Below are 72,089 nucleotides of genomic sequence, written 5' to 3'. Positions count from 1 at the left end.
CAAAATAAGCCTCTTTTAACAGATGGGAAACCCTGATTTTACATATTATTTAAATATTAAATATTAATATATTATGTGGAACATGTATGAAATTATAAATGACATGTGCATCCAGTTACTATGCCCCAATAGCTAATTTCACTGGCAGTGCTGTAGCTAAAAACATCAAAGTACAGATTAAAAACTTTGGTTCAGATTTAAAACCTGGGAAACTACCTGTTTGTTCCACCTGGGCAATGAAGCAAATTACTTTAACGCCTTGTTGGAGGTTTCACCCTCTAGATTAAAAAATAACCATCAAGTTAGCAGTCATTTATAAAGCATTTGCAGGAACTGCTGTTACGGTGGTTCCTGTCAATGCATTTCGCTGTTTGGTGCTGGGTTTCATCAACATGACAAAGCCCTGCACCAAACAGCTTTCTTTTTATATTTTGAAAAGAAAATCCTAAAACAGATTCTTCCTTTGATAATAAAAAAGAAATTGCTTCCTTTGCCACTGGAGTCCTCTCCAATGGCGAAGGGAGCATTTAGCACTTTTCACTGCACCCTAATGCTGGGATTTTCCTGGCTGTGATGGACAGTGAAAACTGACCTGTAATTACTCTCATTTAAATAAAAGGTCTGCCTGTGACAGCCCTTATGCTGCAATGCCATTCGAGGGGATTAATCATAGTGAAGAAAGAGGATTGGGATGGGGACTAATAGCCTGGTGGTATACATACTCAGTTGTTGATGCAACAGAGTTCACATACCACTAAGATATAAATAAGGAGAGGAAACAGCTTTAAAATTCATTGAAAGGCTATTTTTTATATTTTGTGAAAGCCCAATTTCTTGGTAAAGTCTGCATTTTAATAAACGTTTAGAAAGTTACATTTTAATTCCCTGATTCTTTAGTGAGCTAATTAGCATTAATCTACTGACAGCTGGTCTGCCAGTGCTTGACCTTAATGAGGCATGACAACTGCTCAAAGAGCAGAAACAATGGCCTCATTTTGGGGGAGGTATTTTTATTCACCTTCCAGGAAGACCAGTTAGGTTAAACAAAATAACGTAATTAACTTGTGAAGGTCCTGCATTTTCACATGTAAATATAAGGTAAGACCCTGAGAAAACAAACATTAGCTCCACCAGCCAGGCCAGATGGACCTGCACTGGACCCTGCACAAGACGTTTTCTGAACCATACCATAAAGTCCTAGGAGTCCTGCTGAAAGTTGAGAGCCTTAGATGAAGAGCTGAGAAAGAAGATTCTTTCCACTGCAAAGTATGACTTCCAGCTGCGGGAGGATAAGGATCAACCACCAAAGTCAATGCAGCAAATACGCAACTTCACTGGGCTGATGAAACAGGTTTGTCTGCTTGGAGCTTCTCTGATTCAGCGGGTCTTTGTTGAGAAGGTATGCAACCCCATGGAGCTCTCTTCCTATACAGCCCACTACCTCACCCCATTGGAGAAATCCTACCTCCATTTCAGGGACTAAGTCCAGGTTAGGCATCTTAACTGGGCAAAGGTGCCAAAAGTATCCAAGCAATAGAATAGCAGCCCTGAGAGCAAAATTTGACTTTTCACACTCAGAGATTTTTCCATCCAAATCAGCATCTTTAGTGGGACCATGCTCAAAGCCTATTTGACTTTGGTGAGACCTTCTTGATACAGCCTGCCTTCTTCCTCTGCTGAGAGTCTCCGACTTCCATTTTGCAGCCTGGAGGTAAAATCCTGGAGTGAGCCATCCCTCTTGGTGTACCCGACCTTGGTATCAATCTTGGTCAGCCTTAAACTGGAACTAGTTCTTCTAAGCAGCAACCATAGACTATCATTGGTGCACATCACTTTTTGATGCTACTTTCACTTAATATTTTAAAAACTCATATTTCTAGTACCCTATTTTGGATTTTTGGTGTTGTGATTTCATTATTGTTTATTACAGTTTTATCTAGTTTTCTAATTCATTTTGTTTTTTTTAGTGTTTGATGTTTAGACTTTATACCACTTTTGAAACTGAATAAATACTTTACATATTGCCCTAAGTTAAGCCTGTCAGCTCTGTGCCATAGCTACCAGGGGTGAGTTTAGGTTAATTTAGTGACTTTTGGACTTTACTCTGATGGGATAGTAGCACCCACTCACCTCAAATAATGATCCTAGATTACGTACCTTTTTGGGCATGTCAGCTACAATTATCGTATGAGAAAGACAGAAGATATCCTGTGCTATCGCTCAGAATATGGTGATCTTTGGAGGAGCCACTGACCCCACCATTGCACACTTTTTGAGCACCAGTCAAGCAGTCTGACTACAAAAATTACAGTCTTTTTTCCTGGACTACAGAACAGCTCACTGGACAAGCAAGGGAGCATCACTGTAAGTATCACTCCATGCAACTGGACCAACAGCATCTTCATCCATCGTCACTGCTGTTCCACTATCGTCCCCTCCATGTGCCATCATTTTCACTGCAAAACATTGAATCAGCATAGGAACAGGGCAAAATCAGACATCGGCAGATCCCATCGGCCACTTCCAAACTCCATGTTTACCATGATCAGGAGAGTGACAGAAATAGAGCAAAGGACTATATGGTAATTCAAAGTGTGCCTATGGTAAGACGAGGTCTCAACCAGGCTGTTGCAGATCCAACCCACCATGTGTGAAAAAGTGCCCCTTTTGACATGGTTAGCCCCCTACGTTTTGCTTGGAACATGATGTGGGTTCGTACTGTAAGTGCCCTGGGACCCTGTTAAACATGTTCCCAAGACCACTGCCATTACCCTGTTCTTCCTGTGCAGCTTGACTCCTTGGTATGTCAAACGTGGGACAGGCTTTTTTGTTCCTGGTACAGATTTTCGCTTGAGGGTCCCCCTGGCCCAAGAGCTCTGCTGTTGAAGGCCAAAGCTCTTCAGGCTCACTTCCCTCTGGGGCTAACAAGACCTCTTCCTGGGAAGAGGGTTCTGACTTGGAATCTTTTTAGAAACTGGTGCCCCAGTCTTCCTGCCTTTTCTCTTGGAGTGTTGGCCCATTCTTCCTGGATCCAACACCTCTTATTCAATTTGAAGTTTAATCCGTGTCCTGGTTTTGACGCAAACCCATTCAGGGATCCCAAACATTTCTACATTGGTCCTCAATTCTATTTCAGCAGAATGGGAATTATCCAGGTCATTCCCAATCAGACAGCCTACAAGGATGGATGGGGACACAGCCACTTCCTTCTGTTCAACTACCCCCCCCAGCACAAAGATAACCATAGGATGGATCATTGTGACATTGTCAGCATTGGTGACAGGATAGGCCTTCCCAATTAGGTACTGATCTGAGTGAACCAGTTGGTTTGTGACCATAGTGATACTAGCACCAGTGTCTCTAAAGGCTTCTATTCCAGTCATATTAATCAAAGGGTGATGCTTATATTATTTCATATTAGTGGGGCAGGCAGCACAGGATAGCCCTACCCCTCCCTCAGTGGGTTCACTGACATGTTTAGACCACAACTGAGAACCCATCTGGAGATTAGCAACTGTATTTACTGCAGGTAGACTAGAGGCATTTTTTTTTACAACTAGGGTCTCCAGTTTGGTGTCCTCTAGCTTTACAATTATGGCACCAATTCCTTCTTGGGATCAAAGTGCTTCCCTTGATACACACCCTTGAACTGTGGAGTCTCTGTGGAGTCTCTGGCTCATTCTCCTGAGCAGGTTTTTGGGGGCCTGATGAGGACTCTGTTTTTTATTTTGGTTCCCATCTTTCCCATGGGGAGACATTTTAGACTCTTTCTTGTGGTCTTCCCCACCAGTGGTAATCTTGGTCCCCCCTTGTTTTGACCCAGTTGTCTGCCTTCTCTTCTTCCCCAACTCTAGAAGAGAAAGTGGACCTAGGTCTACCAGGAAATGATGTAGTTTCTCATTGTAATAATTACACAATAGATGCTCTTTTATGGCTAGATTATAAAGCCCATTATAATATTGTACCTTGTTACTTTATAACAAGCCACCCAGCATGTTTACTGAAAAATCCACAAGTTCTACACAGGACTGACTCTGTTTTATTTTTGTCTCCCTAACTTTTACTTTGTATTCTTCAAAGCCTTCAATCAGGGTTGCCTTCATGAGGTCATAAGACTTAGCATCTGCCTCATTCAACGTCAGGAGTCTATTCTTGCATTTACCTGAGAACGGTTTCCACAATGGAGAGCCACTATGTATCCTATCTACTTCCCTAGATATGCAGGCTCTCTCATTGGTAGAAAACCATTTGATGATGTCACCACCTACTGTGTTGGGGGGACAACTCCTTTGGGGAGTTTTAGGTTAAAAGATTTCTCTTTCTCCCTACATATTTGTATTCTGCCACCAGAGATAGGTCATAAGCCCAAGTCTCTTCTTTTAATATCTATTTTCAAAAGTTGAGCTTCTAAAGCCAACCGTCTGGTCAATCTTTCTACAGCCACATTCTCCTCTGAGGGGGCTCCTACTTCTGAGACAGAGGATCTAACTTCATCCTCAGAAGTCACCATGTCTTGATCGTCTCAAGATTCACCTTCTTCTGCTGGGTTTTCTTTCTCATGGGCTACCACAAGCCTTCTAAGTTTGTCAGTGAGAGTTAATGTAAATTTGGGACTTTACAGAGAGACCTTAGCTGGGTATATTTATACTCCATGTCAAGGGTCAGGTCGAGCTCCTGATCCTGGCTGTCTGTATCAGGCGTTTTATGTTACTAAAGTTGGGACCTTTTTTAACAACTGTTAAAATTGTTTTCTAAGTCCTAACTAAAGTAAAGTCTTTTATTTTTATAATTACTATTTCAGGAACCTAACCAGGGCCCTAGCAATTAATTATATTTATGTTTTTAAAAATAGTCCAATTGAAAAAATTAGACTAAAGACAATTTTTAGAGGTATTTATGTGATCAATTATTGACAAAGTGGTATCAGCAAATGCAAAGTCTTAGATCCCACAGCCGAGTCACCTAGGGCTCTCCAGGATAAGTGGTCTGGGTCCTACCCTATCTTTCAAAGAAACAGGAGGTCACCTACTTATTTGACCTTGGCAGTTGCAAGAACCCCAAGAGGATAATTCATGTCAACTGCCTGAAGCCCTATTTTGACAGAGCTGATGTGACCATTCACCTGGTTACAGATGAGGGACAGGAAGAAGAGAGTGAACCTCTCCCTCATCTCCTCTTCAGCAATCCAAACCATGGTTTTGTTGAAGGAGTGGTCTTGTCAGACACACTCAAGGAGCAACAGCAGGCTGATTGCAGGCAAGTCCTCAACCAATATGCTGAACTCTTTTACGTGACTCCTGGTAGGACCAGCTGGTATACCCATGATGCGGACACTGGAGACAGCTAGCCTGGCAAAAGCAAACTTTATAGACAGTCAGACCATATCAGAGAAAACATTCAAGCTGAAATAAGCAAAATGCTGAAGTTGGGTGTCATTGAATCCTATGAAAGCCCCTGCGCCAGCCTAGTAGGTTTAGTCCCCGAGCCTCACTCCAAGGGTAAGAAAAGACAAATGAGGTCCTGTGTGGACTATTGAGGCCTCAGTACAGTAACAAAGACTGATGCACACCTAATTTTGACGGCAGACAAGCTTATTAATAGTTTAAGGGCAGCCAAATATCTGAGCACCTATGAACTCACATCAGGGTATTAGTGGATAGGCCTGACCGATGGAGCAAAAGAAAGATCTGCATTCTCCACTCCAAGTGGGCACTACCAGTTTACTGTGATGCCTTTTTGGATTAAAGAATGCCCCTGTAACCTTCCAGAGGTTGGTAAATCCAAATCCTGTCTTGGTTGGAATCCTTTAGTGCAGCTGATTTGGATGATATTTTTGTCTACACCTCCACCTGGCAGGATCACTTGATCTACCTTGGGAAGGTCCTTGAGGCTCTGCAAAAGGCAGGCCTCACTATCAAGGTAAGTAAATGCCAGATACTGCAAGGAAAGGTTGTATACATAGGCTATCTGTTAGGTGGATGCCAAGTTCAGCCACTATAGTCCAAGATCTAGACAATTCTGGCTGGGTAATCGCCAACTACCCAGACTCAAAACAGGGCATTCCTCGGCTTGACTGGGTACTATGGAAGGTTTGTGAAGGATTATGGCACCATAGTGGCCCCCTCACAGAACTTACCTCCAAAAAGATGCCCAAAAAGGTTACCCGGACAGTAAGTTGTCAAAAGGCTTTTGACACTCTGAGGGATGCAATGTGCCATGCCCAAGTCCTGAAAGCTCCAGACTACTCCAGTTGTTTTTTTTGTCTACACAGATGCTTCAGAGCATGGGATAGGAGCAGTCCTAGCCCTAACTAATGATGAGGGACATGACCAGCCTGTTGCCTTCATAAACAGAAGACTACTTCCCAGAGAACAAAAATGGAGTACCATAGAGAGGGAAACCATTGCTGTGGTCTGGGCCCTGAAGAAGCTGATGCCATACTTGTTTGGCTCTCACTTCCTAGTTCAGACAGAGCACAGACCTCTCAGGTGGCCGCAACAAATGAAAGGTGATAATCCCAAATTGCTTAAGTGGTCCATATCTCTACAAGGAATTGACTTTACAGTGAAACACAGACCTGGGACTGATCATGCCAGTGCAGATGGCCTTTGCAGGTTCAGGATGAAGACTCCCCATAGGAAGCATAGTTTCATCCCTTTCATTTGTGGGGGGTAGTGTGAGAAAGACTTGGTTAGCCCCCCAATTTGCGCCTGGAACATGATGTCGTTTCTAACTGTCAGTGCCCTGGGCCCCTGCTAAACAGGTTCCAAAGGCCAGATCTCTTTCCTCAAAACTATACTGTGATTGGTACTTCAGCCACCCTTGTAAGTCCCTAGTAAATAATACCCCTGGTCCCTAAGACATAGGTACTGAAGAGGCACCCATAGCTGCAGCACCAATTGTGCCACTCTGAGAGATCCCACACCAGCCTCATGCAAACTACCATTGCAAGTTGCATGACATGGTGGCCCTAAATTGCAAATTCAACATGGTACTCAGGTCCATGTCCACTAACACTGCATGCAAAGCATATAATTCCACCCTCTAGCAGGCCTTAGAGCACCCTAAGGCAGGATGCACTATAATGCATGTGAGGGCATATGTGCATGCACAGATATGCCTGTATTGTATCTTTGTAATTCGTAGATATAGTTTGTGTACAGGGAAGCCATAGTAAATGCATGTGCTGGACACTGGTCACTATGAGTTCCCCAGCTAAATAATGGCCTCTCTGAACCCTTGAATTTTTGGTATCGAACAACTCACAATAATAAAACCACATTGATGCCAGTGTGGGATTTATTATAAAGTGTACCAAGAGGGCCCCTTAGAGGTGCCCCCGCAAAACATAACAGCCCTGGCATGGTTGCTGACTGGTCTTAGCCTTCCTCTCACCACCAGACAAGATTGGTGAATGCTGGGGCGAAAGCCTTTGCTTTAAGGAGCCGGAAGACAAAGCCTTTCCTGGGCGAAGGTGTCACATCTCCACCCCCAGGCAGGCACCCTACACCAGCGGTCAGCTTCAAAGGCCTTGGACCCTTTGAACTCTGACCCCATCCTCTGTTGCTACCAGCACAAGGCACCCCACCAGTTCCAGCCCCACTTTAGGTGAGAAAACTGGTGGGAAACCTAGAATAGGGGGGGTGGCCACCCTCAGCCTATACCACACCACAGGTTTGGCTGGTGAGGTGACCACTCCATTTCATTTTCCTCCATCTTGGATCGCAGGACAAATAGCCAATTAGGGTCAGGGTTGTGTCCCCTTCCCACAGGAAGTGGTCACTTACTGAATGTGGCCACCATAAGGTAGGTAGCCCTTAGGCTACTACCAGGTACTCTCCCTATCATCCCCTAAATACAGAATTTAGGTGGCATCCCCTAACCAAGATCTCAAATTCGATTGACATCAGAAGACCAGAACAAAAAAAGGCCCAAGACACAAGACCTGAAGCTCTGCTGCACAAAGAAAAATGCCCCAAACCCTGTCTGCTTCTCTAAGGTGTCCACAATCATTACTGTGGTGCCAGCGGGAAACCTGACAGATTCTCCAAAACCCCAGAGTACCTCCAGCCTTCTAAAAATCACCAAGAACCTGTCTCAGAGTGAAGGTATCACTCTCCTGCACCCTGCAGCATGGAACCCATAAAGTCGGGTTTACTGACCTGCTGCTGACCAACAATTCAGTTACAGTTGCTTAGCCAAAAACCATACAACTACCCCAGAGTACCAGACCTGCCTCCCTGTCAAGTTTGGTGGCACTCAAACCTTCCAGAGCTGTAGTATACAGTACTCAGCATACCGGACCCTCCATGACAACCACCCAGAAGCAGAGTCCATTCCAGACTCCCAAAAGCACAGATGCAAGCACCCATTGAGGGACTTCAGGGCACCCAAGATCCACCCCTAAGTGGCCCAGCTGACCTGCAATCCACCCTCAAAGCTGCCTGCTCCTGATCATGAGGACTCCAAGATGCACAGCGCTTGGCTGACCTATCTATGTTGCACACGGACTTCCTGGCTCCTGCACCGACCAATCAGCTGTGCTCTGTTGTCCCCAAGCCTCTGCAACCTCCTCCCTCCAAGGATACCCTTCAGACTTACCTTTAAGTCTCCCTGTTCAGTGTGGTTCCAAGTGGCCCCCTTCTCCTTTGCAGGCAAGCTCCAGGATCTTCAGCCGCTGCCCTTGCTTGAACAGGGAACCACCCAAAATTTTCCTGCTGGACCATTGGGCCTGTCCACTACCTCGACCTAAAAGAAGGTGGCACTTGTGAGAGTGTTGCCTGTTTTTATATGCATTTTTCTATTTAATCCCATTGAGCCCAATCATGCATAAACACAGTACATTTTCTGAACTTTAAAAATTCATAACTAAAAAGCACTTAACTTGTATCAAAGTTCTTGGTCTTAAAATTTTTATAAACCTCTGTGCTACTTTTGTAAATTGGTTTCAAGGGATTCTTCTGAGTGTGTGTCTTCATTTATTGATACTGTGAGTACAACAAATGCTTATCAGGATTCTTGGATTAGTTGACTGCTCACCCACACTACCACAGAAATAGAGAATTAGGTGATATATTTTTTACTTCTGTATACCAAAGTGGAGTTGCTTGGACTCTCTGCACAGTGCACATAATTTTCATACACTATATAGAGAGCCAGTCTCCTACACCATGTCTGACTAGTGTTTGCTACATTCAGGTGCATTCATAGAGCGGCACAGAACTCTACACTGACAAGATGGCTATGGCACCTCCAGCCAGGAGCTGCAAGGTGCATTCCAGGAGCCTCTGCAGCCACTCTAGGTAAGCCAGCAGGTGGCTGATGGAGCAGGTACCTGCAAACGTATAATAGCATTGAGTTTCCGGAGCTCTGTGGAGGAGCTCCTGAAACCACTGCCCCCAGCTTAAGGATGACAGCAGTGGGTTAACTGCCTTACAGCTATCCAAACAGATCTTTTAACATAAAATGAATTCTGAGTCATGTCAGGAACATTTTCTACCAACTCATCAAAGGCATAAAAGAGGGCTAAAAATGTCAACAAAATTAACTTACATGCAACACATAAACTAACTCAACAAGTCATCAAGTTAGTGCATGAGCTGCAGACAGCACAGCCTGGAAACAAATATCCTCTATTATATCTCTGATATGTGCTAAATGCTCTTTGTCTGGTGTAATTTCTGCTGAATATTTCATGTCCTTCCTCAACCTCTAATTACCTACCAGTAACCCAACTTCATTTTCTTAAAAACACTTCAGCATCTAGTATTCATTTCTCATCCACTACCTCACTTTCATTGACGCACTAAATCAGCTACAATATTGTTTTCCCAACCTTAACTTCACTACAACTGCTCTTTGTTATGTGTCTAATTTTCTCATATCTGCTAACAACAATCACCTCTCTCTGTTTTTATTCTCCTTGAACTTTCTGATGCATTTGACACTTGAGCACCTCAATAAACTCTATACTTTTTTAAACCTAGAATTCACAGGCAAGTCACTCAATTGGTTCTCCTCTTACAGCAATAACTGTTCATTCTAAGGCTTATATTTAAAAGAAAATGACGAAGCAGGATGCTGCGCCAAAATTGGCAGCGCAGCGCTCCGTTATTTTCACAACACAGGGATGCACTGTATTTAATTGAATACAGCACACCCCTGTGTTGTCCCCTGTGCTAAACTGAGCTGCCTAGTGCCAACGCAGGCATCCTTGCACAATCGTGCAAGGATGTCTGCGTTGAGGAGTTTGATTGTTTATTTTTGTGAAGGTGTCCCTTCCTGCACATAAACAATCACTAATGGTGATTTGGCTCTTCTGTGTGGTGTGCTGCACACACAGCAGTGCCAAAGTGTCATTTTGAAATTATTGTTTATGTGCAAGAAGGTACACCTTCTCACACATAAACAGACATGTCTGACATTTTTCTATTTCTATGAATACTGCAGAATGTAGCACGCTTAGAAAAAGCAAACAAATAGGAGGAATACAAGTATTCCTCCTCGTTGCACCTTGCTAACACCACCCCTGGGGTGGCATTAGATTTTGGGGCTGCCTCAGGGTTACAAAATCTCATATATCTGACGCAGCATCACAATGCAATGGGTGTTGCTGTGCACGCCCACAGCAACACCCATTGCACACCCTTTCCAAGCAAAGGGCTGCGTGTGAAGGGGCCGTATTTACAAGGTGGCATGAAGTTAAAAAAGTGGCTTAACAGCACCTTGTAAATACGGAGCAGGGCATAGAGCCACCGGACCGTCACTAAAAGTGCTGCTCCGGTGGCACTAGGAGCTCTTAAATACGCCTCTAGATATTTTATTACTCTACCCCTTACCAGAGCTGGTACCACAAAGAATAATTCTGGTCTCTTCATTTTCACACAAACTTGTTTTCCCCTCAGTGCCTTAATGTCACACTATGGCTTGTCATGTCATGCCATCTATTTGCACCTACAAACAATTGTTTATTCCCTTAACTTGCTTATACAGCTTCTCCATACTAAAATCTCAAACTGTCTAATAGCAGTTTGTCACAGAATGGTGATCCAATCATTACCACTAAATTCAAAAATTGAAATGTTCTACTTTGGTACTTTAGCTGTTTCTGTTTCTCTCATCTTCTTCATCATCTTCCACAAAGATATCCTAGCACACTGTTCCTGAGTCATGAACTCAAGAGTATTTCCTAAGTCTACATGCGGCTAAAATCTTTCACTACATCCCTCAATACTAAACTTTACAATTTCAGCATCAAATTACATCTAAAGGTAATTAAATGGAGGCACTATTTCCAGTGAAAGAGCAATTAAGGTTCATCTGGGAGTTTTTTATGTCATGCTTTCTACTTGTGATTTCAGCTAACCTTCAATTGGGAGTTAAGTTGACCCATCAAAAACCCATGACAATTTTCCACAGAATCAAGTTCCTGGAAGTACTCTATAAATTCCAGATGTACTTTGGAAGATTTTACTCTCTTCAAAATCATTCAGCAAATTAATTAAATCTTCCATTGACTGTTATTATATAGTTTATCTTGCAAAAAAATAACTTTCTCCTGGCTTAAGACTCCAGTGATGTAATATCTGTCTCAATGTAGATTTACAGCCTGAATCATAGATTTTTAACGGAGACCGAGGATATGGATTTGCCCTCAAGTAATTTATATATAGCCTACTTACTGGTCATTATTATGCTACCACTGCACACCACGGAGTCCCGACTTTGAAAGCTCACAAACTGCCCTCTCAGCACTCTTCCCATATCCCTAGTCTCCACTGCCCTAATTGTCACCAGGGTGTGATCCACTACTGTCGCCATCTGACAGCATTATCTTACACCTACTATCATCTGCACCCTGTACAGGTTTGCTCATTGAAGCCACACCTGATCTTAGGCAAGAGCCCCAACAGCCCCTTGCTTCCCCTTAGCTTTTCTATCCCTCTTCTCCACAGTTCACATTTCACCTCAGAGACATGAATATTTATTTAGCAGCACTGAAATATGAATATTTCTCTCATTACAACTTTTTAATCTGTACTGATCTATACAAATATTTGACAGTCATTATTAACTGTCAATTTTCTGCAGCTCACTCAATGGTACATTCCAATGTGATCAATGTTGACGTGTTAACATTGTACGTTTTGAATTTGCCAATTAAAATAAATTTAAAAAAGCAATTTATATTTACTGAAATCAATGCCGAGAAATCACTCATAGACAATGATCTATTTACTATGGACACTTGTCAGGAATATTAAATAGAAAAGCTCTAATTGAGGCAATTAAGTTTGACAGTGTTTTTGCTTCCATCATTGACTTTGTGACCAAGAGGCCAAGATTTTCTTAAGAGGTAAAGAATTTATTTTTTGTCATCAAACCATGAGATGACTTTATTTTGCCCAGCAATCATTAACATCACTAAATTGTCATGAAGTAAGAGTTTGGAGTGTGTTGTTACTGAAGTCCAAATGGAGTGCAGTCTAGTACTGCAAGACCATCTGCATACACTATAGCCCCTGCACAACAAATGTCCTATATTTGGAGGAAATAAGATGTACTCTGCCATAAACAGGGTGAGTAAGGTTGATGGCAGAACACAAAGCTGTTTTAGGCCATAACCCCACACAATTGGGTAAGTGACTTCATTCCCTTCTAGGCCATTCCAGGAAGACCTCTGTACCCCCCTATTAATTTTAAGGAATAAGTGGGAAGCCAATTTGGATCATAAACAGCCTCAGCTTAATAATTTGTACATCAGAAGTCCAGACATGCAATCATACCAAATAATTTCAATGCCATGACAGGATTTTGTGACCCTTCAGTTCTTTGTGTTTGTTACGTCACTGATTGCCAGTGTTCTTGCACAGCCTATTCTTCTGCGGGGCCTCTTAGACAGTGTTCCAGCAGCTAGGCTTCTCTTGTTACTGAATCACAGCGGGTGGCCCCTTGACTTTGCCTGGACTGCAAATGCTGTGTCTGCCTCCTGCTAGCCCTCTTGCTGGCCTTTTGCTGCTCCTACATGTCCCTGCTGTGAGGCATTCCAAGGACACTCCTTTAGCAAGAAGGAACGCTGACACAATCCAATTTTTTAATTGTTCATACTCCTCATGCTCTGTGATTACTAGACGCTCTGTGATTATTAGACTTTTTACAATTTTAATTTAACTCGCGCATGACGTGATTGTGATTATTTTTATCTCACCAATTTTAAACCCTTGAATTTTTGCACTTTCACTGTGGTGGGGAGGAAGGGAGGAAATATAATTTTACTAGCACTAAGGAACTTTGTGTTTCTATTTTCATGGACTAAAAGGCCAGTAAAAGCCTTTAGTACTAACTTTGTTGGCCATTTTGCATTTCTTGGTCTGGAGTAAGGATGTCGGACCAGTCTTTTTCTTGGCTGCCACACCCCCCCTCCAGCTCACATGCCGGAAAACTCTATAAAATCAGAACAAGCTGCGGAGGCGCAGCGGGAAAGAACACTCATGCAATCCAATTTTCAAATTGTTCAGAATCCTCATGCTCTATGATTACTAGACGCTGTTATTATTAGATTTGTGAGCTTTTTAATTTAATGCGTGCATGAAGCGATTGCGATTATTTTTATCGCAACAATTTTAAACCCTTGAATTTTTGCACTTACCCTGTGGTGGGGGAGGCTGGGGGAAATATAATTTTACTACCACTAAGGCACTTTGTGTTACTATTTTCACTGACTAAAAGCCCAGTAAGAGCCCTTAGTCCTAAAGATGTTGGCCATTTTGCATTTCTTGGTCTGGAGTAAGGGTGTCAGTCCAATCTTTTTCTTGGCTGCCACACCCCCCTCCAACTCATGTTCCGGCAAACTCTAGTAAATCAGAACAGGCCGCCGATTCCCTAAAAACATTCCCAAGGCAAGATCGTTTACGCCCGAATAGGCACATGGGCCAGATATGCTGCCAGTTTCAATACAAAACCTACTCGGATACAATATTCAGGGGCACAACTTAGAAGTTATATGCCTACATGTAGCAGGGAGGAGAAGGAGGCCCCTTCCCCTCTAACTGAAGGAGGAAGCCGCAGGTATAGGACCTATGAACTTGAATATTGCTCCAGGATAAACCACCCAGACAAACCCATGAGACCCCTCATGATGGAAAAATCCTCCCACAACATACTGAGATGTGGGCTGATGAATGTCAGATCCCTACTAAAACACAGCTTGGTGATAAGGGATGTTATAGAGGAATCTAATTTTGACTGCCTATTCTTGACAGAGACCTCTGCTGGAGCTGACTCTGGGGGTCATTCTGACCTTGGCGGTCCATGACCGCATTGGCGGAGTGCGGCGGAAGCACCGCCAACAGGCTGGCGGTGCTTCCTGGGCGATTCTGACCGCGGCGGTAAAGCCGCGGTCGGAAAAGGGGAGCCGGCGGTTTCCCGCCGGTTTCCCGCTGGCCCAGGGAACCCGCCATGGCGGCGCTGCTTGCAGCACTGCTATGGGGATTCCGACCCCCTCACCGCCAGCCTGTTTCTGGTGGTGTCCACCGCCGGAACCAGGATGGAGGGAACAGGTGCCGTGGGGCTCCTGGGGGCCCCTGCACTGCCCATGCCACTGGCATGGGCAGTGCAGGGGCCCCCTAACAGGGCCCCCTAACAGGGCCCCACAAAGATTTTCACTGTCTGCTTAGCAGACATTGAAAATCGCGACGGGTGCCACTGCACCCGTCGCACCCCTTCAACTCCGCCGGCTCCATTCCGAGCTGGCTTCATCGTTGAAGGGGCTGTCCCGCTGGGCCAGCAGGCGGGCTTCTGGCGGTCGCTCGCCGGCCCAGCGGGAAAGCCGGAATGACCGCCGCGGTCTTTTGACCGCTGTGCGGTCTTTCGACGGGAACCGCTTGGCGGGCGGCGACCGCCGACCGCCGCGGTCAGAATGACCGCCTCTGACCCGGATTTTGTCACAGCACTGCCTACATGTTATGATATTGAAAGAATAGATAGGCAAGACAGGAGAGGAGGTGGGGTAGCGATCATCTCCAAACATAACTTGGGCTATAGCTTGAACTTAATTAACAATCAAATGTGATACCTGTGAAGGCAGATATCAAACAAGGAAAATGCTCAGGGCTATTAGTCTTTCGTCTGCCTGGGCCCAAGAAGAACTTCTTAGAAAATTGGGCCCAAATCATCGAACCTCTGACTTCTATGAACCATAGTATCTTGGAGACTAAAACTTCCAATTAGAAAATAGGGAAGATGGTGAGACATCACCCTCCTTGATCGCATGACCTGCTTTGGTTGAAATCAAGAGGTTACTGATAGTACACATAATTTGGGCCACACATTAGATGGTATTTCCTCTACACATGAGTTCAACACAGTAGCACCTTTGAGGGAGATCAAACCAAAAATCGGGAAAAAAGTTTGGCCCCCTGGTACACCGAAGACACTCCAGAGATCATGCAAAAAACAGGAAAGGAAATGGAAACTCAATCCGAGTCTGGTCAAAAGAACAAAACTTAGAGAACTGTGGGGCCCTTATAAAAATTAGAAATGCAGGCAACATTCCCAAAGAACGTTTTAAAGTAATCAAGGCATTAGCAGCCCGCCATCACCCTTCAGGAGCTAGAAACTTCACAAAAAATCTGTGACAGTGTAGCTACCTTTTTCAAAGACAAAGTCCTGAAAATATTTGCTGAATTCTCACCTCCCAACTGGTCCCAGGAGCTCATGATCTGGAGCTTACACTAGGGAATGGGCCAACAGCAAATGCATAGAAGCACCTTTAGAAAAGACCTATGCAGAAATATTAGAATCGGGAAAGTTTCCCAACACTTGGAAAGAGACTGTCATTACGCCTATTAAAAAAAAGCCGGGAGGATACCCAGGAGTCCTCACAAATCTGCACCCAATTGCTCTGCTTATGGCTAAAATATTAGAGAAGCACATAAATGAAGGATTTGCTACCTTCTGCTGGCACATGACCAACTGCACATCTCCCAACATGGATTCCTCAAACACCATAGTACTGAGTCTGCACTACTGGTCACCACTGATATAAGAAAACAGGTTGACCAAAAAGGATGTGCCATTCTGATTTTATTAGATCTGTCAGCTGCATTTGACACCATATCACCCAAAATTCTGATCTCCTGCCTCTTTAAGGCAGGTCTGAGAGGCTCAGCTTTGAGCTTGCTGGAGATCTTTCTCCAGGAGAGAATTTTGTTTGTTAAGCGTGGGGATTTCTGCTTACAAACCTCTTTGTGGGGTACCTCAGGGATTGTCTATGAGCCAACCCTTTTTTATCTTTATGTTTCCTCCCTGGCCAATTTGATTAGTTCCTTTGACTTCCAGATGTCCTCATACTCAGATGGCACCCAAATCATTGTTACCATGCAAGACAGAGTAGACATCACAGCTGGTAGATTTCAAACTTGTATAAGAGAATCAATAAATGGGCAAACCAGAATTGGTTAAAAATGAATGGGGGCAAAATCAGAGTTATGGTCTTTGGTGAGAACCCCTTCATTTGGAACCTCAACGGGTGGCCCTGTGGGACCTTACCAACTCCAACTGCTGCTGTCAGGAATCTTGAAGTCATTTGTGACTCAGGACTAACCTTTGATGCCCAGGTAAATAAAGTTACAAACACATGTATTTGGCTACTCAAAATTCTTAAGAAAATCCTGCCTTTTATCCCACATGAACTTAGAGTTACAGTAGTCTTGGCCCCTATTGTGTTCAGGCTAGACTATTGTAATGCCCTTTACCTGAACATCAATCAACTTGCCCTGAATAAGCTACACCTTCTCCAAACTTCGGCAGCCAGACTAGTACTTGGGATACCCAGGTCTGCTTCCATTCAGGAGGGCCTTAGGAGTCTGCATTGGCTTCCAGTTAGGAAATGTATCACCTTCAAGACACTGTGCTTGGCGCACAAAGCTCTTCACACCCTGAGCTCCGATATTTACAAACTGCAATTAGCTTGCATACACCAAATCGCTCATTAAGATAATCAAATCTTAGATTAGTAAAGCTTCTGAGAACCCACAACGTAAAATGGGGAGATAGGGTCTTCTCAACAGTAGCCGCTAAACTATGGAATTCCCTTCCAAATGGGATCAGAGCAATCCCCTCTCTGCTACCTTTTCATAAGCCTGGCTAGTTTCCCACTAGACCTATGATTGCTTTGGCTCTGTTTCCCGCATATCACTTCGATATCTCCGGTCTGAAGGTACTCTACAAGAATCACAAATACAAATACCATTTAGCAGTGCCTGCCTTTTAAGCTATGGTGTTATCCCTACAGCTGTGTCTTTCCGCTGTGCCCAGCTCCTGAGATTTGCAGCTGCGATGTCTGCTTTCCTTTCGGTGTGGGCGGGTGGGTTCCAATGACGTGGCGGTTCCTTTCACAATGAAGGAGGGCACCTTTTGCTCTTACCTTTAAGCGCCATGAAGCAAGTCTTCTTTGCGCCCGACTCGCCGGTTTAGAGCAGGTCAGCCAATTGGCATTCCTCTTTTTTTATGGGCCTGTGTGTCCCACGATCTGTAGGTCACTATCCTCAGTGGCATTAGAAGTGGGCCCCCAATGGTCTGCTACATGACCAGCCCACAAAACCGTCTTATTGAAAAAGAATGGTCATAAATCACTGAGCCACATTTCAACCCCTCTCCAAGGCCCAGATTGATTTACTCTTTGCATCAGGTTAACATTCATTTTGTAACCAAACTTGATGCAAAATGTGAAGGTAGGATTTATTAACCAATGCAAAACTGAATTTGAGTTGGATACTATCACAAAATAATTAAAAGTTGTTCAATGCGATGCTTTGCATGACTTTACTTCAAGCAGGCACTTTATCGGTGGTGTATGGGTATCCCCATACATCCACCCAGGGGTTTAGATACAAATGCCTACCTACAAATAATGATAGACAGGGATTTTATGCCTCCTCAATGCCTCCTTGAGGCAGGCGCAAAGGTTGGAAATGTTTTCATTTCTCCTTCGTTTTTAGGTTGAGCGTTAGCGTTCGACGTGCTGTATACTTAAGTATAATTATACTGTGAAGAAAAGCTATTTGATGTGTTAGTTGCAGTGTCCTTCAAAAATCCTTGCTTGCTAGTGGTCAGTTCTGCCTCTTTATCCTGCATTTTTTCACTTTGGGAGCAGCACAAAGTACTTTGTAATTACGCTATGTCCTGTTTATCTCTTCTGTAATGGACTTTTTTTTGGCATTTGCCTGTTTCACCTCAACAGTGTGGGTGCTTGTTCAGTCCCTCATCCCCACCAGCTCCCTCTGCAAACATAATAAAAACAGAGGGGGGCTTTTCCAGGGCCAGCTCGCTCTTGTTCTCTTCCTCTTGTTATTTTCAGTCTGTGTGGCAATAAAAGTCCAGTCAGTAATTTACAACGCTAAGATCTCTAACGTGAGCAAATACAACACCATTGCATTCCAAATGCTAGTTTTTGGTTAGTGGCCCCCAAGGCTCCTAAAGATTAGTGGGGTGCTCTCGTTGTTCTGGAACGTGTTTGGTTGACAGGCCAGCTGCCAACTTTGCAGTATTGGTGTGTATCTTTATATCAAGTCCTTGCTGGATGTTGCTCAGAGCAAGTGGCGATGATTAGACATCCCTTTCAGGCAGCCATTTCACCAACTCTTTCTCAGAGTTGTGGCGAACATTGGGGTCTGGCTATGTGGTAACAGGAGCGCTTGCGCCTACCCCTGCTGAAAACACTTTATTTTGCTGTCACAAAAATGTCCACAGTGCCCTTTACCTTATGTAGGAAAGGTGACAAAGTTCGGGCGTAGTAGCCTGAGGGATTGCCGCTGTGGCAGCTTTCAGTCGTCGTTTATTCTGATTACACCCACTCATTGTTTTTCGGCGGGCTCTTTCTTGCAGGATTTATTTTTCATTGGCCTCTGGTGGTCCATGCTTGCACTGTGCTCGTGGAGTCCACCACCGTTTTTACCCTGAGAGCTAGAGTTTCTGGTAGGTTCGGCTTTAACAGTGCTTGCTTTCATGATTTACAGGCACGCTGACCTTCATCGCTCAGTGTTTGTTTGGACCCACTATTTCCCTGTCGTTGGCAATACAGTGCCTAATAAAGTTGGTGACTTTATCTCAGCGCTCAGCGCTGTTTGTTCAGCCATATCCCTCAGCGGCTTGATGGCTAATCTAGAGAGGGTTATTTGACGGTTTGTAAAATACGTGGAATGCGACCTCAGTGGGCGGAGAGGGGGCAGGACAGATTGACATTTTCAAGAACGTTGTTTGGGCAGGGATTCATGTTGGGCTAATTCTGGGATAGCACTGGCTCCTGAAGATTGAACTGAAGTCAGTTGGCAGCGCTTTGTGTGACAATAACACTATGTGCTACAAGTCTGCCTAAATGCTGAGATGAGCGCTGGTCCCAGTACTGGAACGTTAATGACTGTGAAGTCAGGTTTGAGATGGATTGTCAGAGATGTGGGTCCGAGTACTGCCCTGTTAAGGCGTGTTGAACGTCCCAGGACTGGATAAGCAGAAGATAATGTAGTTCCCTCTGTTGAGATGCACTGATGGACCTGCGCCTGACTTCTAATACAAGGAGCAGTTGCAGTGATAGTGGAGGATGGAGTGAGGAAACAAAATTTGAATGGACCCCAGTGGCGTAACGAAACTTGAGGGGTGGGGGCTGCAAAGTACACCGTGGAGGCCCCCCTCCAGACGCAATCATGGGCTCTCCGGTCAGGGTACTGTGCTTAGGGGGCTGCTGGAGCTCGCCCCTCCACACCGCGGGGGCCTTTGTCGTGCCACCGGTGTAACCAGGAATTCCCATGTTCTCAGGAACTCAGGGAATTCCTTATTGACAATCTCTACAGGCCTGTCATGATTTATTCGTTCTCCCTGAAGATGGTACAACGTCCTAGGGAGGCAGGAAAGTCACAGAAAGCTTATTCAGATTTCGCCCCTGTGAGCTTTCATGGCATGTAGACACTCTTTAGTTTAGTCCACCTCTTCATGTAGCACTTCTGCAAGGCCTTCGATTTGTTTAGGTTTACAGATAGTTCAGGGAGCCCAGAAAGACTTATTGTGTGTGTCTATATTTTTTCCCATGTGTATCCTCTCTTTACTCCTGTTAAGCTCATTCCTTTGCTTCTTCCATAGCCTACAGTTGCTAATTGTGCACTTGGCTGGCTGAAGGCCCTGCTTGTGGCGTCCGCTTCTCTTTTCTCACACTGTATCTTGGAACTGGAATTGGCGTGCCTCATTTTTCAAGGCAGATTGCTAGTGTGCTCAATCAACAACAGTACTTCTCATTGTTACACTTTAGAGGACCACAAGAGTAGTTTCTTTGTGAGGCAGGTGGCTCAAACAAAAGCAGGCATAGTGTCTTCGGTGGTTGTGTTCCCTCTAGGTAGCTCAGATTGTGGTCGCTAAGGAGGGGTTTTCAGGAGAAAACTTCCATACCCTCTTGGTTACTTCAGTGCTGCAAGCGCTTTTGACCTGTTGACCCGCTTGATGTCATTGGTAAATGCTTTACGGTTGTCCCACCTTGAGGCTGTTTTTGTCACAGCTTGCAGACTGCCCCTGTTACATGGATTATTGCATGATTGCTGATATACTTCAGCGTGGGTGAACTGATTTTTTTCTTTTGTCTCTCCCTTTCATGCTGCATGGCGGCCATGGTGCTCACAGCGTGAACAGGCACAATAGCGTGAACTTGATCGACGGTATTGGAGCACGGTTCACATTGTTCACAGTTACCTAATCAGTCATTTCTTCTGCCTCTGTCATTAAAATACTTGAAATCGGAAAATGCTTTACGTAAAACAGAAATCCTCAAAGCGAAAACAGCATTCCAGGCACAGTGGGAGAGCCAATAAAACAATACTCATTGCACTCTGGAAAATCGCCCCATAATGCTTGGGAGGGCTTGACTTTTGCAAAACATTTCTGCTCATAACTCAGCCTGTGGTGGTCCTGGGACAATGGAACCACCACCAAAATGTTCAGCACAATGCATTCTTTCTGTTTAGGTTATCCATGTGTCCCCACGGTGGGAAAGTGGGGGCCCTAAAATCATAACCATGCCCACCATACAGTGTCTTTTAAGTTTTCTCATGGCTAGAACATTTGTTTTACAGCTGCAAGAAGTTTTGTTTTAAAGGCCTTGTTTGTAATATTGCAGTATGCCGGCTAGCCCTGAAAACGCCCTCTAAGGGGCTAAGTATGTGGTTACACTGCATTACTTTCTCCTGTGTTTTTCATGGGTATGTGCCCTCTAGGGGCTAACAACATGGTTACATAAGCATGTTTCCTACAAATGATATTTTTGTTATTATGCCCTCTAGGGGCTGCTTTGAGCATTACAGTATAATGCCAAAAGTTTATTTCTGATAAAGGTTTATATGATAATTGTATATGGTTTAATAATCTCTCCTTATTACAATCATGACCGTGATTTAGGCAAACTTAACATCCTTATTACTCTGACAGTTTGAACACTCTTGATATGTTTGAGTGACCCTTCTAGTTTATTTCTCCCCTGTGGCTGTCTTGTGTCTTTTTTTGGAGAATTGTGTTAGCCAGCCAGCAACTCTGATGGGGTAGGGTGGTGAAAGTGGTATTCTATTGGAATTAGCATGACAGATTTAAATTACGATGCTAAATGGCAACATTTTCCTTTTTTGCTGCAGATTGAGTACGAAGGTAAATGGAAGTGCTTTAGTTATATGCAGGGCCACTGGAATTATATGGAAGGAAAAGACGACATTTGGAGGCAGGGTTGACCAATTTATGTGGTAAGAAAAGGCCAGTTATAAATTTACAATGCCAATAACTCTAACTCAAGCAAATGTGAGACCTGTTGCATTGCAAATGCTTGTTCTACTTTGTATGCATGCTGGATTCTACAGCAAACATGCAAAGTAAGAAAAGCATTTTTCTTTAACTTTATTTGTCAGATGGAATATAAAAGTTAATTGACACACAAACTTAAAAATAGGATAGAAGTAGAGTAAAAGTAATTGGAACATATGGATCATCAAATATCCATCGGAAATAACAAAAGTCAAAACAGAAAAACAATACATACAACGTATAAAATCAGAATAAAATCAGGTACAGCTTATGATCAACTTTAAAATCTATCTGCACAAGTATTTCAGTCCTAGAACTGCAAAGAGGGCACTAACAGTCCAGGATAGCCAGGTAAGTAAGTGCATCTCTATGAGCTGTCAGCTCAATGATGCTCCATACTCATAGCCAAAATAGGATAGGGTGAAACTTGGCCTGTTCGGATACTGGTTTTAGAGCGAGAGCTAATCTCAGGGGTCGAAGAGGAGCGCCATGATTGAGTTTGAACAGAGACCTAATAAAGTTGTTTTCATCAACCCCCATTGTAGATGTGCTACAACAGCCCCACAACTCAGTTCCATACAATGTGGTGCTTTGTATCTGGGCTGTATAAATTTCCAAAGCAGGTATAATGGGGTGACAAGAAGCCTTTTAGTGAATCTCATCAGTGCCAAAGCTCTGTGGTTTATCAGCAAGGAGCTTCTGGAGATTTGGGATGACTGAGAATGTTCGTCATGTAACCTAATCCCTAGATAAACAAATTATCTGACTCTCTCCAGAATATTAGTTCCCAAGCACATTGTCCCCCTAACATTTTTCAATTTATTGTAGGCCATACATTTTACAACACAATAATGTCCAACCCATTCGATTCACATAACTGCAAGAATCTGCTAATGATTGTTTGTAGCCCCAAAGCATTTTTAGAAATTAAAAGGGTATCCTCCACAAATATTAAAACGGGCACATTTTGTCTTGCCAAAACCAGAGAATCATTAGTCCAATCTGAGAGGGCGCCTGTGCAGCTGTTAATAAACAAAAGTAGGAGTGTTGGAGCTAAGACACAGCCCTGCTACAGACTTATATTAACACTCATTTTCTCAGTAAGTTCACCGTGAGGGCCCCATTGTATCCAGCATATTTGTCCTTGTGGCAGTGTGTTATAATATTAAGGTTGCTAGGAACACCCATACAATCCAGCACCTTCAAAACTTAAATCTAGGGACCAAATCAAATGTGGCGCAAGGATCAACAAAGGCTAGAACAATGTTCCTACATTTGATATAAACAATTTTCTACTTAACAGAAAGCAGAAGACTTTGGTCTAAACCCCACTTGCAAATGTGTCAGGATGCCCCACTCTGATAGCTTCACAAGAATCTGTTTGCAAAAGATCTTTTGCATGTTGTTAAAGAGATTAAAGGATGTCAATAATTGCTAGAATGGCTCCAACAACCTTTCTTAAAGACCGGAATGATCTCAGCTCCCTTCCGTGTTGAAGGTATCTGGTGCTATTGCATTTGAAACCCAGTAATTAAAATGGACACAGATAGTGGGAGCATTGCAGAAGAGGTCCAATGCTATCTTATCTAACATAGGGGCCTTTTCCTCTTTTAGGACAAAACTGATGCTTCAGTATCAGCAAGTGAGAACAAAACAGGAGAAAGGGTAGATTTCCTTGTATGGCACCTACATGTGCCATACGAGATAACCCTAGTGTTGGCTTGTGTGACGAGAATAAAGAGATTCAATGTGGACAGGCCCCTCCCTAGGTTGAATGTGCACCTCCGGAGTCAGTTTATGACCTTTACCCCCAATTAACAATGTGCCATAAGGCTTTAAGGTCTTTTTCTCTAGCTGCTTCAAGAAGGTCTTCCCACTTTCTGCTTTCCCAATCAGATTTAGCATGCTTTAAGGCTTTCCTATTAAAAGCTCCAGCTATGCTGATCTTAAGTCTATCACCTATCTTCAGAGAGAGTGAAGAGTTTTCTAGACTGTTAGAAATTAGGTCTCTCGTTGGCAAAAATATGCACCCTGTCCAAGTAGGTATCACAATCCTAGCCAGAGTTACACATCATAAATTAACCTGTGCTCAGTCTCTGGTAGCTTAGGACAGAGCAGGGAGGCTTAACTTAAGAGGCAATATGTAAAGTATTTGTGCAACATTTAAAACAGTAAATCAGTTAAAAAAATCACACAAAAATAATCCATAAATAAAAATAGATCCTAATTTAATGAACACAACAAGACCAAACTGACAAAAATCCAATTAGTACAAGTAAAGATTTGATTTTTTAAATAACATCTGCAATTGTAGTGCTAAGGAAGTGAAAGTGTCAACCATGGCTAAATCCACCATTCCAGCTGACTGGGATGAAACGCGGGCTGGCTACAGGGACCAACCTTGCCCTGCTGAAACAATACCTGTGTGGAAGGTTGCGTTTCCAATATGCGCATCGTCCGGCCATGCAGTTGTCGATCATCGAGCAGTAGTGTGGCATCAGATTCCCTTTGTGAGGGTGGTGCGTCGCTGTCAAGCAGCGCAATCAGGTGAAGCAGGGGTAGGGCGTCGAGGCTGAAGGTGATGCATCAGTGCCGGGAGGCAATGCAGTGGTTCTCATTAGTGCAGAAGCAGCAATGCATCAACATAGAGAGTTGCAGCACAGAAGAACCTACTTCCAAGGGCCCAGAACTGGATTGACACCACCTGCCAGGGCAGGACTCAAAGGTGGCAGGGTCCAGGTGCTGTTGGTGATGCAGACAGTCTTTGATGTCCCTGAGACCACAGGACAGGAGGCAAGCCAGAAAGCCAGCAAGCCCTTTGAGTCACTTGGTTCTGGGGATGTGGAGTCTCAGGTTCTGTCCTTCTCACTGACAGGCAAGGAGAGAACAGGCAGCTGGGAAGGTGCTGCAAGCCAGGAGTCTAGCAAAGTCCCACAGAGTGACAGTCTCTTCATCACAGCAGTCCTTCTTGGCAGAGCATCCTCAGGTCCCGAAGTGTACTGATTTGGAAGGGTCAGAAGTCCAGCTCTCATAGCCAGTGGAGCCTTTGTAGTGGGGGTGAACTGAAAGGGGGGCTTTGAAGTGCACATAGGTCCTCCATTTCCTGCCCTGGCTCCAGACAGACTACAGGGGGTATGCATCCCTTTTTGTGGGCACAGCGACAGCCCTATTCTAGTGCAAGTGTGAGCTCCTCCTTCCTATCCTGCCCAGGATGGCCCATCAGCTAGGTGGTGGCCTATCAGGATGTGAATGGCCCATCAGGCACACCTCAGTTCCCTTTGTGCATGACTGTCTATAGGAAATGCACAAAGCCCCCTGTCACCCAACCCAGACTTAAGAACAGAAAAGTACCAACTTTCTTAAAGTGGCATTTTTAAAGACGTAATTATAAGTCCAACTTTATTATTAAAGAGGATTTACTATCACAAGTCTCTAGGTACCAAACATGACTGTTCTACTCCTTCTCCATCAGGAATTACACTTAACTGTGTAATAAGGAATTCCCAGTGTTTTCGTATAAAAGGGGTAGGACGTTTTTCACTACCAGGACATCTAAAATCAAAAGAACAGTATAAGACTTGGCAAGAGGTTTTTAATGCCAAGTCGACATGGCAGTGGAACTGCACATACAGGCTCTGCAGTGGCAAGCCTGAGACATGTTTAAAGGGGATACTTAAGTGAATGGCACAATCAGTGCTGCAGGACAAAGTGGCATTTAATTTACAAGAGCTGGGCACATATAGTGCACTTTACTGGGGACTTATAAGTAAAAATAAATATGCAAATTGTGGATATAACAATGTTATCATGTTTCAGGGGAATGAGCACATGCACTTGAATACTGGTTAGCAGGAGTGGAATGCTCAGAGACCTAAGAACAACACATATAGAGCAGGAAAAGTGAAACAAGGCAGGTAAGAGATTTGGGGGAAGACCACCGCAAGGCTGTCAGGTCTAACATTGGTACTTCACAAGCAGGAGTAAACCAGTCATGAGATTTAGGAGATCTGTATGCATTTTTAAGTTTTTTTGGAGCCAATGTTTCAACTTTGTGAATAATTTGGTGTGTGCCTTAAATTTTACATTATGGTTGTTCCAAATTCCAACCATAGAGCCCGAGGTAATAACCACCAGCCTATACATTTTAGGTATAGAATCAGGTGAAGTTCAGGTGGCACTCCATTTAACATTTCTGAGGTTGTTGGTTAGAAACATAGGCTCTCATTACAACTCTGGTGGTCGGTGATAAAGCAGAGGTAATACCGGCAACAGGCCGGCGGTAAAAAAAATGGGATCATGACAATGGTGGAAACTGCCAACATAGACAGCCACGTTAACACACATACCGCACGGTGGTAGCAACAAACACCGCGGCGGTCACCGCTAACAGACAGGCGGAAGACAATGTACCGCCCACCCTATCACAAACCGCAAATACGCCAGCTTTTCCGGGGTGGTACCAACGCCATCAAAAGCATGGCGGAAAAAGGACTTGGAAGGGAAACCACTCACCTTTTGACAACCAAGGAAGAACCTGGACGCCATGGAGCCCAAGCTGCAGGTCCTGCTGATGCTGGTCTACCTCTTCATACACAATGTATATCAAAGGTGGCGGCGATGACCACAGTGTGGACTGCACCTAGCACACAGGGAGGGGGGGAGGAAAAAGAGAGTGACACACACATGCAACACACACCACCCCCACCCCTACCCTCACACACAACACCATACGCACAAAAACATGCAGCAACATTACATTTACACCCTGTATCCCCCTGGAAGAACGCAAGGACAAAAGGAATTGATTTCAAACAGTGATATTTTGAAATAGGCAGATATAGTTAACGATTTGAAAAACAGTATATACAAATATTTACATACGTACAGAAGGCCGTACACTGTCCCTTGCAAATGTCCATGGCCCACTGGGCCAAAAAATCATGGGCGAAGCCCGCACTTGACTCCTGCCCCAAAACGGAGACAACACTGCAGGGGCATCCGGTCGTAAACACACAGGCACCTCAGGGGGAAGGGGAAGGGCATGGAACCTCAGCCAGAAGATAGTACAACGCTACTGCTCCTGGAGGGGGCTCCATGCCCACTGCTTGGTCCTGGGGAGTGCAAGGCCACAGTCTCTCAAGTGGGTGGTATGCCCACTGCTTGGTCCTGGTGAGTGCAAAGCCACAGTCTCTCAAGTCTCTCTAGTGGGTGGTTTGCCCACTGCTTGGTCCTGGGGAGTGCAAATCCACAGTCTCTCAAGTCTCTCCAGTGGGTGGTTTGGCCACTGCTTGGTCCTGGGGAGTGAAAAGCTACAGTCTCTCAAGTGGGTGGTTTGCCCACTGCTTGGTCCTGGGAAGTGCAAGGCCACAGTCTCTCTAGTGGGTGGTTTGCCTACTGCTTGGTCCTGGGGAGTGCAAGGCCACAGTCTCTCTAGTGGCTGGTTTGCCCACTGCTTGGTCCTAGGGAGTGCCAGGCCACAGTCTCTCAAGTGGGTGGTTTGCCCACTGCCTGGTCCTGGGGAGTGCAAAGACACAGTTTCTCAAGTCTCTCAAGTGGGTGGCTTCTCCACTGGGTCTGGAGGGGGCTTTGTGCCCAGTCTGATTCATCCTGCCAAGGATAGTGATAGTGGATGCATTTCTCCACTGATTCTGGAGGGGGTCTTGTGCCCAGTCTGCTTCATCCTGCCAAGGATAGTGACAGTGGATACACTTCTCCACTGGTTCTGGAGTGGGCTTTGTGCCCAGACTGCTTCATCCTCCAAGGATAGTGATATTGTATGCATTTCTCCACTGGTTCTGGAGGGGGCTTTGTGCCCAGTCTCCTTCATCCTGCCAAGGATAGTTATAGTGGATGCATTTCTCCACTGGTTCTGGAGGGGGTCTTGTGCCCAGTCTGCTTCATCCTGCCAAGGTAGGTTAGTGATAGTAGATGCATTTCTCCACTCGTTTTGGAGGGGACCTTGTGCCCAGTCTGCTTCAACCTGCCAAGGATAGTGATAGTCGATGCATTTCTCCACTGGTTCTGGAGGGGGCTTTGTGCCCAGTCTGCTTCATCCTGCCAAGGATAGTGATAGTGGATGCATTTTTCCACTGGTTCTGGAGGGGCCTTGTGCCCAGTCTGCTTCATCCTGCCAAGGATTGGGTGAGTGGATACATTTCTCCACTGGTTCTGGAGGGGGCTTTGTGCCCAGTCTGCTTCATCCTGCCAAGGATTGGGTGAGTGGATGCATTTCTTCACTGGTTCTGGAGGGGGCTTTGTGCCCAGTGATGCTGCACTTGGGGTGTGGCAGTTCACATTCCCTCACCTGGGTGTCTGAGGCACGAGATTTGCAGGGAACAGGTAGTATGATACTCCATGGAGGCAGGGCCAGACTCCATCTTGTGGCGACTAAGGCTGCAAACGGGTGGTAGTGCCGGTGCTGGTGGGGGTGCTTCAAGTGGTGGTGGGAGGCTCCAGGCCCTCTCCTGCAGCCTTGGACGGCTGCCCTCTGGGGATGCTGCTGCTCACAGTTGTTGATGGCACCGGCTGGGCATGTGGCGCTGCAGGTGGCGGTGCAGGTGGCGGTGCTTGCTGTGGTGTCTGCGGCAGGGATGCTGCCGGTGCTGGGCCTGGTGCTGGTAGTGGTAGAGGGAGACACCAGGCCATCTCTTGCAGCCTTGAATAGCTGCCCATTGGGGATGATGATGCTGACAGTTGTTGTGGCAGTGGCGGTACAGGTGGCGGTGCAGGTGGCGGTGCAGGTGGTAGTGCAGGTGGCGGTGCAGGTGGCGGTGCCTGTGGCAGTGTCTGCCGCAGAACAGGTTGCGGGGCTGTAGGTACTTATGGTGGGCACCAGTTCTCACCTGGAGCCTCCGAGGCCTGAAGTGTCTTGCCTTAGGGTTTCTTCCCCTTTCCCACCTTGGCAGATGCTGCTGGGACCTTGGCACTGGCAGCTTTAGTTTTGGAGTAGGCCTTGCTGGGTGAGTTGGCTGTGCTGCATGCTGGCCCCTTCTCCACCTTGGCAGGTGGCAGAATGGGTTGGTCCTTTGCAGGTGTCGGTAGCACACTGGCTGCCCTGACGGGTGTCCCCTTTGATCCTCTGGGACTTGCAGGTACCACAGCGTCCACCGACTTGGTGGCTGAGGTGCTGGCCTGGGATCTGGACACCCTGGCCCGAGGGGACGGACGGGGGGAGACATAGGGAAGAGGTCAATGTTTGCCAGGAAAAGTTTATTAGACACACTGGGATGGGAAGATGGGTAGGGTTTGGGAGTGGAGGAAGAGGGAGTGGTTATAGGAGGTGTACGTCTGCTGAGTTTGGGTAAAGGTGCATGGGCTGGATGCTGTTGTGATGTGGACGGCTGTTGGGTGGGTGCTTGCGTTTGTGTACTTTGGGAGGATGGGTCACAGACACACTGGGAGAGGGCACAGGGGATGTGTGCATGGTTGTGGGGGTGGTGACTGCTCATGAGGGCCGTGTTGTGATGGGCGTGCTGGTGATGGAGTTAGTGGATGAAGATGTAGTGCATGCAGGTGTGAGTGTAGACGCTACTGGGAGGGAAGTGGTGAGGAGGAGGAGGGGGACACGATGGAGGCAGTGGATGTTGATGTGTTTGCATGGGCATGGTGCCTGTGTGAGCGCCTGTGAGATGAAGTGTGGTCCTTATGTTTGCCTGAGCCACTTTTGTGTGATTATTTGGGTGCATGCTGGTCTGAAGGTGTGCTTGTGATAGGCTGAGGTAGAGGGGATTGGGTCTGGGTAGTGGAAGTTGGTGGGGGGAGGCTGGACACAGGGACAATGGCTGCCATCAGTGCTGAGGCCAGAGCCTGAAAGGCTCCCTGTTGGGCTGCCACACCAGAGTAAATGCCCTCCAGGTATGCATTTGTTTGTTGCAAATGCTTCTCGACACCCTGGATGGCATTCAGAATGGTTGACTGCCCAACAGTGAAGGATCTCAGGAGGTCAATAGCCTCCTCACTGAGGGCAGCAGGGTTGACTGGGGCAGGGCCTGAGGTGCCTGGGGCAAAAGAGATGCCCACCCTCCTGGGTGAGAGGGCATGGAAAACATGCTGAGGGGCTGCTGGGAGGGCGGTGCTGGTAGGGGGGGTGGCAGCTGTACCTGTTGTTGGGGTGGGCACAGAGGTGTCCACCAACGCCAGGTAGCTGCCATCAGAGGAGGAGTTGCTGTCTGTGGTCTCCCCTCCTGTCCCAGTCGTGGTGCTCACCTTGCCCTCCGACCCACTGGTGCTTTCACCCTCAGTGGATTCTGCCTCCAGGCCCATGTGGGATGCAGCTCCCTCTGTTGCCAGTGCCTCTGCTCCTCCGCCAGATGATGCTAATGCACACAAGGGTGAGAAAAAAAAGGGGGGAAGAGACAGAGGACACACTTGGTCAATGGCAGCAACACCACTACCATTGGCGTACACAACACACAGGGAGCCACCCTATGCACTAGGACATGCCCAACCATTTACTGAGACAGTCACCAGCCCATGGGGTACAATGTCTAGCATCAGCATCTGCACACCTGAAACCAACAGGACCCTGCACAGCAGTGGATGGCCACTTACACCATTGGGGTAGGAGTGTGCCAGAGCCTGCCCAACAAGGGACCTACCGTGCAATGATCGCCCTGGCCTAGGGGCACCCACAGCCCACATCGCCCACCCAGCTACCTCCTAAAGCAAGCAAAGTCAGCTTTCATAATCTGTACTCACCCCCTTGTGGCAGCTGTGATGCCCTCAAGCACCCATCCAACTCCGGATAGGCCACCACCAGGATGCAGAACATCAGGGGGGTCATGGTGCGACAGGCACCCCTTCCACGTTGGGAGGCCAGCCCCAGCTGGGCCTACTCTGTTTTCTTGGCCCAGCGGCGCAGGTCCTCCCATCTCTTGCAGCAGTGGGTGCTCCGCCTGTGATAGACCCCCAGGGTCCGCACCTCCTTGACGATAGCACGCCAAATACCCTTTTTCTGGTTGGCGCTAACCTGGAGGGAAAAGACAGCAGAAAAGGAATTTACTCACCCGTCTGGACCGGCATACTCATTGCCCACCAGTTCCCACCCATGCCCTGACGCACATACACTGACCATCTCTCATGCAGCACTCAGGCCAGGATGCCTCAGCAACCCCCCAACATGTGGCTTACATCCACACCACTCAAAACATGCATTGCCTGAACATCATGCTCACAGTGTACTCACCTGTTTGTCTGGAGGACCGTAGAGTAATGTGTACTGGGGTAGGACCCCATCCACCAGTTTCTCCAACTCCTCCGCAGTGAAGGCAGGGGCCCTTCCCCAGACACATGAGCCATTGTCTCTTCCAGACACAGGTCACAGCAGCACTGCAGTGCAGGTCCTCTCCTGTTGAAGGTCAGGTAGCAAGTGAGTGAATAGTTAGAAAATGGCGGTGACGTCCCCGGCGATGCGTACCGTCACCGCCGGTGTACATCGTCATTGGCTCCTGGAACCCTCGCAATGATAATCAATGTGAAGTTGAGCGGCGGTCATCGACCGCCTACCGCGACGGCTGCACAACACCAGTGCACTTACCTCATTTCCACTTGTCCCTCCTCACAGGTCAGGCAGCCACCATTTCAGGGGGGCACAGGGCATGGCACCTAACTGCGTCACAGCAGACATTGGCACATCAGCTGAATCTCGAGTTCACATATTGTTCCTGTAAAGTAAACAAATCCACATTAGTGCAATATATGTGGAAATATGACCCTCTGCTCACCGTTCTCTTCAATAGGCTTCAACCGCTGAGGCAGCATATGAGATGGTGGCATCCTCCAGTGTACAGACCCCTGGTGGACCTGTCGACAATGGAGGACAGACACATTATCATCACATACAGACCTGATCGTGCCACAATCCAATAACTGTGTGCCCAATTGGAGCCAGACCTGATATCAGCTATCTGCCATCCCCCAGGTATCCCTCCTCTAGTGTCAGTGCTCCATTTACTGGCAAGTGGTTCCTTTCAAACTACAGTGGCCATGGAATCAGGGATGTCTCAGCCAATGTTCTCCAATGTGTTGACCAGAGTGTTGTCAGCCCTGCTGAAACACATGCACAGCTACATTGTGTTCTCCCAGATGGATGAATTGCCACAGTTAAGGCTGACTTTTGTGCCCTGGGACATATTCCCAACATCATTGGTGCCATTGATGGTATACATGTGGCATTTGTCCCCCCCCCGGAGAAATGAGCAGGTTTACAGGAACAGAAAAGCTATCACTCGATGAATGTGCAGATGGTGTGTTTGGCGGACCAGTACATCTCCCATGTGAATGCCAAATATCCTGGCTCTGTTCATGACGCCTTTATCTTGAGGAATAGCAGCATCCCATATGAGATGGGCCAACTCCAGAGGCACCGGGTGTGGCTAATAGGTGAGTCAAAGGTCCCCACCGAGTATCAGTTGGTGTCTGGGTATGGGATTGCCCCTAAGGTTTAGTGTTTATCTAACAGTTGTCACCCTATATTTGCAAGTGACTCTGGTTACCCCAACCTCTCATGGCTACTGACCCCAGTGAGGAATGCCAGGACAAGGGACAGAGGAATGTCACAATGAGGCACATGGGCGTACAAGGAGGATAATTGAGAGCCTTCGGCCTCCTGAAGGCCAGGTTGCGGTGCCTCCATCTGACAGGTGGATCCCTGTACTACTCACCCAAGAAGGTGTGCCAGATCATCATTGCATGTTGCACAACCTGTCCTTGAGACGCCAGGTGCCTTTTCTTCAGGAGGATGTGCCTGGAGATGGTCTTGTGGCAGCGGTGGAGCCTGTGGACAGTGGTGAAAAGGAGGCAGAGGAAGAAGATGTTACAACAGAACAAATATTATACAGCAGTACTTCCAGTGACACACAAGTAAGACACTGTTTTTTAACTTAACATTTCAGTAACTTTTGGACATTGTACATGGCAGCCTCTTACCCTATGTCTATGGCCCCTGACTGTTCCCTTTGGATTCTCTATTTTCAGATCTCTGTGCCCCATTCTGGCTCCTGCTATATGTACTGCTGCCCATCAAAGGTCATCCTGTAGTAGATTTCACTGTACATATACGTTGCAATGATTTGGAAATGTTGTACTAATATATTTGAGATTCATTACACTGACTCCAGTATGGTATTTGTTTCAAGGGTGTTTATTTATGTGCCAAGAAGTATAGGAGTATGTGCAAGGGGTTGGAGTGATGGTGGAGGAATGTCCAGTTAGAGTCCAGTCTCTTGGTATCACAGGTGTATTGTCCAAGGGGGCATAGGAAGAGGAGCAATGGCAGTTCAAGGTGGACAGGGTGACTAAGTGGGACAGAAGGGTTACTATCAGGAGAGTCCAATTTCCTGGCGGGGGTCTTGGCGATGATTTCTGTCTTCTGCCTGGATTGCAGGGACCGTTTGCAAGGTGGTTCTCCTTCTGCAGGGGGTGGGGTGCTTGTGGCCTGTTGTTCCAGTGGCGGGGCCTCCTGTCCACCAGCGCCGGCAGAGGTGGAGGGCTGTTCATTGCTATGGCTAGTGTCAGGGGCCTGTTGTTGTGCCACTGCCTCCCTCATGGTCTTGGCCATGTCAGCCAGCACCCCTGCAATGGTAACCAGGATGATGTATATTTTTGTTAGGTCCTCCCTGATCCCCAGGTACTGTCCCTCCTGTAGCCGCTGTGTCTCCTGCAACTTAGCCAGTACCTGTCCCATGGTCTCCTGGGAATGGTGGTATGCTCCCAGGATGTTTGAGACTGCCTCGTGGAGAGTGGGTTCCCTGGGCCTGTCCTCCCCCTGTCGCACAGCAGTCCTCCCAGCTTCCCTGTTGTCCTGTGCCTCTGTCCCCTGAACCGTGTGCCCACTGCCACTGACCCCAGGGCCCCACCGCCAGTCCGCTGTACAGTAATCTGGTGTCTTGCAATGATGGAACATACCTTCCCCCGTAGGTTGTTCCACCTCTTCCTGATGTCATCCCCAGTTCTGGGGTGCTGTCCCACAGTGTTGACCCTGTCCACGATTCTCCGCCATAGCTTCATCTTCCTTGCAATGGACGTCTGCTGCACCTGTGATCCAAATAGCTGTGGCTCTACTCGGATGATTTCCTCCACCATAACCCTTAGCTCCTCCGAAAATCTGGGGTGTCTTTGGGGTGCCATTGATGTGGTGTCAGTGATATATGTGAGGATGTGTGGGGTGATGTGTTGTGGTGTACGCTGTGATGTGCGTGAATGGTGTATGGTTGAGGGTGTTCTGTGCCTCTGATTGAATGGGTGCTCCTTGCTTGTCTCTCTGTGCTTGGTCTCTTTTGTTTTGCTGTAAGGGGTTGTGCATAATGTGGGTGTGTGTTTTATATTGGATTGGGTGTGTGGGTGAGGTGTGTGTGTATGTGTGTCAGGTGTGTGAATTGTCCAATGTGGTGTCGTTTTGTAAGTGTGTGTTTACTTTGAGCGCAGCAGTATGTACTGCCAATGGTTTACCGCGATTGAAAGACCGCCACAGTGATTCATGAGTCGTGATACTGTGGGCGTATTCCTGTTGGCATAATGATGTGGCTTTTGCTATCGCCAGTTTATCACTGACCTTTGGTCTGGCGGACTTGTGTGGGTGTCTGTATTGTGGCGGATTTCTATGTGTGGGTCATAATACCTGTGGCGGATTACACTGCGCTCACGGTATGTTGGTGTCCGTCAGCATGGCGGTAGGCTGCATTTACCACCAGGGTTGTAATGAGGGCCATAATGTTTCTCCAAGAGCACTCATAAATGTATTTAAACATAGGCGTATGGTCCTTAAAGATAAGTGTTAGTGGGTTATGGTCACTTTTAACTCCAGAAGTGACCTTGAAGTCCTTCATTAATCTCAAAATCGGGATGACAAGAAGAATGTAATATAAGTTGCTGGAATAAACCCACCTCTGGAATGTTGGAGCAGAGTAAATTTAAGATATAGAATGGCCATTACAGGTGTGAAGGTCGTATGAGAGGGAAGCGTTTGCTGTTTGCAAAGCCTACCTTGAGAATTGCCTTTTAGGTGGGGCAGATAACTCAGAAAAACCACACAAAATGTCTTTGGAGACCCCTAGGTCCTGCGAGATGCCAAAAGGCCCATATATTAAATTGAGATCATCTGCAATAATCACATAGTAAATGTTAGTATAGCATGACAATATTTTGTGCAATAGATGCAGAGTGTGAGAATCTTTCTGAAAGCTAACAATTGCATTGTAAATGTTAATTACAAGCACAGGCCTGCCAGTTGCTGGAGTGAATAGTAAACTCAAGATGTCGGCTGACTTAAAATCCAGTAGGGTCACCGAACAGAGTGACTTTCAGCCATGCTAGTAGACCTCCAGATGCTCTGCCTGGTACTGATGCTACTGCTGGAATAAATAATTTGTAAACATCTGAAAACATTTTTTCTTGCTCAGGTTTCCTGAAACATACAAATCTTATGATCTTCAATAAAATTATCCAAGTCACTATCCCTTAATTGTATTTGGATCCTAGCTATGGTCCAGCTCATTACAGATAAGATGTCAGAGCAAGGGAGGGCAGTTGGACAAACAATATCAAAGATCAAAGCTGATGGTTCAGCACAGCAGGTATTGGAAAGTGTGCTGGTTGGCACCCTAGATATTGTTTCTGAAGGAGTTACCTATGAAGGGCATGGACCAGGCTAGTGGGCTACACTGTCTGGGGAAAGGGTTCCAATGCAGGAGTAGTGGTAGATACACCTTAAGGTAATATCTGGGGCACTAGTTTCACCTTAGGACTTTTACTAATGCACCTGATAGTTACCTAGCTGCTGCTACTATATGTGTTTGTGTACCTATTCATGCCACAGGTGCCTGGAAGCTTCCTGGCCACACCTGCTGGAGGTGACACATTCCTGGTCATGGCATGGATTAGCCATAGGGTGCTGGATGACCAAAGGGATGAAAGAGGTGGAAATTTTGGTGAATCAGTCGTCTGTAAATTGCTTCCTTGCCTCTAAAATTGATCCAAGGATACATTTTGTGCTAAAATAAAGCACTAAGGGGCATATTTATAATCCCCAAGTGCCTCCTTGTGCCACATTAGTGTCATTATTCTTTATGTGAATGTGGCCCAACAAGGCCAAAATCCACGCGACATATTTACAGAGTGGCACAATGCATGCATGCCAGGCATAATGTATGCAAAGGGGGAGGTCCCCCGTTCAGGGAGGCCGAAAAAATGTCTCAAAGAAATCTAAGAGAATTCTTTGCGTCATCTTGTATGGCACTTATAACGCCTGCTCAGAGCAGGCATTAAAAGGGGGCCTCTGTGATCTAAAGTGGGCCCTTATGTACTCTGCAGGAGTAGCGCCAATATTTTGGCACTACTCCTGCAGAATACATAAAGAGCGTCATGAAAAATGATGATATTGCCCCCTACCTTGCCCCATGGTGTGTCTTATTTTAAATACGGTGCACACATGGTGGCGGTAGGGGGGTGCTAAGGGGCGCAGGAAAAGTGGTGCTGCACTCGGTGCAGTGCCACTTTCCATAAATCTGCCCCAAGGGTCAGATGTAAAATGCCTTTTCCAGGCCGCAAACAGCACTGATCCATTACCGAATCTCAAAATGATCTTGCGAGACACTATTAGGAAGGGGCACGCTAAGGACATCCTTTCCTAATAGCAAGTCACAGGGCCATGTAAGATTGTTTTGTGACCGTGAATGCTCTTGCAAAACAATCACAGCTATCACCAACTTCAAGTTGGTGGTAACCTATTCGCAAACGGGAAGGGGTCTCCATGGGACCCCTTCCCCTTTGTGAATGCAAGCGGAAATATTTTTTCAGAGAAGGTAGTGGTCCCACTGACCACTGCCTACTCTGAAAAAATGAAAAGAAATCCTTTCATTTTTTTGTTTGAAATGCATCCTGTTTTGCTTTAAGTAAACTGGGCTGTATTTAAAAAAACTGCTTTATTTAAAAAACAGTCGCAGACATGGTGGTCTGCTGTCCCCAGCAGGCCACCACACTTGTGAGTGCAGCCATACCCAATGGGTTGACAAATTGCGACCTAGCTCATGAATACTGATGAGGTAGGTCTTTGTGACCCCATTGGGAATCGCTACATGTGTCTGAGACACATTTGTACATTTCATTGTAAAAGTCTCTAATTGCGACTTGCAAAAAGTCGCAATTAGAGACTCGCAAAATGAAATGTTCATACAGCTGGCTCTTGCTGAACAATTTGTATTTTGCATAATTATGCATACATTTACATAATATTTCAGCAATTACACAAAAAGCAAATCAGACAAATTTCGCACGGCCCTGGTATGGAGAAATCTCTGAAAACGGATCATTTTAATCAGATGTAAACACCCCATTATCGGCAACAACATTCCATTCCATTTACAAAACTTAATTTTTATTATGAATTTATTATTTATGGTAACATATTTGTGAGCTCCATGTTCTATTATTCAAGCTTTTGATCTTTAATGCATTTTGGACCATGATAAAGCTTGACATCTTTCGAGAAAACTGAATCACATTAACACATTTTCTTTATTATAATTTTGGGGAAAGCATTTTCTATGCTGCAAACAATGTATTTTCAAGATCGGCATCTCAAAACACCCATCTCATCTTTCCCCATATTTTGTTTTTACACATTGTGTAGTGGGAGTGTTAGTTTTACTTTGCAGCTTTTATATTGGGAGCCTTTACAGCACAGTTTTTAATATTTTACTTTGCAGGTCTTTACTTAGCATATAAGTGATTTATAAGAATGTATAGGTGTGTGCATGCACATATACATATTGTTAAGGATGTGTATCTTTATATTTTTTTATAGAATTTTACATTTAATTAAAACTGAAATTAAATAGTCTTAAAATAAAATAATTACATTTAAAAAAACTTAAAGTTAAGGTAATTATTGGGCTGTTTAGGGCCCACCTTAGGGCTGACATAAGTATTAAAAAGGTAAGTTTATGCCTCATAAAAGTATTATTTTGACAGGTTGAACTGGCAGTTTAAAACTGCACATATGCTGCAGTGGCAGGCTTGAGACATATTTAAAATGCTACTTATGTGGGAGGCAAAATAAGTGCGGCAGGCCCATCATTAGCATTTATTTTACATGCCCTGGGAACATGTAGAATCACTTTACAAGGGACCTATAAGTAAATTAAAAGTTCAGGCCAAGTCCTACTGAAGTTTTATCTTCTCAGAAATTAGTCAAGTGTTCCGTTCATGGGGAAGACGTTTTCTCGAAGCAAGGAGAGTTTCACTTGTAGTGGCCGGCGTTCACAAAGAGTCAGCCAGGCATCACGGATGGGCAGACTGGAGCCTCACGGTCATGAGCGGCAATACTTGCAGTGCAAAGAAAAGAACTTGCGGTAACCCGCGTTGGTTTTTCAAGGCAGCGGCGCTGTTCCAGTGCAAGTAAAAACACTCTCAAGCTCCCAGGACCTGAGGGGTGCCTGTAGAGGGTCAGTATCCAGTTGAAGAGGAATTCAGGAGCTGTAGCAGGTGATTTGGAAATTGTTTGTGTCCCTGAGACTTTAGAAAACAGAAGGCAAGCCAGCAAGCCCTTGGAATCACATTGGCTCTGGAATGGAGAGCTGCAGATCAAGTCCTTCTCAGTCCCGGTCAAATGGGCAGCAGGTCAGCTCAGCAAAGCAAGAGTCTGGCAGAATAGCTGCTTATCAGTGTGGCAGTCCCCGTAGCAGCACAGCAGCCCTCCTTTTTGGCAGAGTATAAGCAGGTTCAGATGGGTACTGAGTAAGTGGTGTCAAAGGTCCAGTACCTATACCCAGTTGTGCCTTTGAAGTGGGGGAGACTTCAAAGAAGGGCCTTTGAGGTATACAGAGGCCCTGCCTTCCGTCCCTGGTTCCAGGTGTACTACAGTGGAGTATGCAGCTCTTTGTGAGTGGCGTGACACTTCCCTTTTCAGGTGTGTCGGCCCCTCCCACCCATTCTGGCCAGGATGGCCAATCAGGATGTTGATGTCTTATCAGTCACCCCTAACCTCCCTTTGTGTGTGGCTGTCTAGAACGAATGCACAAGCCCAGCTTGTCGACCCTCCCCAGATGTGTATTCGAGAGAAGTAGTAGGCATCAAATGGCTCAAGTAAGAAAATGCCAACTTTCTAAAAGTGGCATTTTCAGAACTGCCATTTAAAATTGGCCTTCACCATAAGTTGGGATTTTAAATTGTGAGTTCAGAGACACCAAACTCGACAAACTTATACAAAACTTGACCAACCTATCTCTTCCACATTGAGAATTACAGTTCTAAAATGTAATAAGGTAATCACAATGTTATTCTGTGGGAGAGAATGGCCTTGCAGTATTGGAAAACAAATTTGGGAGGTTTTCACTACCAGGGCATGTAAAACTTAAAAGTACATGTCCTGCCTTTTAAATGCATGACATCCTGCCCTGTAGGCCACATAGGTAGTCCCAAGGGTAGGGTGCAGTGTATGGTTAAGGTAGGACATATAGGCCCTCATTACAACCCTGGCGGACGGTGTAATATTGGTGGTAGGACCGCAAACAGGCTGGCGGTAAATATCGCCACATTATGACATTGGCGGTTTGGTACATGCCAAACCGGCAATGTACAACACCGCCCGCCACAGCGATAACGACCGCAAGGCTGGAGACAACGGTCTCCATCCCGGCGGCTGTCAATAGTCTGCCTGCAGGATCATGGCCCCCATACAGCCATGGATTTCATGATTTTTGAACCGCCACGAAAACCATGGCGGTAGGCAGTATCAGTGCCAGGGAATTCATTCCCTGGCACTGATAGGGGTCTTCCATTCCCCTCTCCCCCCCAAGACTCCACCCCAACACCCACGACCCCCCTACCACCCCACAAAGGTGGTAGGACCTCTTCCACTCCCCCGCCCCGACTTCCATAGGCCCCCCCAAACAAAACCCCCACCCCTCCACTCACACACGCACACACCACTCACACACATACACATACACGTGCACATACATGCACAAATGCACACATACATACACGTTACATCCCCACTACACACATCACCCTCCCCCCAAACATACACACACCCACACACCCCCTCTAAACACTCACACCCCCATTCACGCACACACAACACAACACCCCCCCACACCCCTCCCCTGTCAGATGATCACCTTACCTGCCTCGGTGGTCCTCGGGGAGGGGACAGGTTCCATGGGGGCTGCTCTGCCGCCAGCACCCTGTCACCAGAGCACCACCACACCAAATACTGAAACGTAATTCGGTGGGCGGTGTTCTGATGACGTGGCAGTGACGGAGGAGCAACCTCCACTACACAGCCGATCGGCAGTATGGCTGCTGGCGGCTCTCCGACCAAAAAATGGCAGAGGGTCGCCACCAGTCATGATATGGTTGGCGGTCTTCGGTCCGGCGGGACCTTGGCGGTCTTTACTGAAGACCGCCGAAGTCATAATAAGGGCCATAGTAATGTGTTTTATATGTCCTGACATATTGCTCAATCCGTTTTTCACTGTTGCAAGGCCTGTCCTTCTCATAGGTTAACATGGGGGTTTCCTTTAATTATGATTAAAGTGTAGATTCCCTTTGGCAACTTGGGGTCTCTGAGCTCACAATTTAAAAATACATCTTTTAGTAATGTTTATTTTAGGATTGTGTGGTTGAAAATGCCATTTAGAAAGTGAGCATTTTCTTGCTTATACCATTTCTGTGACTCTGCCTGTTTTTTGATTCCCTGTCTGGGTCAGTTTGACAGTTGGGCTGGTTGCACCTCACACTAGACAGTGACACAAAGGGAGCTGGGGTGTAGCCTGCATATCCTGATGAGCCATCTGTGCTAGGAGGGAGGGGAGGAGTGGTCACTCCCACCTGAAAGGGCTGTGCCTGCCCTCACACAATGCAGTCTCCAACCCTCTGGTGAGTGTCTGGGGCATGGCATGGGCAAGGCAGGATTTCACATTCAAAAGAGACTTTACTTTGAAGTAGGCCTACTTCAAAGGAGAAACTGGGTATAAGAAGGGCACCCAAGACCACAGACTTTAGAACACTTTTAGAAACCAAGAGAAACCTCTGCCTGGAGAAGAGCTGAAGAGCTGAGGAAGAACAGCTGCCCTCCCTGTGACTGTGCCTTGTGGAGCTATCCTGCAGTTGCTGCTTCTGCCAGAGTAAGAGGGCAAAGAGTGGACTTTGTGTGCCTTCCATCTTATGAAGATCTCCAAGGGCTTGATTTAGAGATTGCCTCCTGTTGTTTGAAGTCTCAGGGACAGCAAAGACCTCTCTTTGCCAGCACCTTGAATCTCTGGAGAGACTCCTACTCTGCCCTGTAGTTCCCATCCAGTTCCTGGGACCGTTAAAGGAAAAGCTGGGCAGCCTAAGAGGAAGAAATCCAGGCACAGAACGCCGTGCGAAGAAAAGATCGAAGCAACTCTGATCTGCGGCTGAAGAAATGATGCGGCTGAAAATCAACACTTGTCTGCAACGCAACTGAAGAATTGACGCACAGAGCTGGAGAAACGATGTTCATCATCGTTGACGGAGGCTAGGAGATCGCAACCCACGCTGCATGGGTTTCTAATCATCATGCGGCTGGATTTCCAACGCAAGTACAGCTGGGCGTCTAAAAACAATGCAAGGCCTGTCCAGACCCGAGAGTGCTGACTGGATTGACGCATCGCTCTCCTGCGGAGAGAAGAAACAATGCTCCCTGACCTGATGAAAGGAGAATCAATGCAAGGTCTCCCTTGTGTGTGAAATCGGCGCATCACAAGTCCTTTTTGATGCACACTCGCCCGTGTGGGGTTAGTTTTGATGCACCCAAGGTACATTTCCACACTAACAGTGTTAGTGTGTGTTTAAAACCAAATAAAGACTCTTTTTGTTTTTTAATTGATAACATGACTTGTGCATTGGTGATTTTGTCGTTTTGGTCTTCTTTTGTTTTGATAAATGTTTCCTATTTTTCTAAACCTGTGTTGTGTCATTTTGTAGTGATTTCATTAAGTTACCGTGTGTGTTGGTACAAATACTTTACACCTAGCACTCTGAAGTTAAGCCTACTGCTCGTGCCAAGCTACCAAGTGGGTAAGCAGGGGTTAGCTGAGGGTGATTCTCTTTTACCCTGTCTAGAGTGAGGGTCCTTGCTTGGACAGGGGGTAACCTGACTGCCAACCAAAGACGACATTTCTAACATTGGTCAACAGCGGTTGAGATTTGGACTTGTATTTGTACTTGACATACAGTAATTAAGTGTACACTACTGTTTTGAGTGCAGACCACTGCGTGACCACATACTGCTTGTCTTGTGATCTTTGATTTCTCTCTTTTGTTTGGATTTTTCTCTACATCCATTTTTTTGGTAATCTTTGATTGACTTCTGAACTTCATTTGGGAACCTGTTTTCTGCTTTTTGGAATTTTTCACTTTTGTTGACTTTTCATCAGGTCCCAATCTAGATATGCATCAGTTGGAGCTGCTTTTGATCTAGAGAAATTGGATAGCTATACCAAGGCTCAGTTAAAGCAGTTCTGCAAAAGTTTTGACTGTCTCATTAAGAGCTCATCCAGGAAGGAGGAGCTGCAAAAGGCGCTGAGTATGAGTAGGATGAGGAGGAGGAAGGGCAGTCCATACACAATGGTATTGTGGGTGGGCCCGTTATGTCCAGTGAGACAGTCTCCATGGCAGGTACCAGTGTCTCATTCAAGGGTCTGATCCCTAAAGAACTGCAGGACCGACAGGCAGAGAGGGAGCACCAGAGGGAGTTGAAGTAAATGCGGATGGCCATTGAAGAGAACAAGTTGTTGTTGGCTCATGAGCTCAGCTTGAGGGAGCTGGATCAGAGGAGGTAGACTAGTAGGGATGGTGGCAGCCACATCACAGTGCAGCCTGAAAGGAGGGTGCACATTCCTAAAGATCTTGTGAAGGATTATAAAAGGGAGGACAACATATACTTGTGGTTTAAGGGGTATAAGTCTGCTCTCCATATGAATCTGGTCCCTGAAGCTCATGGGGGGGCGGGTCTGTGGAAGCACTTTGAGGTAGAGGGGAGGGATACACTGACAGCCCTAGGGGATGCTCAGCATCTCACCTACTCTAGCATGAAGGATGCCCTACTCACAAGGTATGCTCTCAACCCTGAGAAGTACAAGGATAAGTTTAGATCCTACAAGAAGAAGGAATCCCAAACATGGTTGGAATGTATTGATTCTTAGTGCAGGTCACTGGATGGTTGGGTGAAAGGCAGTAAGATAACTAAGTATGAAGGGCTTTACAATCTGATTGCTTGGGAGCACTTGTACAGTTTCTGTTTTCCAGAGCTGCACCAGCACCTGATTGGCAGCAAGCTGATTGACCCCAGGAAGAGGGGCACTAGGGTCCAAAAGAGGTGGGTGGGAACCAGCTGAGATGACCCTAGTCTCACTAAGGGACAGTAAGATGGTCCAGAGAACCCTTGTGCCTGAGAACACTAATAAGTACAGGCAGTGGGTGACCATTAATGGACAGATGGTGGAGGCTCTGAGAGACACAGGAGCCAGTGTGACTACAGTGAGGAGTGAGCTGGTGTCTGAAGAGCCGATTGATCCCCAGGTACTTCGCCAAGTAGTTGCAGTGGACAACTCAGAGCACCTGTGCAGAGTGGCGCAGGTTCCCTTTGAATGGGGGTGGGGTCTCAGGTTCCTTGAAGGTAGCTGTGAGTTCAACCATGCCTGTTGATTTTTTGCTAGGAAATGACCTGGAGGATTCCCTTTGGAAGGAGGTGGAACACAGGTCTCACTTGGAGATGTTGGGTCTGCCTGGGTGGGCATGCCTATCCACCCAGTCAACGGCAGCCCATCAGGGTAGTTAAGAGCCAAGTGGACCGCAAAGAAGAGGAAGAGCAGGGGGCGTGGGAAACTGGCCCCAGATGTTCCCACGGTCTGGGAGGAGGCAGAGCCTGAGAGTGACGTCCCAGAGCCTACACGAGAACAGGTGGCTAAACTGGGGGAGGTCCCTGAGCAGGAAGGGGGGCCCATCAGGGAAGCATTCTGTGCAGCACAGAAGACATGCCCTACTCTGTCCATTCGTTCCCAAAGAGAATCTACACTTTAATCATATTTAAAGGTAGCCCCCATGTTAACCTTACAACAGTGAAAAATGAATTTGTGTGCCTTCCATTTTGTGAAGATCTCCAAGGGCTTGATTTAGAGCTTGCCTCCTGTTGTTTGAAGTCTCAGGGACAGCAAATACTTCTCTCTGCCAGCACCTGGTGTCTCTGGAGAGACTCCTACTCTGCCCTGTGTTGCCCATCCAGTTCCTGGGACTCTGAAAGGAGAAGCTGGCAGCCTAAGAGGAAGAAATCCACGCACAGAACGCCATGCAGGGAAAAGATCGACGCAACTCCAATTTGCAGCTGAAGAAACGACGCACCGCCGGCTTCGCGACTGAAAATCAATACTCGCCTGCAACGCGACCGAAGAATCGAGGCACGGAGCTGGAGAAACGACGCGCAGCATCGCAGACGGAGGCTAGGAGATTGCAACCCGTGCTGCGTGGTTTTTGGATCATCGTGCGGCTGGATTTTCAATGAAAGTACCGTTGGGCGTGAAAAAACAACACAAGGCCTGCCCGGACCCGAGAGTGCTGACCGGATCGACGCATCGCTTTCCCGTGGAGAGAAGAAATGACGCACCTGACCCGACAAAAGGAGAAACAACGCAAGATTTAGTTTGTGGGAGAAATCAGCGCCAAGAGGCCCGCCCTTGCACTCGATCACATTCATGCCGGCGCCCCGGCTTTGCCGGTGCGCCCGCCATTACGGCAATCATATCGAGGCTAGCAACGCAACGAGGCCCGCGGCGGTGATTAACCTCAATTGAACTCCAATTAACGCGCAAACAGGGCGCACCTGGAATATTTTACAGCCATAAATAGACCGTTCTCCCTCAGCCACTTGTCTCAAGCGGTCCAAGGAGAGGACGAAATAGGCGCACGGCGAGCGTCCCCTTTGATGTAGTGAGTGGCATACCGGATCACAGGCAGCACAGATAAGCCCTTATTGCTTTTAATCTTACTTTTTATGTCTATTGTCTGTAGCCACTTCGGTTTCTCTTAACCAGTATTTTTCTACCAGCAATAGTGGGTTCCTAATGGGAACTTGCTCCCCCCTAATGCTCCCTCTGTATCTATTCTGACTATTTCTGTTCCTTTCCTCACTTTGTCTTTATGTTCATCTCTTTCCCTTAGTGTGTGACTATAAGGGGACACTCCCCCTCCTGGATACCAGAGGCTAGCAGCCTCTAAGAAAAGGGTAAGAACTGTAATTCCCTGCAGTGATAGGACTGTCCACTCGTGTAGATATACCCACTCGGTCACTCCACGCATGTATTTTACCTTTTTGAACATATGTGTTTCGTGCATGAATGCATCCCCTTGACACGTGTGTAATTGGTTGGTTTTGCAGTGCTGTGTGCCACTAGTGTGCTAATTATTTGTTTATCCCCCATAGGCCGCCTCAAGGTAATTCCTTGGGTAAGGTAGATCTTTCATTTTTCATTTTTTCACTCTTTGATTTTCACATAGAGTATTTTCCTCCAACCTGAGACGTAGGGATCCTAGGCCCTGACGAATGCCCTGAGACCTTCATTGGCTCACTTCTGAGGGCAGAAACATGTTGGCTATTAGTTAGGTGACCCTGTGAGTCCTTGTCCTCACAGAGGTGTCCCAACCCCCTTTTTAACTACACCAGTCAGACACCACTATTAAATTTGTTGCTCTTCACAGGTGTCTGCTTAGGTGTTTTTAGTTTTTTCAGTAGATTAGCTGGATCCCGATCTTTCCAGAAACAAGTTTATTTACGCACTCCCTCCTGTTCCTTTAACAGTGAGGTTGAGTCTGCCCAGGTGGCACTGTCCTACCTGGGTGGGTCTAGGTGGTCAAATGATGAAGCATGACACTATATAGTGTGTGAGACCACCTAGTCCGTAAAAGGAAATCCCTTTTCCCCCCTGTTGTTCCTCTCCGTATATGTACTCGGCAGTTTCCAACTGACATGTCACTGACATTACCCTTCCAAATAGGAATACACACAACCCAGGGCTACGCTGATATCCGCGACGTCCTCTTTTAGAGAACCCCGTACTTTCGTGTGTATTTTGAATTATAGGGAGCTAAGTACGTAGTGTTCCTCCATATTTATTATCCCCCCTCCTCCCTCTTCCTCTCTCCATGTGTAATGACTGTGTGTGTTGGTACAAATACTTTACACCTAGCACTCTGAAGTTAAGTCTACTGCTCGTGCCAAGCTAACAAGGGGATAAGCAGGGATTAGCTGAGGGTGATTCTCTTTTACCCTGACTAGAGTGAGGGTCCTTGCTTGGACAGAGGGTAACCTGACTGCGAACCAAAGACCCCATTTCTAACACCTGGCAAGAGGTTTAACTGGCCAGGTCGACATGGCAGTTTACCACTGAACACACAGGCTCTGTAATGGAGGCCCTGAGACATGGTGGCACAATCAGTGCAGCAGGTCCAATAGTAGCATTTCATTTACAGGCCCTAGGCATGTACAATGCACTTTACTAGGGACTTCTAAGTACATTAAATATGCGAACTGGGTATGTGCCAATGTTACTATGTTTTAGGGGAGAGAGAACAAGCATTTAAGCACTGGTTAGAGTCCTAAGTACAACAAAAATGAATTTCAGCAAACGGGGGTGATAAGGAAAATGTTTGGGGGAAGACCACACCAAATTCTATCAGGTCTAACAATGACTAACAGGCAAAAAATCACCATCATATTGTTACCAATGCAGATGCCATAAGAGACAACCTCATGACCTACTAAGTCAAAAAGTATACTTTGCATATTGTATAAATGAATAAATATATTCACTGTTCTTCAGTGAAATTATGCTTAGATTTAATGAACTACTTTTGTAACTATGCTGTCTTACATTAAAAATACCTAATCTATAATAGCCCCAATAAAATATGGCTGCCTGCAATAGAAAAGAGTGTTCTGGAATGGTCTTTCCATTTATGGGCTAAGATGTCAGACAATGATTTTCCAAGAAGTGTTGCTGTCAGAGAAAAGTAATATGTTTCCTGTTACTATGTATTTTTGTTGCACATGCATAGCAATTCCAGGTCAGTTAACATCAGGTGCTGTTTTTCCAGACAAAATTCAATTTACAGCTCATGTGACAACAGTGCTGTTCTGTAAACACAGGGTGCAAATTTTATGCACACTGTATTACTACTAGGCCTGGGTGGAGTTTGCGGAGTTTTACATCAGGAACTCCATGAAGTGCTGAAAAACGACACCATGCGGTGTTCCTCGAGCAGTGGAGTTTGGATAAGGCGCTCTTTTTTCACTGACTTTCAGCACAGGAGTTTCTCCAGCGCTGTAAAATCAGCACAAACATAATCACGCGGAGCGCTAGAGGGGACTAACTTATTTTTGCCACTCGAGTATAATTTCGACTTGAGCGTCAGCTTCCTCAACGTCAGCGGCAGCTTTCTCATTGCGAGTGGTCGCGGTCTACTGCGAATGCTTGCGCTCAGAAATCTTGCTCGTGCTTGCCAATTTAGCAATTTATCTCGCTCACCAACTTAACTTTGGAGAGCAAGAGAAAAAACTCCACTCCACGTCACTTCATGGAGTTTTTTGGAACACCACACTACGTGTGGGGTGCGGAGTGGGGAAAACTCAGTGAACTCCACCAGCAGAGTGGAATTCTTCGCCCGCCTCCAACTTCTACTGGACCTTTCTGGTCATTTTATGGGAATAATAAATGGACAGAGGTACCCAGAAAAACTCTTAATTCCATGAAACAAAAACAGAGCTACCAACTGGAATAAGGCCTGGATTTTTCTCCTACTTTTACCATCCAACTTTTATTAATGGCCTAAATAGTGATAAAATACTTTTAAAATATTTGTAAACAAGATGCCCAATTAAAACTCTTCCACCTGAGTAGGGAATGCAGCTAACTCCACCAACACATACTAGTAGCCGTCACTGTAAGGGTTATTATTTTGACCAAGGCACGCACTGGCACACTTTCCAGGATCCTAGGGATTCTAAAGGTACCCAGAGTTTGTGGGTTCCCCTGTAGGAGACCAAGGAATTAGCCAAAATATAGATAAAATTTCATTTGTTTCTGAAAAATTGGAGAGAAAAAAGCTGCAGAAGAAAGCATGTGGTTTTTCCCTGAAAATGGCATCAACAAAGGGTTTGCAGTGCTAAAATCACCATCTTCTCAGCTTTCAGGAACAGGCAGACTTAAATCAGAAAATCAAATTTTTTAACACAATTTTGGCATTTTACTGGAACATAACCAATTTTTACTATTTGTTGTGCTTTCAGCCTCCTTCCAGTTAGTGACAGAAATAGGTTTGAAGCCAATGATGGATCCCAGATAGCTAAACATTTCTGAAAAGTAGACAAAATTCTGAATTCAGCGAGGGGTCATTTGTGTAGATCCTTCAAAGGTTTCCTATGCAAATTAGCAGTTAAAATAAAAATATAATAAAATTGAGGTGAAAAAAAGATCCAATTCTGGCCACGTTTTCTTCTATAACTTTTTGTAGCTATGGCAGATTTTTAAAAGCAATATACCATTACGTCCTCCGGACTCTTCTGGGATATATAGGGCTTGTAGTTTCATTAAGAACCCTAGGTACCCAGAGCCAATAAATGAGCTGCACATTGCATTGTATACCGGGATACATCAATTCATTTGCTGAAATATAAAGAGTGAAAAATAGATATCAAGAAAACCTGTGTATTTCCAAAATGGACACAAGATAAGGTATTGAAAAGCAGCTGTTATTTGCACATCTCTGAATTCTGGGGTCCCCATACTATCATGTGAATTACAGGACATTTCTCAATCAGACTTCTTTTTTACACACTGTCTGACATTTGGAAGGATAAAATGTAGAGAAACACAAGGGACAATAAGACTTGTTCTTCTATTCTGTGTTCCTCCAAGTCTCCCAATAAAAATGGTAACTCACTTGTGTGGGTAGGCCTAGTGCCCGCGACAGGAAACGCAGCAAGGACACATCACATTTTCCCAAAGAAAACTGACCTGATTTTTGCAAAGTGCCTAGCGGTGGATTTTGGCCTCTATCTCAGCCGGCACCTAGGTAAACCTAGCAGACCTATATATTTTTTAAAACTAGACACGTAGGGGAATTCAGAATGGGGTGACTTGTGAGGCTCTCACCAGGTTTGGTTACCCAGAATCCTTTGCAAACTTCAAAATTTTGCAAAAAAACACTTTTTCCTAACATTTCACTGATGGAAAGTTCTGGAATCTGGAAGGAGCCACAAATGTTGTCCATCTAGCATTTCCCCAAGTCTCTCAATAAAAATGGTACCTCACTTGTGTTGGGAGGGCTAATGCTCATGGCAGGAAATGCCCTAAAACACAACATGGACACATCAGATTTTTACATTGAAAACTGATATGTTTTTTGGAAAGTGCATAGCTGTGGAGTTTGGTCTCTAGTTCAGTCGGTACTTAGGAAAACCTACCAAACCTGTGCATTTTTAAAAACTAGACACCTAGGGGAACCCAGGGTGGGGTAACTTGCAGTGGCGCCTGGTAGCTTTAGGAGGGAGGGGGCGGGCGGGAAGCACACACACACTCATTGTTTCACACACAGACACTCACGCACATACGCACATCCATTAACAACACTCATAACATTCAAACATGCACGCATGCACCAAACATTCATTTTAAAAGTTCACACACACTCATTCTTCCACACATGCATGCACATCCATTAACAACACTGATAACATTCAAACATGCACGCACCATACATTGATTTTAAAACATCACACGCACACACACTCATTCTTTCACACATGCACGCACGCACATCCATTAACACTCATAACATTCAAACATGCACGCACGCACCAAACATTCATTTTAAAAGATCACACACACTCATCCTTTCACACACACATCCATTAACAACACTCATAACATTCAAACATGCACGCACGCACCAAACATTAATTTTAAAACATCACACACACACACTTACCTTCAGCCTCGAGATCCCAGGAGGGTTGGAACTGCTGCCTTCCCTCATTGGCTGACAGAGGGAAGGCAGCAGTCCCAGTCTTGTCACAGAGTGGGATGGGATCAGTGAGACTGCTGACCCCACCCCACTCTGTGATGAAGTGTCACTGATTGACACTCGCCCTGGGCGCTTCAGGGCTTAAACTTGAAGCGCCCAGTTCGAAGTCAATTGGTGACGCTTTCCTCGTCACCCAGGGGAGGCACCTTTGCTGAGCCAAGGAGGTCGCGCCCATAGGAGTTGTGACCTCCTCAGCCCAGCAAAGTTCAGCTCAGGCAGCCAGGAGTCTGCACAAATCGCGCATGTCTCACTCCTGGCTGTCTGAGCTGAAAATGAAGAGTGTCTGTCAGGCTGACCTTTGTTCAGCCTGACAGACACTCTTCATGAGGGGCAAAAGGTGGGGGGTGTGGCCCCTCTGCCTTAAAGGACGGGCTGCGCCTGGTAACTTGTGGCACTCTCACCAGGTTCTGTTACACAGAATCCTTTGCAAACTTCAAAATTTGGCAAAAAAACACTTTTTACTCACATTTCGGTGATAGAAAGTTCTGGAATCTTTCACCCGTCATTTCCCTAAGTCTCCCGATAAAAATGGTACCTCACTTGTGTGGGTAGGCCTAGTGCCCGTGTCAGGAATGGATCACACAATGGCAATGTTAGTCCTTACATGAGGGCAACTGTTGACCCTGGGCTGATCCGTTTCTGACACAGGCACTAGGTACAGGCCCTGAAGTGAGGTAGCATTTCTATCAGGACAGGTGGGAAAACACTGGGTGGTAGGAATTTTGTGGATCCCAGCATATTCCTGTAGCTTGTGTGACAGAAATGCAAGAGAAAATAGAGTTTTTATTCAACATTTCACGTTTGCAGGATATTCTGGGTAACAAAACTTAGGGGAATCCACACAAGCCACACCCCATGTGTCCAGTTTCCAGAAATGTCTGGGTTTGGTAGGTTGCCCTATATGGCCACCGAGCACGGGACCGAAATGCAAGTGCCTGCCTTACAAAACCAGGTTGTTTTGAGATAGATAAGTTTGATGCCTCCACAGTACAATTTGGGCAGTGTAATTTGGGGCTGAGCTAAATTGGGGAGCTCCCAAGAGAGCACTTTCTCTGTGCTTGCTGCAAGATACACCTGCTCTCTGGGTTGAGCTAACCCCCTATTGTCCCACTGCACAGACAGTGCTAACGAAGGGACAGCAAGATTGTCCTCATCACCTCCATCAGAATCACTGGAAGAGGAGTTGTCGGAAAAATCACTCCCAGAGTCTGCACCATTGTCCTATCCCTCAGATGCTGTCTCAGGATCTGTTGTCTCAGTATCTGATCCTACGTCAGAGCTCTCCTCTATAACCCGAGTTAGGGCTCCTCTATAACCAGCAGTCATCCAACGAGAAGCCATCTCTTGCTCTAAAACACTAGCCTACATAGACAGTCACAAAATTGTTGGTGGGTGTGTGTGTGATGCGTGCAACAGTAAAGGTTACCTTACCTTCACTTCTGTCCTCAATCAGCATGTTCTCTCAAGACACTCAAAAAAACAAAAAAGACACATTATTACTTCACCTTGTCACATACGACATACCAATCGTCACAGTCGTTAGTGCCGTTAGCGCCCAGTCCAACAATCTTTATTGTTGCTCCCACTACCATAACCTCCTCCTCGGATTCCCTCACTGCCACCCAGCAAAAGTGCCCTTCATCTCTCCATAGCCCCACTCGCACATATTTGTATTATAGCGCAGGTAATGGCTGGCTTTCCTAATCCACTCAGCTATTTACATAAAATACAGATTTGATCTTTGCAATAGGCATATAAACATTCTGCGCTACTTTATGCATCAAAACTGCCCCTAGACAAAAGTCAGATCGTTTTATAGCAGAAACATAATCACAAGAGTTACTTGACTTTTTTATTACTACCTAAAAGCTACAGTTGAAACGTATCAGTTGAAGTATGTGCATTGCTTTGAAGACGCAAGCTGCAATTGCAAGAGAACCAGTGTGAATATATATATATATATATATATATATATATATATATATATATATATATATACATATACATATACATATATGGAAAAAGATCACTTTTATATGTGGGTGTGGTTTTCCTGTGGACCGATCTCAGCCCCCAGGAAAACCACATACGTATTGACAAAAGTGATCCCCCTTTCTCTCTCTTTCTAGAGACAGAGAGAGAGGGAGGGATCACTTTTGTCTCTCTCTCTCTCTAGTTATATATATAACTTATGCGTCACTCTAACCCTGAAAGGGCCTTGTTTTGATATATATATATATCCACATATATATTTATATACATACATATATATATATATATATATATATGTGAGTATATATATATATATATATATATATATAAACATATATATATATATAAACATATATATATATATATATATATATATATATATCTCAAAGCAATGGTTCTGATGCAGTTTTTGGTGGTGCACTCTTGTTGCCGGTGCAGGTGACAGAGGAGGCCACCCTTGAAATATTTATTATGCAATTAATTCACTGCACTCCGCAGGGTCCAGTATATCACTTTTATTATCCAGTAGGCAAAGCAGAGGAGCGGGTGGGGGTGCGGGGGAAACACAGAAGCTCTTCTGTGTCTTCCGATGGGGAGTTAAATAAAAAAATCCTCCTGTGCGGTGCACCGGCGGATTTGTTTAAACCCCTCCGTGGTGTCGCCCACTGTTCGTGACCTGCACCATGGCGGGTGTGCAGGCATCGGCCAGTGGCCAACGCCCACACCTATCGGGTTAATGGTAGAAATAGAATACAGAACAATTGATCTCACAATTAGGGGATGACAGTTTGGAAATCAATCAGTAGTAGTAATTTCAGACAAGCTGAGAAAGGGAATGACAGGGCATCCATCTAATCCAATGAAGACAGCACATCTGTCATGGAAGAACAATGACAAATCAAAATGCTTTAGAAGGTCAACGGACTCCCAACTCAGTTATCTACAATACAAAATATTGAAGGCACTCATAGGTCAAAATGTTAGTAAAAAGGGAAAGTGATAGCACAAATACAATGGTCCAACTGCTTCCTGGCTTTGTACACCATGGGAGCAGGGCTGATCCACAGAGCATAAGTAGTGAGGACAATATTTGAGAGACAGAATAAACAGGATTTGGGAGGTCTCAGAAGAACCAAATGGAGGGCAGACTGAGTAGCAATCACTCATGTAAAAATGGTTAACTGAAGTCTAATTTTGTGCCATTACTAGATTATATAGGATTTAGATGTCATATTATAGAGAAAGTTGAGAAGGTCCCAAAATGAATTTCGCTATCAAGTTGTGACAAAAGATGGAGAGTTTAATTGGATTTGGTGAAAGGTACCAGTCAGAACTGCATGGAATTAAAACAGGCTTCAACATTGTCATACACCTGTTATAGTTTCAGACAGGTTGTGTAAAATGGTTGTACAAAAGGAGACCATTGTTATACATTGATCAGCAAGACAAATAGCCATGGTAACGGATAAGTGATTGTGTGAGCATGGGATGGATCTATTTGTGGTCAGTGGCATGGCTGATGACACCAGTTTCATCTCCAGTTAGAAGAGCTGTAGATAGGCAGGTAGCAGCACTGCCTCTAAGGCTCAGAGTGGTGGTTTCATAGTTTGTGTCTAGATTCCTGTTCCGTAACAGCATCTATCTTTCATGATGCTTGCATAGTGTCTCCTATTTGTATGCGTAATATCAATATAAGTGCACTGTTCCACAAAAGAGAGAGAAAACAAGAGAACTAATTGAGTTCTATTCAGCAAAAATTAAACTATACAGGGTATTTTAGGAGAGCCCTCAAGCACCCACTAGGGTGACAGGTATCATCATTGGGCTTACTCCTCGCCAGACTGGTGCTGCAATGCCTGGCGGGCCACCCAGCATTCTGGGTGGCTCTCAACCATTGTTAAATTGCTAACAAAGGAAGTCTGGGAAAGAGACTGACTAAAAAACTGAGAATATAAAGGAGAGACAAAAAACTCTTAAAATTAGCTCAGAACCTAAACCATTATTTTAATGTGTTAGAAACTAGGTCCAGTCCAAGATTAAAAACAGGAATATAGGAGTGTTACTGGAAATAATGTACCATTACACTCTCTAATTAGGGAAGGTAGTTTACCTAGTCCTACATGGTCAACATGTTTCGCGTCTACAAAGTGATCCTTTGACACTTCTTCAGGACCCACGAAAAAAACTTGTTATTAAACTACTTCTCCTATGTATCAAAAATAATCAAGTGCACAGAAAGTCACTTACAGAGTAGAAGACAGAGTATGTCTAAGTCAGTAGGTCAGTACAGTCGCCCTGCATAGAATCAAAAAAACACTAAACAATTAGTGCCAGTGATCAACACAGAAAAACAATTATAGTGACAACCACCCTCAGTCAGTGTGTAAAAAATAAGGATGAATAGGTTGTGATGCTTACCATCCCATATTAGAGATTGGGCTCCCTAGGTCTGCGCTAGCATCAACCAAGGAGATCGAACTAGATACAAATAATAATATGTAATAATGTAGCACCGCAAACAGTACAAAGTGACACGACATTGGCAAAGTCTTCGTATCGCCATCTAGATTAGATCACTGAGTTCTATGTTGGACAGAATGGTGTAAAAAGATGTATATACATATATATAGTGTTGGTTAAAAGTCAATTATATGTAAAAGAATGGGTTATTATAAGCTTTATGGCAATGTAATTCACATTGAACTGCTGCAGCCATGTGCCTGCTCAGTCGTATAAAAAGCAATCCACATCGTAAGTACTATTAGTCATATGACAGAATAACAACCCTTATTCATTTTGGCCCAAAAACATGCTGTTGCAAAAATAGAGAATACTTACATGCTCTAGAGTAACTAGTATATGTTACCATATGCCCATTCACAATTTGAGGTAGGAACTAAGATATATTATCAGGTCATAGTGAACCTTGTCGGTTCACCCGGTTAACGTGGCAGAAATATTACCATGGAAACAGTTCAACAATGGAAAAAGTGCAAAAATGCATCAAGGATCTGAAAACGGGGATGGAGGAAATACCTTCTGTGACCCCGTGCTTACTTAGTTTGCTCCTTGAAGGATCCGGAAAACCTGCCCCCGTGCCGCGTGCCTGAAGACGGTTTGCCGGTGCGGCTGGATGTTATTTAAGCAAGCGCTGTATAGCGCGAGTATGCCGGAACAAACCAGCCGGTTGTTCCGGATACTCAAAATAGAGAAAGGACCACAGTCTCTATTACCGGCGGCCATCTTGGAGTGATCAAATAACATTGTGTTATTATGAAGTGGAGCTGTTCCTGCCAAGGCCAATAGAAGTCAAAATGGGGGCCATCTTTAACATTCGTAAAAAGTATCAGAACCCATACCATGGTACTGAAATGGCAAATTACCCTATAGCACCATTCTATTTTAATGAAAAAATGGTGCAGACAACAAAAATGTGTCTATTTTGTAAGGGCAACAAAGAGAGAAAGAATAATAAATGGAAAAAGTAAAAAAATATGAAAAAAAATATATATATATTTTCTGATCTATTAAGGTCACTCAACTGAATCTATATAAATGTATGTCAACTCAGTTAAAAGAGGGGGGGAAGCTAATCAATATAAGTCTACAGAAAATGTACATAATAATTTGAGGTAGGTTGTAATAACCCTTCCACAGATTAAGATGTTAAAAGATTCCATGGTATGTCATCATTCAGTCCTTCTTTGCGGGTTTTCAATCGAAAAACCCATCTCTGTTCGATTTTAAATAAATAGTTAGGGTTATTACTGTTTTATCTGGGTACTTGTAGTACTATCCACCACATGTCGTCAGGACCGTGTTTTGTATCCAAAAAATGTGAACTAAGCTTTGTAGTGATGCGGGAGCAACTAATATTGCTCCGATGTTCATTAATACGTAATTTTACTGGATGAGTAGTCATTCCGATGTATTTTAAGTTGCAAGGACAAGAAATTAGATAGATACACTGGCGTGTATTACAATTAGTGTGCTTGTTCAAGTGCCAAGTCCCGAAATGATTGAGATCAATACTATCAATGCGTTTAGTAAGGGGACAGACACTACAAGAGCCACATGGGTAGTGACCCATGACTGGAGGTAAATTCCACAAGGTAGTTTGTTTCTATATATCATTGGACATACGGGGGCGAGTGTGGATGATGAGGTCTCGTATATTCGCCGATCTTTTGAAGGCAAAAAGGGGTTTTGAAATTGAAGTTCCACCACTCTGTAGTATATTCCATCGTTTATTGATTAATTTTTTTCTAGTGTTAGACAATGGAGTGAAAGTAGAAACACATGTCAGTCGTGTTTCTGATTCTTTAGGTACTGAAGTCAAGAGAGCATCCCTGTGATTGTTCCGAGCTCTCTTATAAGCTGGGTTAATGATCTTATTCGGATAATGTCTGTCCTGTAATTTCTGTTTTAAATCACAAGATTGAATGTCAAAGGTTTGGATTGTACTGCAATTACGACGTAACCTCAAGAATTGCCCAAATGGAAGATTGTCCCGCAATGCTTTTGGATGGTGACTATCATGCACAAGTAAACTGTTGCGATCAGTACTCTTATGGAATGTGGTAGTGGTATTTCTACCATTATCGATTTTGATCACAAGGTCCAAAAATGAAACTTGTGTGAGGGGCGAATCCTATTTGTATGCTACAGAGTCCTCATATGCTAGAATTATGGCCTTTTGCACTGTTCCACATGCAGAAGACTCCTTGCATAGAATCCTCAAGGTGCCACCGTCTATATGGTTAATACTGCTTGGAGGAGCATGCACTTTTCTGAGTGGTGAATATAGAAAGCATGGAAGCCTGCCATGTGTACTGGCTGATATGCATTAAAAGAAAAGGCATTTACAATTTCCACCAAGTGCATTCAGTAGCAAACAACAAGGGGGTGGCATTGTTAAGCAATTTACAAAACGTATGTGGATCTAGTAATGATGTTTAGACCTTATTAGGACTTTAAAGACCACTACGCAAGGTGATTCTTGGTTGTAACACTAAGATCCCTTTTAGAAAATAAAGAGCATAATTATGCATTGAGATCACATTGGTTCAGGTGTAGTGGTTAAAACATGATAAGCTCTAAATTCCACTTAAAATCACAAATCACCTTCTCTCCACATGTATTAGCTCTAGTTTTGATCCTTTGGGCTCACTTTAACTTTCTCTATTCTCTCTCCATCTCCTAATCTCCGTTGTCACTGCCTCTTTCACCCTTTTGCCTACTGCCCCTTTGGGTTGGTGCTGTAATTATCTTCCAGTTCCTGTCTCTCCTACTCTCTCTGCTTCTTTTTCTATTTTATTTACTTTCTTTCTCTCATTCTTCTCTCCTCTTCTAGAACATCTTCTCTCTGTCTTCTCTTCTCTTTTCAATATTTTTAATTTTTTCACTGGCTCTCTTCTCTGTTGACCATGTATGGCAACTGAAACTTTATCTTGTCTGTGCAGAACCATTAGCAGCACTTGCCACCTTTCTTTGACCACTGTGCTTTTTACTGTTCCCTAGTCCCAGAAGCCTATGATCCTGGAAAGTTCCTGGCCCTGGAGAACTCCCCTGCAATCATGGAACAAAATGTTACTGCAATGTGACCATCAGATCCCTGCATCTTGTTGTCAAGTCATATTGGACAGGACATCAGGCTGCATGGATTTGGTGGGCTTTACTGTTGTAGGGCAGATAACAACTTGTTGATGGCCACCACAATACCTTCTTGGTGTGGTGGACTTCAATGGAAGGTCCACAGTAGTGGAAAAGAAAATGTTTCTGGTAAAAACACAAGAAACATTTACTTTTCCAGCATCAAAATCAGGAGGCAAGGGAAAATCTCCCCACTGGTGCCAAGTTTGATTACTCATTTTGCTATATTGCACATGGTACTGTGAGTGCTGACGTAACACAGCCTACAAAAGTTAAAGCAGACTGCGCTAATGGAATATGTGTGGATCCACAACTTCCGCAACACACATTCCTACAGTTCTCCCAGTAACACTACTCCACTTGTGTGACTGGGCTGTCAACTGAGGAAAGAAAGGCTCCCTAATACACAAAGAAACATACAATTTTACCATGTGAGTTGACTATTTAAGATATATGGGTAGCTGTGGTATTTAGGCCAGGGCTCAGTTGGAATCGCGGAAATCCTGCCAGGCCAAGATACTTCTTAAAACAAGGCCCCTATGGTAGTCTGGCGTGGGGTGGTTTGTGTGGATCCCAATATTGTTTCTTTCCCACAATGCCCTAAAAACAACAAAGTGTGGCTAAATCACAGATTGTCCTCATGCTGGATTCTGAAAGGATGAATAAAATTCCTATTAGCCAGTTTTTCCACACTTCTCCCAAATAAAAACGTTATCCCCAATGTTTACCATGTATTATACATTTAGTATACTATTACATAGGACCTCATAGCAGCAATTTATTTGATCATAAATTAGATAAAGATATATCAAAGGTGTAAATAAATTTCAAAAAGGAGATTCATACTACACAGATATTAAATTACAATATAAAAACCCTGAAAATATTAGTCAGTGTTCTGTGGAGTTATCCAGAGAGGTCAATTACAATGCAAATGCTTTCTGCCTCAGATACCCTGATTATGTTTTCCACGATATTTTGTTCAAAGAGATGAATGCTTAGCATGTTGATCCTGTCAGAGTTATCTGGATATTAAATCATTTTTGAAAGATAGTCTGTTATAGCGTAGCTTTGTGAGAATGGCAGGCTATATTGGGTAATTGCAGATTCATAGAAGCTAGTTAGGGTATTTGCAGTCTTCAGTGATATGTGAATTACCCTACAAAAACTATATGGAGTCTACAAATAAAATAAAGATCTCTAGTGCAGATACATTATCTCACCAGGCTATATTTCACAACAGGCTGGTGTAGGCAGGAGCAATGATAGTCAAATGTAAGTTGTACCTGACTCTGTCCCAGAACAATAGGCTAATCAAAGCACTATGCCATATTCGAATTTGGAGTTTCTGGGCTGGACATTGCATCTGAATTGCTAATAGGTTTAGGTACTGACAGCCACTTACGTACCAGGAATAGGAAACAACATGAAAATTGCTGCCTTGAGAACAGCATAGGAACACCAGTGTTCCATACAGTTGTGAAATCTTTTCATACAGCTAATTATTGTTTTACATACTACATGTGAAAGGTAAGCAGGGAGTGCAGCTAAAGCCCAATGCATTCTTGGCATCTCAGCTGTGGATATGAACGTGCCTTAGTATCAGCATTCACATCAGTCCTCACACACAATACTGTGGTATTTCTCAGGGGTCCATATTTTCCCCTTCATTATTCAACATCTACCTAACCCCCTTACCAAACTTGATTAAATCCTTCAACTTCACCTGTTAAAACTAATCAGATGAGTCCCAAATCATTTAAAACATGGATGATCTGGAAGACCTCCACAATTTAAAACCTGATGACTACTTCCGGCCATTAACTTATGGATCAAGAATAACTGACTAAAGCTAAATACATCAAATACAGAAAATACAACCTGCAAACAATGGTAAAAATATCAGTTTACCCTCATATGGCCTAACAAACATGGGTCGCCTCCAACAGTATCAAGATGAGTCAAAAACCGAGGGGTAACCATGGATTGAGGTCAATGTTTGATACCACATGTTGATAGCATTAAACAGGGTGCCTTCTGCTATGTAGCATCCGCCCATACCTTGAATTACAACAGAAAGTGCAAGCTATCCTCACACTTGTAATCTCCCAAGCTTAAGAAAGTCAACACCCTATACCTTGGCACACCTCCATTCATCATATACAAATTACAGCTCATCCAAAATGCTGTTGCAAGACTTCTCGATCTTCATCCAAGAAAACACAAGACTCCAGTCTTGCAATCACTCCACTGGCTATCTATTGCAAGAAGGGCAATGTTCAAAGCACTTTTCATTATACACAAAGCCTCCAAGGAAATGGGCCTTTATACCTATAAGCTAACTTCAAGCATTCCAGGCTCACACCACTTTATTGCAATTCACAAAAAAGGAGAATGAGACACATTCAGGCCACTGTGGTAAGATTTCCCAATTACATGAGGGACGGTGTGAATGCAGGCAGCCCACTTGTTCCTCTCAGTCTCCTGACCCCTATCGAGATTGGGCATCATTGTTTAGTTGCACCATTTATCACCATCCCACATTACCATAAGAAATCTGTAGGAAGGCACTGCTTTTTCAGTATAAGCCACCAAGATTTGAAACTCACTACCAGCCAGCATTCGAAGCATCCAGGAACAGATACACATCATAGGGCGCTTGAAGACATGTCTATTTTCAAGACAGCTACACCCACACATTCCAGCAACAAAATCCAGAAAGACAGTCACATCCTGGGGCTCAGTCTTCAACTTACTATACACAGATTAGAAGCAACCCAACCACCAAACTACTTTTGATAGGCATAATGTATTCAACCTTGCCAGATAATTATAGGCTTGGCCTCCCCTGCAGCATACTTCCAGTGGCCCTATCTGTACCCTAGACAGATTGTCACATAGTTCACTTTCCAAAATCCTCTCACTTTCCAGTCAGAGAAAGAAAAGAAAATAACATCTCCAAATTAAAAAAGTAAGCAGCAATTTGTCAGAAGACATAGCCTGGCATTTAACCTCTACTTTGAAGGTGAAGTGAATGTACCAAAATAAGACACACATTTAATTACTAATTTACCTTCTGAACTCCACTGTGTTTCTTTTTTACAGTTAGACTTTATGCATTCAAAAGTGAACACAGTTTTTTAAACTATTTTTATTCTGAGTTTTCTATAAATACTGTGCCAGTGCCTCCTTCATTTGGGAGGGCCAAAGATTAACATGGGCTGCCCTGGCCCTCCAATGCCCTCCCGCGGCTATGGCCCTGAACCCAGGGGCTTATTTAACAGCCCCTCGGTGCCACCTGAATGTCACTTTTATGATGGTCCGGCATTGCACACCACAGATCCATACCTACAAGGATGTGTAAAGCCACCCTGCATGGCTGTACATGTCCTTATAGACATAGACTGAGGCAACACAGCACAAGCCACTGCGTTGCCTCACACTGTGATAGGGAGGCTGCCATAGGCATTACGGTGGGTGTTCTCATCTAACACCCACAGCATATGACACATTCTGAGATTTACAAGATTTTGCAAACCTGGGAAAGCATCAAAACCTACGCCTCCCATGGGAGGCATAACAAGGAGAAATTACTTTATGTCTCTCAGTTTTTCCCTCTTTCTATGAGTGCTGCATTTTTCAGCTCGCAATGAAAGAGGAAAAGGCCTCTGTTGATTGTTTTGATGCAAGAAAGTGTTCCTTCCTGCACAGAAACAGTCATCGCTACAACAGAGACATCAGTGCACCACAGTGCAAGGGTGCCTGCTAGGGTGTCCACCCGTCTGTAATTTTCACGGATTGCCCGTAATTTCGCCCTGCCATCCATTGTCCGTGATGAAAGGCTTAACGGACAGCATTTGTCGAGAGAGGGGCAAACAGATAAGAAAAGGCCTTCTTGCCAGGGTGTCTCTTTCCCTATAGAAATGCAAATGTAAGCACAAGGTAAATCTGCAAATGCAAAGGGGCTTAGAAACCTGCATTGACTTTAATCAAAGAAGTCAATTGAAGCTTTCTGATGACAAAGATATTTTTTTTAGAAAGGTACTGTAAGGGTGTTCTAAGGTGAGCTGTGGAGTTTCTGGTTTTATTAGACTGTTATAAACAAATGTTAGTACTAGGTATAAACTGTATATTCGTCAAATCTGTATTTTAGAAGGACTTTTTCTTATTTAACCGAAATGTATTTGCGCATTTTGTAGCAGCCTATATTATGATGTGTGTAATGCATGTTTAAAAAAGGACTTACACATTCACTGCTCTTTCAGGGACCTCTGTACCTCATAGTACTAACAAACATTGACAAAGGCAATAGGTCTCGTCTACGCAAGAATTAGTGGCTTTGCCAATGTGTTTTACCCATGTGATACACAAAAATGGTGATGTTCAACATGGCTAAATGTTAGTAGCATAGTGGCATAGAGTGGAGCAGAATGGCATAGGAGCAGTGACGTAGAGCACAGTGGTGCAGAGTAGAGTGCAGTGGGCTACAGTGCAATTGTTTAGAGTGCATTGACATAGAGTGCAGTGGTTTAGAGTGCAGGCGCATGGGGCAGTGTAGAGTGGCATAGAGTGCAGTGGAATAGAGTGGAATACTCTAGAGTGGCAGAGAGTGGTGCAGTGGCATAGAGTGCAGAATAGACTCATGTGGCATAGAGTGCAGTGGCGTAGAGTGGTACAGAGTGGAGTGGAGTAGCGTGGAGTGATGCAGAGTAGAGTGGCATGGCGTGCAGCGGCGAAGAATGCAGTAGTACAGAGGAGAGTAATGCAGAGTACAGTGGTGGAGAGTGCAATGTTGCAGAGTAGAGTGTCAGTGCAGTGGTGTAGAGTGGCACAGAGAGCAGTGGCATGGAGTACATTGGTGCATAGTAGAGGGCAGTGGTGTACAGTGCAGTATAGAGTGCACTGGCATGGAGTACAGTGGCACAGAGTGGCATGGGGCAGAATAGATTGGCATAGAGTGCAGTGGAGTACAGGGGCATACAATAGAGTGGCAGAAAATGTAGTAGTGCAGAGTAGTGAAGTGGTATAGAGTGCAGAGTAGACTCATGTAGCATAGATTCCTGTGGAGTAGAGTGGAGTAGTGTAGAGTGGTGCAGTGCAAAGTAGAGTATAGTGCTGTAGAATGCAGTGGCATAGAGTGCAGTCACATGGAGTGCAGTAGTACAGAGAGCAGTGGTCTAGAGTACAGTGGTGCAGAGTAAAGGGCAGTGGCGTACAGTGCAGTTGTTTAGAGTACATTGGCATAGAGTGCAGTGGCATAGAGTGGCTGGGGGCAGAGTAGAATGGCATAGAGTACAGTGGAGTAGAATGGCATACAATAGAGTGGCCGAGGGTGCAGTAGTGTAGAGTGGTGCAGTGGCATAGAGTGCAGAGTAGGCTCGAGTGGCATAGAGTGCAGCTGCGTAAAGTGGTGCAGAGTGGAATAGTGTCATGTGGTGCAGTGCAGAGCAGAGTACAGTGCTGTAAAGTGCAGTGACATAGAGTGGAGTTATTCAGAGTAGAGTGGTAGTGCAGAGGAATTGAGTTTATTGGTGCAGAATGCAGTAGGACAGAGTAGAGTGGTGTAGAGTATAGTGGCGGCCAGTGCAATGTTGCAGAGTAGAGTGTAAGAGTGCAGTGGTATATAGTGCAGTGGCTTAGAGTGCAGTGGTGTAGAATATATTGTTTCAGAGTGGAGAGGAGTGGAGTGGTATAGAGTGGAGAAGTGTAGGGCAGAGTGCAGTGGCATAGAATGCAGTGGTGCAGAGTGCAGTGGCATAAAGTAGATTGTTTCACAGTAGTGTGAAGTGGTGTAGAGTGGAGAGGTGCAGGGTAAAGTGGATTTGCATAGAGTGGCATAAAGTGTGATGGCATAAAGTGGTGTAGAGTGCAGTGGCATAAAGTAGATTAGAGTGACGTACAGTGTATTAATGTAGAATGCAGGGGCATAGAGTTGAGTGTTACAGAGTAAAGTGCACTAGCATAGAGTGTATTAACATAGAGTGTAGTGGTGAAGAGTGCAATGTTGCAGAGTGGCATAGAGTGGAGTTTTGGGAATAGGTTTCTGTTGCCTAGACTGGAGTGGTATAGCATGCAGTGTCACAGAGCCCAGTGGTGTAGAGAAGCGTAAAGTGCATTGGCATAGAGTAGAGTGGTACAGAGTAGAGTAGAGAGGCGTAGTGCGAAGCAGCATAGAGTGCAGTGGCATAGAGTGGAGTGGTTCAGTGTGGAGAAGAGTGCAGTGTCCCACAGTGCAGTGGCATGGAGTGGTGTAAAGTGGAGTGATTCAGAGAAGGGTGCAGTGGTGTGGATGGGTGCAGACTGGAGTGGAGTATGCATCGTATGGTAACACACTGCCATTACAGACAACACGTTTTTGATTGAAATGACCATTACATTGCCCAGACGTACAGTTTTTCAAATAAAACTATACAGTGGACAGACTATGATGCATGGAAATTGCATCATCTAATGCGATGATATGTTTTAATCATATAAGGGTATTTGTTTCCAGCACTGTTCAGAATTTAAAAAAATGTGCTTGATTTGTACTCATAATTCTGATATATTCTGAAGTTTATTTAAATGTTGTCATGTGAAAAAACTCTTTCCTAACCCCAGTATCCAGCAAGATTCTCGCATAAATCCTCTCACTTTGAAGTCAGAGAAAGAAAAGTAAACAAAAAGGGCCAGATGTATCGAACAATTTTGCCTTTGCAAATGGTGAGAATCGCAAAATTCCACCATGTGTGAATGCAAAATAGCCTTTCAGGATTTATAAAAGGCATTCGCAGTCCAATTTTAATGAATTGCTAAAATAGCGATTGTGTAAAATTGGGACTCAGCTTAGTGAATCACAAATTGTGATTTCCTAAATAGGTAATTGCAAATAGGGAATACCTATTTGTGATTACCTCTGCACATGTATCATGAATTTCCTAAATGCGAACTGGGCATTTAGGAAATGCAATTACCACAAATTCAAATTTGGGGGTAAACATATGCAATTTAAAAAAATGCATTAAAAATGCATTTTTAAAAGTGCTACAGAGTGCACTTATGCCCCTAAGGCAGGTGTGCGCTTTACATGTGCACCATTTATTTGGGGGGTGCTTCACAAGGGGCCTTAGGGCACCAGCACCCTTGGATTTGCGTTACCTAAGTTGCGAATTCCTAACAGGAATTAGCAAATTAGGAAATTCAAAACCATTTGCACCTATGGGCCTGATAAATGGAGTCCCATTCCTTAATAGCGATTCCCTAATAGCGGTTGCAAATTTTAAGAAATCGCTATTAGGGATTCACTATTTTCTTAATTCCCATTTTGCATTTCTCAAAGAGCGATTTCTTAAAAATCTCTATTTAAGAAATGCAAAACGGGTCTTTGATACATTTGGCCCTAAGTTCCCACCTAAGACAGAGCCTGACATTTGACCTTGTTCTTTGAATCCACAGCAAATGTGATGAGATAAGAACAAGATTTACAGATCTGTTTACAGAAAAGGAGCACTCAGAAGGATACTGTATATAAGGTTTGGACAAGGGAAGGGACAAGCTCAAGCTGCATAGCATAAAAACAAATAAAGCCAGCAAACTGAAAGCAACAAAATGTGAGTTACCAACCACAAAGCCAATTGCAAGCAATGGGTGGAATGCATTCCCAAGGAAGCTCTATGAATGTACTTAAAGTGACAGCTGTGGGATCCTTTGTGTGAAAAGTCCAGTATTTTAGTCCAGTATGTATCTTGCAGAGGCATGGCCACATCAATCACCCACGTAGTATGAAGAGAAGACCTGGAGTGGACTAAAGGTCTGTGCACCCATTCCATCAAATTTCTCACGAGTCCCTGTGGTGTAGAGCTTCTGGCACACCTCATGTAGGGTTAATGCTAGGTGACAGACATGAAATAGGGCATTTAATGATTGTTTAAGGTGGTTGTAAGTAAGGAGTTGACCGGGGTGAAGATGGTAGTCTGCCACAAGGGTTTGGAAATTTAGTAGCTTGCCATTCAAAAACAAATCCCCCAATTTTAAGTCACCTGCAGCATGCCACTGATGGAGTTGCTCTGAGCACAGCCGCCCAGTGTGAGTGGGAAGGCCTAGCAAACGTAGTGCAGGAGCACAGGGTTTCTTTGTGTTAGTGAGTTTACAAGTTCTAGCAAGGCAAGAGAAAGCTGTGCATGATAACCTCAGATGGGTTATCCATAGAACAGGCAGTAGGAAATACTGAGCAGTGCAGTAAGCCCTCCTTAAATGTCTTTACGGATAAACCCTACCTCATGCAGGCGGCAGACAGAAAGCCAGCGATCCACCCATTGGACCTGTGCAGCTGAATAATAGCGTTCTAAGTCCAGAAGGCCTAACCCACCCACAGCCGCAGGTGGCTTTAGTGGGGAAAGAGCTACCCAACTGCGCCCCCGCGACCACAGCAGATGTGTGGCATGTCTGAAGAAGGAAAGAATGACGAGCAGGGGAAGGTTTGCAAAATAATACTATCATCGGGATAGCACACCATCTTCACTAGTGCCACGTGGCCCACTACAGAAAGCAGAAGAGAAGACCAAAAATCAAACTGGGCTCCGAGGGACCATGACGCTCTGCTGAGATTTCCATCCTGCAAATCAGTGGGAGAACAGTAGATATTAATCACTAGGTATTGAAAGGTAACTGGTTCCCAGTTCATTCTCAGGTCTAATTGTATATAAAGGGGAAAACTGTGCCATATGTTAAAGAAACACTAATTATATTTTGTTTGTGCAAGTTACATCCCAAACATTTTGAAGATTCTATGTGTACTTGAAACTTAGTGATACCTCCGAAACCCGCTGTGTAAACAAACACCCCTTGGCCTTCCATGACCGCTAAAGCGATTAGGGGTGGACCAAATGCAGGAATCCCAGACTGCTGTAGGGAGGCCCCGGGAATCACAACAAAAAAGAAAAAGAAGGACGCTAAGGCAGTACCTTGAGGCAAATCCAGTATAACACCCCACTCACATGAGTCAGCCATCAAAAATTAGAGGATGTGTTTCCCAACTTCCCTCCTTGTAGTGGCACCTGGGTAATGGTGGCCATGTTGGGGGAAGCAATTTGAGTCAGCTAGGGAATAGGGTCTGCCAGAAGGAGATTGTATTTAGGACTGTATTGGGGGGACTTGGACCTGGAGTAATGAAGATTACCGGTAAGTAACCAGAGAATTCTTCAGTCTTGAGCCTTGAACATCAAGGCTTCTTCCGCCACATATCGTTCGCTTGAATGAGTATTGATTAATCTTGTTCCAGCTTGTGAGTGGAGGTTTATAGTTGGGGTAGATTTGAATCATTTTATGCAGGTATTTTGGGTATTTTTCTCAGGGACCTTTTGAACAGTGCAGAGAACCTTGAACTTGATCTTGGCTTTGGCTTGTAGCTGTTAGACAGCCTTCAGAGCAGGCTTGACATGGCCCCATTCACAAGGTGATATCACACATAGACTGCCTGGATTTGTAGCCTTTGTGGCTTGGCAATTAGTGTGAGGAAGCCAGTGCAGATGATGTTACATAGCCCAGGTGCAACATAATGGTGCCGCTAATCAATTCCACCCAATGGTTGGTTTGTAGTTGTGGGTGGATTTTATGGACTAGTGAGAGCTGGTGATTGATTCCTATGACCTCTTCTTTGACTTGTGAGGTGATAATCAGTTCTGAGTCACAATCAAGGTATTGTGCTGATAAATTTGAAATATGATTTGAATGTCATTATCTAAACCTTACATGATATTGTAAGTTTTTCTACTCTTGACCACAAGAAAAACGAATGTTTTATATCTACCAGAACATGTACCTATGCCTGTAGCTGCTTGGAAAAGTAGTAAAACTGCAAATGTTCTGAAGTGAAGTTGTCACTTAAATGCCCTTTTATATGTGCTGTGGAAAGAACCTGATAGGTAGTCCTCCCGCTGTTTTACTGGTCCCTTACAAAGTTTCTCTAAGTAATGTGAAACTACAGAAGCATTCCTAATGAGTACCTTGGATCTGTCATTTGTGATCTTTATATCTCCAATGAAAACATTTCATCCAGTGGTAGTGATTTTGACATGCCTTGCTTTTTGCTTGTTGTAGAGAACCTCATGTAGTGTATTGATTTGTTAAAAATGATTCCAGAACTAAACTTAGAATAATGCTAATTAACGTTTCAATTCATCTCTCGTCTACAATGTTTCTTTGATATGTTACTATGCTCATTGTTGCTCTGACTCATAGAATGCGCAGATTAACCTCATCCCTTACTTATTTTCAGCTGGGGAAGCGATCTTAGAATTAAGAGGCCATGAATCATTAATATTTTCTTTAAATATGACACAATGGATTTTGTACGTATGCACACTACTCAGTGGGAATTAATTTACTAACCAGCAAGCTTAAACCACTTACCGCAGTGATTCACGCAGAGGTGGGATGTTGCAATCAGCAGAATTGACCTTTATCAAATATTGCTTTGATAGTAATTATTTCATGTGAATAATGTGTCATTACTCAATCTGCCAGCACGCTGTAGTTATTTTTAAACGCTCTGTCCAAGTTTTTTTTTCTTCCTCACATCTTGGCAAAGGAGATTTATGGACGGTGCACATTATACAGCGGATTATATCGTTCTAATAGTGCGCCTCAACTTTCATTTGCAGCAAACTGGCAGCAAACGGATTTTCAGGCTGTTAACCTGCTTTGGGTCTGTGTGTACACAAACTATTTAGCTACATAAAAGGTTTTAACACTGAGTTAACCAGAAGACACATGGGCGAAAGGAATGACATTTTCTATTGGTTCAATAAAACTAATTTATAGACTTTACAAATAAAGGGACCTATTTTTCAGAAAGCACAACGATGCATTGGTTGCAAACTTAGATTTGACATAGAAGCAGGAACAGTGAGGGAGAAAAGAATGTTTGGAGGAGTAATTAAACTGTGATCTTATTAAGCTAACAATCGTAAGCATTGTAGCGGTGAATGAGCACATTGTATTTGTGACCAACAGTTTACCCCAGCAATTTCACCGACTGACTAATGCAAAATATTACATTCAGTTAAATGTCGCTTTTGCACAGAAGAGTCAGTAAAGAATTCACTTTGCTTAAGTTAATAAGGCATACATCAATGGAAACCCATTTGATTGGCAGTGCAAATTTGTTCAGTCACTGGTGCAATGCCAGCAATATGCCTTAAGTGGAAGCATATGCATTTTCGGGGCTTCATTCACCAATCTATTTTCAGTTGTAAATATAAGGATCCATTTACATGTGACAGAATTCCACAAATGATACTTAGCAGGAGTAAATGCATTTACAACTGTGCAGGTGTATGACACAACTCTGTCAAATAACACAGTCCCAAAATGCACTGGATTGGGTCCTGCAGACCCGGAGAGGTCTTCCCCTTAGCTGTGTTAAGAATCGCTGACAGGGCCCTGAGTCAGACCTGCAGTTGCCCTTGGATTAGAACACCCTGTCCTGGATTCCATTATTCAGCATGCTGTGTCACAAGGTGGCTGGGAAGGTGTTCTGTGAGCCCTGGGTAGGCTCCTATACTTGGTCGGGTTAAGAAGCTCTGACTGGGCCCTGGGTCAGAGGTCTGACTGACCCTGGGTTGGAAGCCCCTAGCCCTCAGCTCCATTCTCCAACCCGCAGTGTCTAAAGTGTCCAGTATGAGGTCCTGTAAGCTTGGGGAGGTTCTTCTGCTTGACTCGGTTAAGAAGCTTTGTTGGGCTCCGGGTCAAAGGTCCAGCTTGACTTGGGGTGGATGTCCTCAGCCCTGGGGCTCTTTCTCTGGCCTACCATGTCTCAAAGTGCTGGGAATGGGTCTAACAGGCCTAGGAAGGTCTCCCCTGCTTCACCAGGTTAAGAACCTCTGACTGCACCATGGATCAGAGCTGTAGCTGGCCCTAGGGTGGAAGACCTCACACTTTTGCTCTGTTGTCCGCTCCACAATGTCTCACTTCTAATGGGATGAGGTTCTACAGAAGTTCTCCCATGTTTTGTAGGGTTAAGAAACTCTGACTGTGCCCTGAGTTAGAGCACTAGCTGACCTGGGTAGAAAGCCCCTAGTCCTGTTTACTGGCCCACAATGTCTCAAAATTAGTGAGTTAGGGTCCTGTAAGGCTGGATAAGTTTTGCCTGCTTGTCTGGGTTAAGAAGCTCTGACCGGGCCCCAAATCATAGCTCTGACTGGTGCTTGGGTGAGGGACTGTGACATGGGCTCCATTGTATGGCCAGCTGAGTCTTAAAGTGCCTGGGATGCTGTACCACAGGCCCAGGAAGCTTGGCCTAGGCTTGTGAGGCTCCCGGCAGCCATTTGCCTGAGGCTCAGCTAGCGCTTTGAGAACCTGGGCCTCAGAGGCCTTAGTCCATACAAGGCTGAGCAGAATCTTTGTGCACAGTGCAACCAGATCGCGGCCCTTCAAGCCTGCCCATCTAGTCACTTGAATCCCAGACTTTCCGGGCCCAGCCATGTCTTCAGGAGATTAGATGTTTTCACTCCTTCTCTGTCTCTTGGTGTGCACGGAGTACAAGAAAAGCAAGTGACCTTCCTCCAGATTATTAGAGACAAGATATTAGAAACCCACTTGATATATAGTTGTTCTCAGGACAGTATAGTCAGCACTGCACTCTGATTGATTTGGCACACTTGATATGTTTAGGTAATGGATTGCTTAGCTAGTGTCAGGTGTTGTCCAAGCAAAGAGCTTCCACCCTGCCTGGGCTGTCCAACTTAAGTGTCTGCCTTTCATTAACCCAACAGAGCACAGGTCAAGCAGTCTATCAGCTTGTCCTGCCCAGTGCTCTGACCAAAGTGGATGGGAATGAGTGGTGCTAGACCTAGATGCCGCCTAGAGGGCTGGGCCCTACACCCCATGCCACTGCCCTTTTCCAACCAAAGAATTTCCACCATAGCTTGACCAACTAATCCATGAGGTGTCCTGGCTGTCCAGGACAGTACCCCTGTGTCTGGGTGTTGGAAAGTGGATTATTTGTAAGGGCAGGTAGGTACCTGCACTTAGCAATAGGCCACAAACCTCCACTAGGTCCAGTCAAGGTCTCAGTAAATTAATACTTGCTCAACCCTTGGTAGCTTGGTCCATGAGCAGTTAAGCTTGACTTAGGAGACAGATGTGGAAAGCATTTAATATCAACACAACAGTAAATAATTAAAGCACAACACACCATTAAAAATTAAACACCTATTTATAAAAATAGAAGATATTAGTATCTTTGAAATGACAGCAAAGTGACAAAAATTCAATGTAGGGAACCAGCTATATGAATTTTTAAAGATTCATTATGAATAAAATGCTTTCTACAGCCTAAAAATAAAACCTCCAACCGGGGACATCTGGTCACACTCGACCTGGGCAAAGTCAAAGTTTGAGGTTGACCCTGATGGAGCCCTGCTCAGCTGCACTGAGCAGGAGGCCTTGGTCAAAATCTCATCTTTAGACGTAGTCACTTTTTTGGAGCTTTTTCTCTTGTTGTCGTGCAAAGCTTCTCTTCAGGCCGGGCTGCAATGCGACAACGGTGCTTTGCTTCAGTGCAGGGTCCCAGTCAACTCTTGGAATTCTCGTCGATGGGGAAAAGCTCTGGAGCTTCAGTGGGACAAACCAGAAATTCAGGTCAGGTCACGGTTCGACGTCACTGGTTTGATTCTTGCGACGGGTCAGTCACCTTATGGAGCTTTTTTCCAAGGTTCCTCAAACTTCTCCAAACTTCTGGGTCTTCTTCCAGAAATACTTTTTGGGTCCTCAAAGTGTCCACAAAGGTGCTTCAAGGTTCGAAAAGCTCTGAGTTGCTCCTTGGAAGTTGGGACTTCACTTCCCAGAATGCACCTGATCAGAATTCTTAAATGGCTATTGGACACTGGTCAGCTGGGCTATTCTTGCAGGACTTGATGCAAGGGACTCTGGTCAGCTCCTTTGTACCTGTAGCTTACAGAGTAGTCACTCCTAGAGTTGCAGAAGTAAGGCAAAGTATTTTTCTTGTTGAAGCCCAAAGTGTGCAGTCCTTCGGAGTGCAGTGTCCAGGTGCAGGCCAGGGGTTCAGCAGGGCAGTCCTTCTTCTTCCAGTATCTTCTTCCAGCAGAGATCTGAATTGTGGGGCAGCTCTGCCATATTTATCCTTGCTCCTGGGGATGGAAAGCAAGGGATGCTCCTGCCCAATGGGGTGCAGGCCATCACCTTCTGGGGTGACCACTTCCTGGGATGTGTGGTAAAAAATCAATCCCAGAAAGCAAAATTCTTTAAAACCCCAACATGGGGAAATCTCTCCTTGAAGGTTACATCTGGCTGAGTCCACCCACTGGTGTGGTCAAATTTCCCTATCGCACCTCCTCCAGCCCCTCTCTTAATCTAATCAGTGAGGCTCCTAGCTGTGTGGGGGTGTAGGAAACAGGGGAGTTCCAGTTTCAGTCGCAAGTGGCTTTCTCTCCTTTGAAGACCAGTTTGGCTACTCTTCCCCATCCTACTCTGCTATCAGCTGTAGCAGTTCTCTGTCCCCACGATGCTTCCTTTGTGTC

The sequence above is a fragment of the Pleurodeles waltl genome, chromosome 12 (assembly GCF_031143425.1).
Source record: "Pleurodeles waltl isolate 20211129_DDA chromosome 12, aPleWal1.hap1.20221129, whole genome shotgun sequence".
Taxonomy (NCBI): domain Eukaryota; kingdom Metazoa; phylum Chordata; class Amphibia; order Caudata; family Salamandridae; genus Pleurodeles; species Pleurodeles waltl.
The sequence above is the reverse complement of the archived record's forward strand: the minus strand, read 5'-3'. Positions refer to the sequence as shown.